The 72,089-nt window shown below is 42.8% G+C and overlaps 1 protein-coding gene across 2 annotated transcripts; it reads left to right on the plus strand.

Moving 5' to 3' along the window:
- The first annotated feature begins 13,092 nt into the window (after nt 1-13,092).
- Nucleotides 13,093-34,044, plus strand: LOC144933948 (Krueppel-like factor 6). Of its 2 annotated transcripts, none has more exons than XM_078859293.1 (4): nt 13,093-13,571; nt 23,233-23,962; nt 27,563-27,689; nt 29,275-34,044. In XM_078859293.1, exons 1-4 carry the CDS (start codon nt 13,470-13,472, stop codon nt 29,324-29,326), a joined length of 1,011 nt encoding a protein of 336 aa, XP_078715419.1. In that variant the 5' UTR covers nt 13,093-13,469; the 3' UTR covers nt 29,327-34,044. The 2 variants fall into 2 exon arrangements, with proteins under 2 accessions (XP_078715419.1, XP_078715429.1); XM_078859303.1 differs by having other exon boundaries at nt 27,566-27,689.
- The last annotated feature ends 38,045 nt before the right edge of the window (nt 34,045-72,089 follow it).

Here is a 72,089-nt window from a genome sequence, read left to right on the forward strand (position 1 = left end):
ATCACACCTGAGGTACTGAAATGTGCGAAATCCGCCATCCTCATAAAACTCTATGAAGTTCTCTGCCAGTACTGGGAAGAAGGAGCAGTGCCTCAAGATATGAGAGACTCCAACATCATCACCCTATTTTTCGATGTAAAGCTTTCGTGACAGCAGGGATTCATGTTCTTGGTTCTTTCGGTAAAGTCATGTAGAAGGTAAATAATAAAAATAAAACTATCAAATTCTCACGACGTTTCGATTGCAACACAAGCAATCATCATCAGTTGTGAAAACGAACCAATAATATCATCACCCTATATAAAAACAAAGGTGACCGTGGGGACTGCAATAACGACCGCGGCATCTCCCTGCTGAGCATCGTGGGGACAACCTTTGCCAGTGTTGTCATCAGCAGGTTACAGATACTAGCTGAGAAGACTTATCCTCATCCTCAGTGTGGCTTCAGAGCAGGAAGGTCCACGATTGACATGCTCTTCTCCTTGCGTCAGCTACAGGAGAAATGTCGAGAACAGAGAATGCCCCTGTACTTGGCATTCATTGATCTTACAAAGGCCTTGGACCTCATTAGTAGGGGAGGCCTCTTCAAACTCCTCAAAGTGATCGGCTGCCCACCGAAGCTGCTGGCAGTCATTTCCTATTTCCATGACAACATGAAAGGAACAATACAGCACAGCGGCACAACCTGAGGCATTTGCTATACTCAGCAGTGTAAAGCAGGGGTGCGTGCTTGCCCCAACACTGTTTGGCATATTTTTCTCACTTGGGGGCCGTCCATAAATGACGTCACGCGATATATCTTGTATTCTCCGCAGGGAATGGATTCTTTGCTCCGCTGCAAGTCTCCCACCACTAATCTCCCATTGACATATTTCGTTGCTTCCTCTTAGTATCTTTCACGCGACGGTCAATGGTACAGTGTATAGCGGATTGTATAATAAATAGTATCAAATTGTAATGTTTAATACAATGTACAAAATAATATATAGTATCGTAATTGTATAGTGAATATACAGCAGTGTGATATACATTAGGGTGGGTAGAATAATATATAGTAATACAGTATATAATTTAATGTTGGGTTTGTCTATGGCAGTATATAGTACGGTGGAGACTCGTGTGATATAAGATAATAAAGTTTAGCTGGAAGCATATTATATTTTTTGCGACATAGAATTGTAATGTATTACTTACTGTTAGTAGCTCAGCTTATTGGAAAGTATATTTAGTATACTGATGATACTATGTAGTTTATAATAATTGGTTCTTTACCCTTCTATCTGGCAACAAAACTGACACCTTTTTACAAGGAGTCATGTTTGCATAGACCGCAATACCTGCAGTCATAATACAAACAAAAGAACATAACTCTGATAATGTGCACTGTCCTTAAAGTTGATTGATCCACACCCGAGACAGCTTTCCTTAGAGCCTAGTCTCATATGGGTTGGACCAGATGACGCCAAAAGGCGCACAACTCAAAGACAATGCACCATCAGAGTATGAGAGCTCGGGGCAAGCATCTACACTATGGGAACCTCATTTGCCAGTAAAAATATGATAATTGGTTCTTTACCCTTCTATCTGGCAACAAAACTGACACCTTTTTACAAGGAGTCATGTTTGCATAGACCGCAATACCTGCAGTCATAATACAAACAAAAGAACATAACTCTGATAATGTGCACTGTCCTTAAAGTTGATTGATCCACACCCGAGACAGCTTTCCTTAGAGCCTAGTCTCATATGGGTTGGACCAGATGACGCCAAAAGGCGCACAACTCAAAGACAATGCACCATCAGAGTATGAGAGCTCGGGGCAAGCATCTACACTATGGGAACCTCATTTGCCAGTAAAAATATGATAATTGGTTCTTTACCCTTCTATCTGGCAACAAAACTGACACCTTTTTACAAGGAGTCATGTTTGCATAGACCGCAATACCTGCAGTCATAATACAAACAAAAGAACATAACTCTGATAATGTGCACTGTCCTTAAAGTTGATTGATCCACACCCGAGACAGCTTTCCTTAGAGCCTAGTCTCATATGGGTTGGACCAGATGACGCCAAAAGGCGCACAACTCAAAGACAATGCACCATCAGAGTATGAGAGCTCGGGGCAAGCATCTACACTATGGGAACCTCATTTGCCAGTAAAAATATGATAATTGGTTCTTTACCCTTCTATCTGGCAACAAAACTGACACCTTTTTACAAGGAGTCATGTTTGCATAGACCGCAATACCTGCAGTCATAATACAAACAAAAGAACATAACTCTGATAATGTGCACTGTCCTTAAAGTTGATTGATCCACACCCGAGACAGCTTTCCTTAGAGCCTAGTCTCATATGGGTTGGACCAGATGACGCCAAAAGGCGCACAACTCAAAGACAATGCACCATCAGAGTATGAGAGCTCGGGGCAAGCATCTACACTATGGGAACCTCATTTGCCAGTAAAAATATGATAATTGGTTCTTTACCCTTCTATCTGGCAACAAAACTGACACCTTTTTACAAGGAGTCATGTTTGCATAGACCGCAATACCTGCAGTCATAATACAAACAAAAGAACATAACTCTGATAATGTGCACTGTCCTTAAAGTTGATTGATCCACACCCGAGACAGCTTTCCTTAGAGCCTAGTCTCATATGGGTTGGACCAGATGACGCCAAAAGGCGCACAACTCAAAGACAATGCACCATCAGAGTATGAGAGCTCGGGGCAAGCATCTACACTATGGGAACCTCATTTGCCAGTAAAAATATGATAATTGGTTCTTTACCCTTCTATCTGGCAACAAAACTGACACCTTTTTACAAGGAGTCATGTTTGCATAGACCGCAATACCTGCAGTCATAATACAAACAAAAGAACATAACTCTGATAATGTGCACTGTCCTTAAAGTTGATTGATCCACACCCGAGACAGCTTTCCTTAGAGCCTAGTCTCATATGGGTTGGACCAGATGACGCCAAAAGGCGCACAACTCAAAGACAATGCACCATCAGAGTATGAGAGCTCGGGGCAAGCATCTACACTATGGGAACCTCATTTGCCAGTAAAAATATGATAATTGGTTCTTTACCCTTCTATCTGGCAACAAAACTGACACCTTTTTACAAGGAGTCATGTTTGCATAGACCGCAATACCTGCAGTCATAATACAAACAAAAGAACATAACTCTGATAATGTGCACTGTCCTTAAAGTTGATTGATCCACACCCGAGACAGCTTTCCTTAGAGCCTAGTCTCATATGGGTTGGACCAGATGACGCCAAAAGGCGCACAACTCAAAGACAATGCACCATCAGAGTATGAGAGCTCGGGGCAAGCATCTACACTATGGGAACCTCATTTGCCAGTAAAAATATGATAATTGGTTCTTTACCCTTCTATCTGAGACTAGGCTCTAAGGAAAGCTGTCTCGGGTGTGGATCAATCAACTTTAAGGACAGTGCACATTATCAGAGTTATGTTCTTTTGTTTGTATTATGACTGCAGGTATTGCGGTCTATGCAAACATGACTCCTTGTAAAAAGGTGTCAGTTTTGTTGCCAGATAGAAGGGTAAAGAACCAATTATCATATTTTTACTGGCAAATGAGGTTCCCATAGTGTAGATGCTTGCCCCGAGCTCTCATACTCTGATGGTGCATTGTCTTTGAGTTGTGCGCCTTTTGGCGTCATCTGGTCCAACCCATATGAGACTAGGCTCTAAGGAAAGCTGTCTCGGGTGTGGATCAATCAACTTTAAGGACAGTGCACATTATCAGAGTTATGTTCTTTTGTTTGTATTATGACTGCAGGTATTGCGGTCTATGCAAACATGACTCCTTGTAAAAAGGTGTCAGTTTTGTTGCCAGATAGAAGGGTAAAGAACCAATTATCATATTTTTACTGGCAAATGAGGTTCCCATAGTGTAGATGCTTGCCCCGAGCTCTCATACTCTGATGGTGCATTGTCTTTGAGTTGTGCGCCTTTTGGCGTCATCTGGTCCAACCCATATGAGACTAGGCTCTAAGGAAAGCTGTCTCGGGTGTGGATCAATCAACTTTAAGGACAGTGCACATTATCAGAGTTATGTTCTTTTGTTTGTATTATGACTGCAGGTATTGCGGTCTATGCAAACATGACTCCTTGTAAAAAGGTGTCAGTTTTGTTGCCAGATAGAAGGGTAAAGAACCAATTATCATATTTTTACTGGCAAATGAGGTTCCCATAGTGTAGATGCTTGCCCCGAGCTCTCATACTCTGATGGTGCATTGTCTTTGAGTTGTGCGCCTTTTGGCGTCATCTGGTCCAACCCATATGAGACTAGGCTCTAAGGAAAGCTGTCTCGGGTGTGGATCAATCAACTTTAAGGACAGTGCACATTATCAGAGTTATGTTCTTTTGTTTGTATTATGACTGCAGGTATTGCGGTCTATGCAAACATGACTCCTTGTAAAAAGGTGTCAGTTTTGTTGCCAGATAGAAGGGTAAAGAACCAATTATCATATTTTTACTGGCAAATGAGGTTCCCATAGTATGTAGTTTATACTTTAGTCGTTTACGTGGTGGTTTAATTACTGCAGCTACATACTATTAACATTCCTTCCCTTTATTAATGTTACCCCTATCCCCTATCTTTGATGCTGCTAATCCTGCATAATGCACGGGCATAATGACTTTAAACCCCCCTCGCATATCTGCATTTACCATAAATATGCTAAATTCCTCTTGATATGCAAATTATTTTGTCAAGGCGCCCTTTCCCCCTCCATCCCAGCTTAAAAAGTCGCTCCAAGCCTGGAATGTGTCATTCAGACTCTGTCTTCTCGACAGACCTGTTCTTCACCTGAGGACGGCTGCTTGCGTTGTGGCCGAAACGTCGTGAGAATTATTTTATGATGGTTTATTTTTATTATTTTATTATTTCCATTCTACGTGACTTTACCGACAGAACCAAGAAGATTAATCCCTGCAGTCACGAAAGCTTTGAATCGAAGATTGTTATAAATTGTTTTCACAGTAAAAGAAAATTGGTAAAAAAAAAGCAAAAATTTCAATGCACACACTTTTATTAGCACTGAAAAGTAGAAAATCTACTACTTTGACCCCAGAATGAATCACATTGGATGTGCTCAATAAAAGTGGGGTGCTTCCAGACACGGTTCGTTCACTCGGAGCGTTTGGGCGCCGCCCCACCAAACAGCTGGAGATGAGAAATTATTTTTCACGTAAATTGCCTAATGAAGATAACATTTGAAGTTGTTCATATTAGAAACCACTGCAACATAGTCTAATTTGTGCCTCGGGGAGGGCAACTGTGAAGGCATTCGAGTGAGAGATATCCCTTCATTCGTTGCGATTAGCTTAGCATTTTAGCCATGCCGTTTGAGACCCATTCAGGCCAGTCAAAAAAGGAGCCCATGGCTGTAATGAGACGATGTCACAACGCGAGGTTGCACTGTGTCAATGTGGTTGTGTAGTGTGGACTTGAGGGTCATGGGGACAGCATTTGCGTGTTTTGTTGTTTTCTTTCGTATTGTTTATAAATGCCTACCATTGGTAGATAAGACAGTTATATCACTTTCACGAGTAGGTTAATAACATGACGAGGTTTTTTTTATTCGAACACCATATTTTCAGAGGTCACTCACAACAGCCCCACCGAGTGGAAATGTCACGACCCGCCACTGGTGGCTTCCTATCGATATGTGTAATTTGGCCATGCAAGCCACTCAGTTTTATTCCACGTGAGGATGGTGGTCACCGACATGGATGACAGATTCACACCCATGCACTGTGTACAATATAATTAATGCATGATTAAAAAATGTGCAGTGGAAATTATGTACTGAGGCCAGTGGGTTCTCAACACACACTCTTCTACAAAGTGACTCATGCTGATGACTAACGAGATAGCGAGAACTCGCGGCGGTATGAGCCGGATTGAACAATGTGTCCCTGCATGAACGTTTTGTAACCACATCCTACATACATTTTTTACATGCTCGTAATTAAGCTGGGTTCACACTAATGTAAGCCTGCAGGCATACGTAAGATCCTTCAACCAATGCTCAGGCAAATACTTTGTAACCTATCTGCTGACATTTAGATTTTCAAATACTTTAAATTTTAGGTGGTATCTTCCCGTTACACATGGGTTTCATCCGGACACTGGTTTCCTCACACATAGACATATTTTCTTCACGGGAAATAAGCCAAACATCTCAATGTATCAAACTAGATTCGAAGCTTTCGTGACTGCAGGAATTACTCTTTGGTTATTTCGCTAAAGTCACGTAGAAATAAAATAAATTAAATAATAGATTACGACGTTTCGATTGCGACACAGGCAACCGTCATCAGGTGTGAATGAATGCAAGCTCGGAGTGAGACACATATACAGAGAGAGACTCCACGCTCCCTATGAAACCATACCTTGCAGAAATCTTGAAAGTTTTCACAACATTAGCATGCATGAAAGGGCTAAAAAGGTTTGTATTTGGCCCAGCGCAAACTTACCATCTTGCATGATTTATGGAAAAAAACTAAATACTGTCACCGTGCATTCTAGAAAAGAAGCCACACTAACAGTTAAACCGTGCTAATTCAAATAAACAGAAACGGTTAGGCTGAGGCATAGGTGATGATCGCATCTAGGTTGTTTGATGCATCAGGCATGAATCACATGCACCTAGTTACAACTGCACAATGTTGCCTCAAGCTCACTCCAGTGCAGCTATAGTGAGTGTCATATAATTGGGTGGATGCATTTTTATGAATAATCAAAGCAATCCATTGAACTACAATCATAGAAAAAGAGGAAATGTAATTGTAAAATGTACATTGAGTATGGCTATCGAGTATATGAATACAGAATATATACATTATATACATGTACTATGTATGTTCAACTTCTGTCGCACATACGTAGCCAACCCTGCTAATTGGAGGTGTGGGAAAGTGGAAGTTTTTTTGTTGAAGTTTGAACTTGTACGTGACATTTGCTTTGTTAATTTATTTTTAGCAGCTTCATTTGATTAACTTAAAATTATTTACTGTAGTTTATTCACATTGATTGTTAAAGGCTATATCATCAGCAGATATTAAATGGTTCATATTTTAACACGTGGTTCATATTTTCTCTATTTATATGTATGCCTTTGTTTCTACGATATAATTTTCGAAAACATCTAAATTAACTGCTAGTAACTTTGATGAAATTGTGCATCTCTGTCCTATTCCCCTGCTCATCTGTTTTGATATTGCAGATCATTCCAATGTAGCTGCTCCATTGTTGTAAATGGTTTGAATTAAGTGAAGAATCATACCCTTTGGTTATTTCGGTAAAGTCACGTAGGTATAAAATAAATTAAATCACGACGACGTTTCGGGCGCAACACAAGCGTCCGTCATCAGGTGGGACAACCACAGCAGGGAATAGGACAGCAATTGTTTCTTGCTGTGGTTGTCCTACCTGATGACGTACACTTGTGTTGCGCCCGAAACGTCGTGATTTAATTTATTCTATTTTATACCTACGTGACTTTACCGAAAGAACCAAAGAGTATGGATCCCTGCAGTCACGAAAATTTCAAATCTAGATTGAAGAACCATATTTAACGTGACGTTTTTTGTTCAGTCGTTGCTGATTAAGCTGAGGCCATTAACTTACGATCTCCTCAGAACCTTGGATTATTGTAGGCAGCTGCCTGGATTCGAACCCAGGATTTCAGTAGGGTTGACTCATCACTCTGTCCTCTGAGCCACACCGCCATCTCCTCTGCTCTTCAACTTTTATTCCCACTTTCAATGCACTAATATTACAATGGCAATTTTTTGCATTCTTAAATTTGCAACACTATTCAGATTTTGTTGGAAAGACGCAACTGGAAAACATAGTAGAGAGTTACCTCTGGCGGAACAGGACGATGAGATAAATACACGAATGCTTTTGTAAAACTGAATTTCGTAATAAAAAGCAAAATGCCAATGATGAGGAAGAACGTTTTTAATATGTATATATTAATTGCTATGCAATATTGATCAAAATATTCACCGATTAAATTAAAAACAAGCTGAAAAGTGCAAGAAGATGAAAGGAGGGTTATATGTTTGGAATTATACTGAGAAATAGAAAGGGGAAACATTAATTAGAGAACATTTCCTTTTGTCCATAATAGAGGTGTTTTGAGTTAGATCACATACATATATAAATGTGTCGTTAAACCCGCCACCACCCGAAACAACCAACTAGTAAGGGTTGTCACGTGATCACAAACTGGCGGTCGCCTAATGAAGCTAGTTGTAATTAGCAGCAAAAGGAGGGAACACTTGAGAGCCATCCTCTGTGCAGAAGGAGCAGTGTTTCATTGTTGATTTTCTCCAGTATCTTGCACAAAGGTATATATAACACAAGGTTATAGAGAGGGAATGTGTCCTATATCACGTTTTTTTTTTATAACATGTCAATTCACGTTAATGATTTCCTGATGTGCTGTTGAAGCTCAGACATATACGCAATAATGAGGTTTATACAAAGGTGGTATTTGGGTAAACCAGATTTTTGCATTTAGAAAACTGTGGGTTCAAAAGCTGGTCAGGGTTTATATTCAACCTCGCACGTAAATAAGTTACTCTTCATAAGAAGTAAATTATGATTGTCCATGTACAAAAACGTCTTCAAGTAAGTTGAAGCTTAATTTAATAAAATACTTTAGCATTATAATTGTTAAAATAAGCATGCATTCTATTCTGGGATGTGTCGTGGCTGCACTTGACTCAAAATATGAAGTTCATAAGTTCAAATCCTAGCCTCCTGAGTTGTTCAAATGAGTGATACTTTGTGGGAATTAAGCAGGAGTTATCCAAAATTAGCTTCGTCCCTATTATATAAATATGACATGTCCACCACTGGCTGAAAAAGTGTATATTAATAGGGGCACTGCCCCAAGCACATTTCACAAAGACTATTATTTAGATTGCGAAATAAAGGCATGCAGCATGGTATTTATGTATATTTAAAAATACACAATTCAACATAATTATTGTGCTTCATAATAGGTAAAGTCATAGCAAGTTGTGTCAGCATGAATGCAATTTACAACTTCGGAAGTTTGTTTTATTCATACAGAACCGTAATAAATTCAAACAAAAGATACCCCAAAAATCCTCACCTATATTTCAAAATCATATTTATTAGTTTTTCACATAATTTATGAAAATGTAGAACTGTGACGTTCCTGAAGAAGTCAATGAAAGCTGGTATTGTCACATTTCCTCCGTTCGGTGGTTTAATTGACAAATGCTCTCTGCTTCCACCCACACACCGCTCTCTTCTGTCTGCCCTAGAGTGGCAAACTCGTTTGTTTTAAACAAGCCATTAAACTGTTCTGGTTGACACGACCTCTGCAAGCTGCGTAGCGGAATGTTTTTAATTATTTTTAACATCACATCCTGCCAAAAGTTCACAAAACACCAAGCGCAGAAGGAACGCTGTGACTTAATATTGTTAGGTGCAGTACACATTCTAACACAATTTTTACATTTGTAAGTCACCCAGACATGTAGGCAGACATTATCACACTCACATTTCCACACCATGAACACCCACAATGCCCCCTATATGAGGCAGTTTAGACAATAGAGAACAAACCGCAGGTTGGTTCCAGGTATGCAAATAAAGACCAGCAGCCGGAAACAATACGTCACTACTGCTCACAGATGAGATTTCAGGCAGAAACCTGCGGCTAGACAAAGCCTGCAGTTTACTTCTTTGTTTTGGTAAAGGATGAACGAATTCTAACTGTTTAGTATTTGTAGCAATTTGTCAGCATTTTACCGGTGTTATCCCGATTAAAAGCAGTGTAGGGTCATACAAACAAGCAGAGGGGAAATGATCATTTCTCCTGATAACCCATAACGGGAGCCAACCTGCTGAACATAGATTATAACTAGGTGACAGCTCGTTGGGACTAAAAGTTAATTTCAAGAGAGATTTGTGTCAAAACATGCAGAGCTTCACAAACGCACACAGCAAGCGCAATAAAACCCCAAAGCAAAATGTACAGTCCACAAATTTGTAATTTAAAATGATTAATTTAACATTAGTGCAAGAGTGCAACACAAAAGGAAATGTCTTGGGCTCTCAGCCAAATGCGTGCATCGGGGAGAGAAAGAGCGGATACGTGTGTGGGTGTAAAGTGATGGGGCTGGATAGGATTTAGATGTGTGGACATCCACTTTACTGTGTATGAGTGTTTACAGTCTATGCAGCAAACAGTGAATTAATGTATTTGTATCTGCATTCAAATTCGTTCTATGCATTTACGTACCACGTGTATATTCTACGTATAAATTTGTATAGAGCACAAAGTATTCGGTAAAACTCCAAAACATCCACGGTGATGGGAGGGTAAGAGTGAAGTAATCCGCGGCACACCGCAAAGTCACTCTAAAACAAGTGAGTCAACAAATTACGAATTTCAGCTTATAGCCAAGCTGCTCCAGTACATACTGTGGAATATAGCAGCGTTGCCATTATATTCTGAAACATGAATGCAGCACATTTTCCATATGGGTATATGGTTAAGATTATTATTTTTAAGACGCTCTCTCAATGGGAGGTCACTCGTAGGCCTGGAATCTCCCTCCCTCTCGTCACCCGTGCTTCCCTCCCGCTGTTAAAGTCCAGGCTCAATGGTTTCATTTTTAATCCCCAAGACTGTCCCCCAATCTAGACAGTGATTTCAATTGCATTTATATAAAATAAAAAATACGCTTCCCTTTCGACCCATTGTATTTGGACGCTCCATAAACCCAAATTGTATTCTATTCGCCTCGCTGGTAAGTGCAGGTTGTTGGAGGAGTCCAGGACCGGTTCAGATATCACTCATTACTGATGTTAGCTGTGGTCTGGAAATTAAACTTGGTTCATAATGCAGGTGCACTGTGTATGAATGATGGGCATGGTAATAAATGTACAGGATGAATCCCTGCAGTCACGAAAGCTTTAAATCGAAATGTAAAGGATATAGTCTGTTTGTTCGTTTGTATTAGGGTTGTTACACAACAATCGGCAAACCGATAACCGTTCTTAGAATCAATTACTGATTCCAAAAGGTATGAACTGGTAACCGTTTCCAATGATTTTTTTGTATGGAAGTAATCGATGGGCACATGCGAACGTACAGATGGCACCGCGTGGTACATTTGCCCTCGTTGCTGCTGGAAGGGTCACCACTTGTGGAAGCTCTAGATGGTCTTTGGCCTACTCTTCCATGCTGATCAGACGTCTTTTGGAAGTGCTGGGCGCACCGACACTTTTGCCTCACCTAATGCAATCTGCATACAGATCAACTGTGGTGAACCCATTTACAGTACTGTATACTGCTGGGTGGAGGGTGATTATTAAATGAGTTTGCGTAGAAGCCATAGGTTCCTGAGTATTTTTTTAGATAGAACGACTGCAAGACGAAACTTTGGGATCTGATCCTTGCACAAGACCTGAACCGTCAGTAGCAGCTGCCGGTGCATTGCTTTAAATAGGGCCGAGTTAATTATTTTTAGGTAAACAACCAAAAAATACGTGAGCATCCATTGCATGGCCGCAAGACACTGAACATTGTGAATGACAGTCTCACCAGTAATCCCTGAGACTTGAGAAATATGGGTTAGTGTTCATATTTTTCGGAGAATTACATTTGCATATGAACGCATATACACGTGTGTATGAGTGAGAGAGAGTGGTGATGGAATGCAATAATGTGTATATTACACATATATTGCTTATGCATGCACATGTGTATGTATATAAGCAATGGGTCGGTAGGGGCTGTAGCTGGCCCTCAACACACGTGCTTCTCACAGATAAGGCTGTTGCTATCTGGGAGTGCAGCAGCAGCCACACAGCATTGCGCAGTCGTTTGTGCACTCTTGCCTCATGCAAGCAATTATAAAAGGCGCATTTGTTGATTTAAGAACGCAATGCTTGCTCACGTTTACCCCCGTTCACTTAGGCCATTTAATTTGACACATGCCATTGAAAATGTCACATCTCCCTTTATGTGTACGTGACTGTTCGGCGTATTTCTCAGCCAAACCGCGCTCGCTCAGCAAGCATGTCTGGAGAATTCTCTAGAATAGTGGACAAAACCTCTGCATTTTTGAATGGGAACACACATATGTTGGTTTGTCAAATTGTAGTCTTCAATGCCAATTTCTCTGAATGAAAAATAACCTCTGCAAATTGAAAAATCGTTATCTGGTAATTGCAAATCGTAAAACAATGTTGCAACTTCTTTCGCACCGTACGCAGCCAACCGCGCTAATCGGAGGTGCAGCACAATAGTACATGTGACGATTGGTTACTTCTATACGTCTACAATAATGATATAAATCAATCCTGCATGGGGTATTTCGAGGTGCACTCAAGCACACGTGCAATGACCACCCGAGGTGACGTGGAGAGAAAAGGGGGGGAGATAGCTGACGTCGACGTAAATCGGTTACTTTTAAACCTTTGCGCAACTTCAAAAAAATGACAATACCGGTATGATCTTTAACGTGGAACACTAACAGCTTGCGGTGCTCATACGGCTTTTTTTTTTGCAAAACCATCACACTAATAATAACACAGACGACACAGCTACCATCATCTCGCTTGCACTCAACGCTCTGCCTGCGAGCTAGCCGCGCGCTCCGTCTTTTATAGCGCGCCCGAAATAGCGCGAGCCGCGAGCCCCCCCCCCGCCCTCTCTCTCCCCCGCCCCTCGCCCCGCCCCTTGCCCCGCCCCCCTGCCAACCCCCGCCCTCCTTCGTTTCTTCCAAACAAGGTGCGACGAGCCACGCCCCCAACTACGACGCCGACCAATCGTAGCGCGCACCTCAACTGAAGCCCTCGCGTCGATTGGTCTAATTCGTATAGGCGACGTCGCCCTATTGGCTAATCGAGGCGAGGTACGATTGCACTTAACCCCACCCCGCCTCATCAGACCCCCCACCCCCTCGTAGCACGCGCGGCAAGACGTCACGACGCTCGTGCGTGCCAACCTATATATAAGGAGCGAGCGCGTGTTTGAGATGGAACGTGGACTCATTGCAGCGTGATAACCAGCGGTGTTCGTGCAGCAGCAAGAGCAACATAAGCAACAACAACAACACACAGCATCCTTACCGTTGTTACATGACAGCGATTTATGCGCGAGGTTGGCCTTGCAGAGCAGCGTGTTTTTTCAATTGCAGTGTTGCTTCAATGCATTTGCATTATTAGCAGGAGCGAAATAGGTACGAATAGGTTCAGTTTTGCGTGCGCAGGTGCTGCAGTCGTAGCCCCCCTCCCCTGGGCTTGTACTGCTGCAGTAGACAGGTGTGGACGTAGGAGCATTCCTACTGAGAAGTGACACCGCCACACCTGCGAAGGGCCTGGATATACGTGTACCTGTAGAGCCAGAGAAGAAGGAAGGAGAGCCATGGACGTGCTGCCCAGCTACAGCATCTTCCAGGAGCTGCAGATAGTGCACGACACGGGCTACTTCTCTGCAATGCCATCCCTGGAGGAGACCTGGCAACAGGTGAGGAGGATAGCTCACCTGTGTGTGAGTGTATACACGTGTCCGATTTGTGCATGCGTGTATTAAAAGGTGCATTAAAGAATGGGCGTGTGCATTAGTGGGTGCTAACATCAGACTAAATTGGGGATCTGAATTGTTTTCATGTGTAAGTACTGTACAATCTATATGACTGTGTGTAGACTACACATATGTTACTATTTGTCTATGTATAATGTATGGTATGTACGATGTGCTCATGCGTGTTTTTGCACGGGATGAAAATGAGAAGTGCAAACTAAAGTTGGTACAATTATTACTAGCATTGCACGATATCACAACACCATACCATGAGCAATATTCAATTTCTTCACGTTTTTGAATATTTCAAACTGCTGTATTCCATGTGACATTGCACCATCTATTCAATCAGCAGGGTACTGTGGATGTCCAATTTTCAGTTTACATTTCATTATACTGTGTAGTCTTAATACAATTTCATTGCAAACAATACAATACACTGGACAGTTAAGTATACCATTTACAATGTCACGTATCTAGACTGTTAATTTCAATGTGCTTATGTGTTGTGCTGAATATACATTTTAAGAATCGTGAATTAACGTGTTTATGCAATTTATAATTTGGCCGTATTTCTGCGTCTGCAAGGTCGTGTTATGTCTGTGCATATAAAATGCTGCATTTTATACAAACACAACTGTAATGTCATTGCAATTAATTTGGACGCTTCAAATTGTATATATTGTGGAATGTGGACACCTTGAATTGTTGCAATACACCCAATACGAAATAATAATGGTTGCTTTGGAAATTAAGCGAAAGTGATCCGTAACTACTTACAACAATAATAATGATTGTACTTGTAACAATAATAGTTTTTACTTGCAACGCGCCTCAGCCGCACATGATTCACGCACTCAGAGACGGGACGAGGAACCACAGCCAATTGCCGAAGTTCTGGAGTCCTCTATATATTAAGGAATTTTCAGCCAATTAATGAGTGGTTATACATGTGGGAGGAAGCCAGAGGACCCGGGGAAAATCAATGCGTGCGAGGGGGAAATACTATATCCCATACAGACTGAACTCTTTATTGTGCAACCGGTATTGGGATTTAAATCAACTAATTGAAGAGGTATGGAAAGGGTCATCAATATCTAGAATGTTGTGCTGTGTGCTGTACAGGGACATTGCAATTATGTTTAAATACAATACAGCATTACAGTATGGGTCGGTGTATGCAAATACAACAGGTGGTTATACTATTTATTGTATTGTCTTATTGTATACAGTCTACACGACAGTACGGACACGAGTATTTCCAGCCGTTTTCCACAACTATCGTGGCTAATGTTCACGTAGAAATATAATATATGTATTTCAATGAGAACGAAATTTCCAGTTTGACCTATTCATATCCAGACATCACTTGGGGGTTTGGTTTAAAATTATTTATGTGTATATGTGTATACGTTCGCTGACTTCAAACATCAAAAGGTCTGTGTGTGCAATAACATGTTTTGTTAACAGCCACTGTTTATTTTGACGCCTATTATACAGAAGTCTTGTTTTGCACAAATGTTTAAAAGCGGTTACAATCACCAGTACAATATTCCAGATGCTTTAGTTTTACTGTATCATTGGGGTTTCACTTGGTGAAATACAGTATGGTATAATATGGCAATCCGTACATTTTTTTAAAAATGCACACCTTATAATATTGCAAATGCAACAGGTACATAGATACCCCTTTGCAAACTTTGTATCAATTGGCAACACGTTTGGTTTAATAAATGGTATGGTGCTGTCAATTGACAAAAATAAGTCCTGTTGATTTATTACATGCAAGTTTTGCAATTTTGAATACCAGTACCAAAAAATGATTTTAGTCAATGGTAGTCATCCCTTACAAAAGATACAGTGAACACTAGTGGGCTCTCCCCTGCTTAAAAATAGGTTGATCAGATCAAGGCCGTAATTATAATATATATTGGGGGGGACACAATATTCAAATATTCTCAAAATGTCCCCCCCAATATATTGTTATAAAATAGATTTCTGTTTATATGATTGTGGTTATGGTTGTACTTTATGAATCCCTAATCTCGGCCATTACATACAATGAAACAAGAAAAGGTAAAAAAGAAAAAAACAGCAATGTAATACAATACACTATTAGACATTATTGTAAAAAATAAATATAAAGCCCATCCTATGTGTTAGTGATTTTGTTTTATATTTTAGGCAGGAAATGGCAGGAAACTAGTTTTCAAATTTAGATATTTTTTTTCTGGAGGGGGGGACCCCCAGACCCCCTGGAAGATTTGGTCCCCCCCAATGTTGACTCCATGGCTACGGCCTTGGATCAGATATTTTTTTACAAACGACATAAGTCTAAATGGATAGTGAACATCACTCGGCTTTCATCTGGCATAATAAAGGATATTGATGGTTCATAGTGTATTTTACAATCATGACAAGACTTGGAAGAGAGATAGGACAATCAGTGGGCACCTCCTGATCATATAAGTAAAAACAATAGCATGTGTTTTACTAGATATATCATGAAATGGAAGAGGATGTATGTCCCCAATATATATGTTCATCGGTATATCAGTTGTGTCTCATCTACAACATGTAAATGTGACTGGTTTCTCATCCAAATATGTAGCCCTGAGCTACCAATTAGGGTGAGCACTGCTCCATATGACTCTTTGAGGAAGGAGACTATATACAGTATTGTGTGCAGCAACAGCAGCAGTGGACATTGCCACATAGTGTTTTTTAGAAGTTAATCTCACAATAAGAGTGTGACCTGGGATTTCAGTAGGCACACACACGTCACATCACGTTGCAAGCACTCCTGCTGTTATTACTGTGGAAGTGTAGTTTGGACAACCTAATATAAGAAAGACAGGAAAGGGAAGGTCGTGCGTATGTGTGTGCCTGTGTGTGCTCTCCTTAATATTGTGGGGCACAGAAACAGTGGCTTGTGCACACCTTCCGCTTTCTGCAAAAAACAACAGCCTCTTGGCTTCGTTATGCTCTTGGAAAAAGGCTTACTTCATTCATTTACCGTTTATTCAAACATTAACGTATTCAATAGTGCGTAGGCACGATGAAGCGCTATAATCATAATGCAATTTATAATGCCCCGCAAATTTGCGGACGTAATGGCCGCAACTCAGAGGCGCGGAGCCAAGCTCAGAGTCACTCGAAAGCGTGGTTGTAGAGGTGAGTTTTTAAGTGGCTCTTGAAGGAGACGATTGAGGCGATGCTGCGAATGTGCAGAGGGATTGCGTTCCAGACTGTAGGGGCAGCCACCGAGAAGCAGCGCATAGACGTGACCATCCTGGATCTTGGTATTAAGATGAGGTCGTGAGTCACACTGTGAAGGCATCTGCCGGGTGCTGTGCTGCAAGTCGTCAATAATGAAGAGAGGTACGAGGGGCAGGCAGATGTGAAGGCATGGGGGCAGAGGCAGGCGATCTTGTATGTGACCCTGCTGGCAATGGGTAGCCAGTGGAGGGCATGGAGAGAGGCAAGTTAGTCGAGACGGGGATGAGTGCGGCCAATGACGACGCGTGCCAGGTTGCTTTGTAGTCTTTGAAGTTTTTTAGGTTGCCAGAGGAGGACCGGACTAGGACGGATACCCAACTATGCAACATGTCAATCTGTTGGAAGTTTCAGTGGAGATGAGAGGATGTAGGTGTCTGAGAGCCTTCAGGTGAAAGTTACATGAACTGATGATATGATTGGTTTGATGGTCGAAGGATAAAGTTGAATCTAGGATGACACCGAGGTAGCTCAAGTGATCGGTGAACCTGATGCTGGGACCGAAGATGTGTATGTGTGTTGGGAGCACTGATGAGTTGAGACGTTGCCTGGTACCTAACATGATGGCCACTGACTTTGACGGATTAAGGGCAAGGTTGTGTGCAGAGAACCACTGTTGCAAGGCAGTGGCGCATTCCTAGAACCATTCTAATCCAGACGCATTGGTAGAATTGATGGCGGTGAACAGAATAGTGTCGTCCGCATATGAGTGGTGTTTAACACCGAAGCGTGCGATGAGGCGGCTGATGTGCTGAACGAGTGAAAGGATCTGTTTTCCTCAAATAAGTGTTGGGTGGTGCTCATGTCTGTTGGTCCTCCTTAGCTAGTTGTGTAAATTCTACATTCCCATGGCAGTAGCCAGTCTCTCCATAGGGCAATTATTTCAGAGGAACGACAGGCTCGGCCAATCAATGACTAGGATTTTAACTTGCAAACCTACGATTGTGAGTTGAGCACTACAGCCACATTACCACTCGGAGGGATAGAGACACAGTGAATGAAATTGGATCCCATAGCAATGTAAAAACAAAAACCTCACAAACCAAGAAAGTAAGCAATAGACTTGGTTAGACTTTTATATGCTCATCATTTTTAAGTTGGACTCAAAATATAGGTTTGACATTAAACATACTCTTAAATCCGAATCTCAGAAATGGCTTGAGTTAAAATCCCACACTGGTCTTCACTTCCAATCGCTTGCTATTTCAAGTAAAAATGTTGTACTGGCCTATTTTTTTGTATATAAATTACTACAGTATTCCAAGTTGAAACTTAGCATCCCATGTTCTGAGACTGGCTGTTGCACTTGTCTGAGTAACATCATAGTCCCTTTATAGTTGGAGTTAAAATCCCATAATGGTTCAACATTTCATCCTCGTGCAAGTTACCATCAATTATGCGACTTGTGTTAGGACCAGCATGCCTGCGTTAGTCTGGTTATCCGAGCTCTTCCTTATTCTCTTGGTTGCTGCATGTCAAACTGATTGCTGCATAATAGTACGTTTTTAGTTCCTTCTTGGATGAGGTGTGCTTCCTGGACATCAGCGGATATGTGCAAGGCTCCTTTAAAACACATTTGCACATTGCTCAATGCATAACTTCTTGTCACAAAGAACACAACACATATACTGAATTGTTCTGCATTATCTCTACATGGAAATGTGCAATACATATGTTTACGTTCCTGTTCTTATTCAACACAAGCCACCATTCCTTCAAAGTTAGTAAAATGAGACCCATTGTGACATGCTGAGCCCCGTCATTGGAATGTGGAATTTCCACTTCTAGCTCAGGGTTGAGCGCCACCCCATTGCCATCTGAGTAGGGAGACACATTGTTTAAATTCTGTACTAATAACGAATAAAACACATGCCCTACATTCTCAAAAGCTCTTCCACGATTTCAAGTTGCTAAAGGATCTTACACAGCTGAGATTTAAAATAAAGACTCGTCAGCTGGTGGGGCCAGCTCAGCTGGCGTTGCCCCAGCGGTCCCTGCACTTGTGCTGCTCCCAGCAAGCGGTGCAGACAGAAGAGCCCACGCACGCCTCCAGTGACCCTCTGCTCACTCAGGAATGCCAACTATGCATCTGCGCCGGGATGTCCCGAGGCTTCCCGCTCAGGGCATGGGAAGATACAAATATGAGTGAAGGGAGGATTGCTCACTGACCACCCCTCCCCCATATCTTCCATACAAGCCTCATCAACTTTTATAATGGTTGCACAGTATAATACATTAGCATCATGTAGGGGCACTTACGTGTGTGTTTGGTGGTGCAGTGGCTTACGTACTTGCACTTAATCGTGACCCACACACGGGTTCAGTTTTCTCTGCTGATTTATATCACGTAGTTATGAGTACCACTCTGTGCTGGGTTGCATAAAACAAGTTAAGCAACCTAAAAATGCCCTTAATTTTCATTAATTTAGATAAGAAACTTAAGGGAATTTTCTTTTAAGTTGTTTCCTGCAGCCTTGCCCTTGTCTCATAAAACGGATACATTGTTATAATGCTGTCATTGCGCTCGGAGAAAATGGTCTGCTATATTTTTTGCTTCACATTAATACTTACTGATATAGCTTATGATATACATATAACATCCATAATAGTGGATCGACACCACACATGAGTGTTCAGTTTGGTTCCTTTATTTAAAACAGGTGAGAGCCTGTTGAGACTGTCACTTGTAAGGGATACCAAATGCAAGCCATGTGGGATACCAATGTGCAAATTAATAAATGGAAACAGGTACGAAAATTGCTCCATAAATAGGTTAATCTAAATATAGTGAAGTATCGTAATATAGTCTATATATGAATGTTGAACTTATTTTTCACTGTGCGTAGCTAATCGGATGTGCTATTATCTAGCAGTGGATATATCTCCAAATGCAAATCATACAACAGCAACAGTAATAAAACATCCACATTGTTATATAGTGTAAATAGAATAAATAATTTATGAATTACTTAACCAGGTGAGAGCCTGGGAGGGGGAGGTGTGAGTGTGAGGTGTTACACAACGGCCATACAATTGGGACCACTATCCCTTGTTATTTCTCTCTGATCAATGCGTGTGCTTTTCCGTCTTGCTTGAATGTGTGCTTTGTCACCACCTGATTGGATGCAGCTAAGAGATGGTGGTGGGTAAGGGGGGGGGCATCGTTCCTTTGCCCCCATTGGTCCGTTCTGTGCGGGGGTGTGCGTGATTGAAAAGTGGGTGGGGTCAAAGCAAAATTCACGCGCTTTGCCTTATATGGTAATCCGCGCGTATGCGCCAATGAGGTTTCGTTTAGGGGAGGGGACGGGGGGAGCATGCGTGGGTGTCGGTGTTCGTGTGTGGGTGCGTGCGCGCGTGTGTGTTTAACAACATTGACGCCTCCCACCACTTCCATTATCATCACAGTTGAATGCGAATTTTCACAAAGTTGTGGAATAACATGTCCCAACTGATTCACTTCTGGGATACATTCCAGTCCTGCGGTTTTTTTTTATGTGCGTGTTATTTGTTTTTACATCAACGTGTATCCTTGCAGTGTCTTTGCACTGATTTTCATTGCAACACGTGTGCTGATTTAATTGATTTTCAACAGTTTATATGACGTGAACTGAATTGTGCATCTTTTTTAAACAATACTTTTATGAATAAAAAAAACTAAAGGTGTCTGTCATGTCAAACGAGCTTTGGAGCAGTGCTTAGGTTTAATGATCGCATTGGGACATTGCTTAATTCTGCATCCAAATAGCAAGTGCCATTCTGTCCAGAGAGCAACTCCTGCTGACTTACAAAGTAAAATTAGTGGTTTATTTATTAACCTCTAAGGGAATGATGAGCTGGGTTAACCCATGATTTAAAACCAGGACCAATATCTCCATAGATCCCTGATGAAAGTAATTATTCTTTGAAGAGACTCTTCCCCCACCATATGAATTTAAAAGTTTCATCTCTACCTCAGGACCAGCAACAGAGATGAGCACTGCCCCCATGCTTGTTTGAGCACCGAGACACAGACTTAAACAATATAACAACCCAACAACAACAGTATATCACGTTACTACAAATTAAGCCGAAATGGCATGTAAAGAACACAAAAAATATCTAATAAAAAAAAATCCAGCATCAAACTTGTTAATGCAGAATATTATCCACGCTGCTAAAATTCCTTATGTTCTTTTCCCATTCTCCCTGGCTCTTCATAATTGGATCTTGGCCATGAGGAGGAATGGCATTTCAAGAGCGATGCAATTTTAGAATGTTTATATAAAACCCAGCATCCGAGAAGTCCCACCGAGAGGAAGTATGAGGGAAGACATCAGCCCACTTAGTTTACAAAGAAAATCACTTCAAGTCCTGTACTGCAGCCCGCTTTCCTCTGCTCTAACCTCGGAGCTCTCTTTAAACAACCGGTGCGAAAATAAGCTAATTTAAGATGCCACAATCACGCACAGCTCAGCGGAAATGTTAAACCAGGTAGTTAATTAATTATTATTTGGAAAGCTGTGTCATTAATGATAAAAGTCCACACGAGTACGCAAAACATCTGGCTTTATTTTCCAAAACACAATGGACTTAAAAACAAAAGTTATTTGGGATTTTTGACAAATACTAATAGGTTTTTTGGTCAGCTATCTTAGATGCATCTGCTATGCTCATTGTACAGTGTTGGATGGGTTAAGTTTAAAATATAATCATTGTTGGTTTACTGATTATTTGAGGATTTAGAAATAACAGAAGGAATATAATTATTCACTGACTCACAGAGATTCTTAAACTGACGTATTGTGCACTTAATTAAGTCTAAACAATTTATGCAACTTACAATAATTGTTGCTTTTAGGCTGATGAAAGGGATTATACACAATGAGACAGATGAATGAAACAAAATAATTATTAGATTGAACTATCACAATTGTGAATATTAAACCATGGGGGATGAGGTGACTCATCACGTGCCTGATAACAATTTGTAACACTATTTTTGTTCCTGGGTACTACGTGTTATTTTCTAATTACTTACACCTCAAAAGTACAGAAAATGTCTATTATTCCCCACAAACTTTGCTTTTGTGACCAGGACTTTATGCGAAGGAAAGACACAAATGCACACGTTTTCTCATTGAAAATAGGTCAATTTCTAAATATCACTGTCCTGGTCACAAAAGCAAAGTTTGTGGGGAATAATAGCCATTTTCTGTACTTTTGAGGAATAAACAATTAGGAAATAACACTTACTACCCAGGAACAAAAAACATATATTTTTTGTTACACAGTGTAATCCCATGTTTAGTATTTTTAAAGCAAAATAGGTTCATATATTTAAGATTAAATTATTCACATTATCCTTGGAAATAACAACACAGAACGGTGTTCTACGTTGTCGGCTTCATAGCTTGCTCTAGAATACATTGCCCATTGCTTGGCTTATATTAACTCAAGCTGCTTACATGATTATTTTAATGTATTTTTTAAAAGTCATTCTACAATTTGTAAATGGAATTCATAAGAACAGGCTGCCTGTAATTTGACGACATAAAAAACATGGTGATAGTAACGCTTTAAGAGTACATGTCTCTAGTAATCTGATTTCAGTAACCTACTGCATGTAACACATGAGTGCCAATACTGTACTGCACGACCATGAATTAACAAAACGTATCCTTTCATTTTAGCGTGGTGTTTTTCAAATGTAAGTGTTTCGGACAAAGATTAGCCCCTTTTCAATTATCACCATCTATCGTGTCTGCTCGAGCCTTCATTCCTGTGTGATCCTTTGGGCCCTAACACCTTTAACTATTATATAATTATTTGCTGTCACTGGATATTGGGTCATAATAAACAAACAGCTGCTGAAATTAAATAACATTGATTCCATTGACAAGTGTTTTTCAGTCGCGTTTTTTTAAACGCAAACCGAGACTGTTTTCAATTCATTCAACAGGGATAAAAAAGAGTCACATGTCTCTATGCTAAAGATAAGCTGTGCCCAATATTCACCAGTGGCCCTAAAGACAGTGGTGGGATTTTCACGTTTTTTTTAATGTCAGTCGAATGTTATAACTAGCGTTAGCCTATATTCATATTTGGGCTACAACACCAATGCAGTCATATTCGTCCTATTGATGCCTCAGATACTTTTACTTTCATAAACATCTGCCATAGCTCCACCCAGCCAGATCAGAACTGTGTGGCACACAAAACAGAGGTTTGTAATGTTTAAACAAACACCTCTGGGAATCTGATTGAAAGTGGCATGTTCAGTTGTCCAAACATTATATATCCCCTCGTCTTAATCATCAAACTCCCCTTACCTTGTTTTTAATGGCCCCAGATCTGCCTGGAAATGGAGCGGTACCTGCAGACGGAGCCCTGCATGGGAGGCCGGTGCCCGGCGAGCGGCAGTGATGCCGAGAAGAGTCCCTGGCAGAGATTTATCGCCGCCTGCTCCGAGCAGAGCGAGTCTGCTCTCGTCACAGCGACACCCATCACAGCTCCACTGCAGCAGGACCTCAGCGGTGCGGCCGCCACCACCATTGCCTCTCCCGTCACCATTCCAGCTACAGCCGCGGCGTCATCGTTCACGGACGGCAGAGACCCGTGTCTCACGGCGCATGGCAGTGCGAGCCCCGCGGGAAGCAGCGGATCCTGGGACTCGGTGCCGTCACCTGGTGCTGAGGAGCGGCTGAGCGAGGCGAGTGGAAGCCTCACGCCGCCATCGTCGCCCGAGCACTCGGACCTGCCCGAACTCAACCTTGGACTAGACGAACGGGCAGAGGCATGTGCCGAGATTGACTTGGCTGAGACGGCTGCCCTCCACCATCAGCAACACCTCCAGCTCCACCTCCACCTTCAGCAGCAGCAGCAGTCTCAGCTGCACATCTCACTGCACGACAGCCACACAGATAAGTTGCAGGTAAAAGCGATGACTGTGACTGGCAAATTAGTGGACCCGGAAGGCTCGCCCGATGGAAAGAAGAGGATTCACCACTGTCCCTTCAGTGGCTGTCGGAAAGTTTACACCAAAAGCTCCCACCTGAAGGCCCACCAGCGCACACACACAGGTGAGTGAGTGGATGTTGCACACTGCACGATCACCTGACACACCATCTGTACTCAAATCATTGTATTCAGTTTATCTGTCTGGTGCATTGCAATTTCCTTTTCTACAATTAATATTTTGGTTTATCCAACATCGGTTTCTGATTGTGCTGCTACTTGAACGTTGTGTCAGGGAACGACACAAAGCTATAGTATAATCATTTTAACTTGGCTTTTGTGTCCCACAAATGTATGCATCTGTATGTAACCCTGAAAACCAAAATCTCTAATTCACAGAAGTTGAATATGTTGGGTTTTTGCAGTCATTGGTGACCAGGTTGAAGCCATTACTCTTGATTAAGAACCTAGTTTAGTCAATGTTGGTTGAAACGCACATTTCAATATAGACTCAGGAGTGCTCATTATCATTTTGCAACCACTAGGGGCGGAACAATACATTAATTTATAAATTCATATAGATTCTTAAGCTCGATAAACCTGCATCGCATAGTGTAAGAGTCAGTGTTTTCAATTTGTATATACGTAAGATTCACATTATTCCTGCAACCACTTGAGGCGCAACCACTCAACAGAGTGATAAATAAAAATATAATTCATTTGTGAATTGAAACACTGCGATGCCAATCATTTTTATTCTACTCTACCACCTTCTTCTTTGTTTTTTACAGTCATGGTGGAGCTACTTGACACACATTTGACACCTACCTTATATCACATGCATCTTTGTTTCATTATTTACTATTTGTGTTTTGCAGAGGCAAGCTTTTCTTTGACCAAAGCAATGTCACTTACATCATTTTGGCTTTAAGAATGAATCATACTATGCTTTTCTAACACGATAGGTCAATCTTTATAAAGTACACTGGATGGTTTTATGTCATTCGCTATTCAATTTCATCTCATTGTGCAGTGCAGTCAGTAACGGTGTAATTTAATCTGGGAGCCTTGCATGGATTCATAATGACCTTTTAGTGCCTAAGACCTCTGAGTTATTTGTATAGGTATTTTTTCTACACATGAGGAATGATAATCCAGGCAGGTGTGCTGTGATTACAGCATTCAGCTCACAATTGGAAAGTTGAAATTCTCATCATGGATCGACTCAGCCCATCATTCTTCTGGGATTGACAAAAATGAGTAACATTTTGTAGGACCTCAGCAGTTTTCATCCTAGAGACTGGCTTGGGAAAGTAGAATTTGCACCACTAGCTCAGGGTCACAAATATAGAAAAGCACTGCTCCAGTGCTCATTTTGGCAGGGAAACCGTTTTGCTCTGACGCCTTACAGCCAATCAGTTCTTAAAGGGATAAGTTGCACAATGACAGAAAGTATAATTTTTTCTTGCATTGTCCAAGCTAATCCACTTTCCATCCACTGCAGGCATGGTGGTATTATGAACTGGGTTGAACTCCTTAGTGCCTGCATCTGTATTTGCACTTTAGCCATCGTGTAAAATAGTGATTTAAAACGACATTAAAAGAAAGGTGTGCATTTTTCGATTTAAAGCTTTCGTGACTGCAGGGATTCATCTTCTTGGTTCTTTCGGTAAAGTCACGTAGAAGGGAAGTAATAAAATAATACAAATAAAACATAATATCGTGAGAATTGTTTTATTATGTTTTATTTTTATTATTTTATTACGTCCCTTCTACGTGACTTTACCGAAAGAACCAAGAAGATGAAAGGTGTGCAGTGTACAGATCAGTGTGAGCACAGCACTCTTATAAGCGTATTTATTAAATCACTCATGGATACTTTATGAACAGCTTCTAGATCTGTCAATAAAATCGTGTTGTGTTGATTGTTTTTCCCTTCTACATAGTGAATTAAGTTTTAGCAAAATGAGTCATTTGAAGAATTCTTAGCATTGGTTGTGCACTCTGACCAATAGGGGCTTTTGGCACAGCATTTGGCACTCAGTTGGAAGGGTCACTATTTGAAATCCCGGACAAATACGTCTATCATCCTTTCAGGGGCCCAGAAAATCAGTACTACTTTGTGGGAAGCCAAGAGTGGTATTCACGTGGATAGACAGGGCCCCACCATTAGAATGTGGAATTTCCACCACTAGCCTGGAGACCACCAATAAAGATGAGTACTGCTCAATTACATGTTTGAGTCAATAAACATGTGACTTTACTTTTGGCATCAATACCCGTTACAACTAGTGCTATATTAGTAAATTTTGCAGCCCAATGAGGCAGAAGTAACAAAAAAAAACATCAACAGGTTGCAGCTGGATATGTGTTGATTGCGTTGGTGTGTGCATGTAATGAGAGCCTTCCTTTACATTCTTGGACCCCGCTATTGATGCATTTTGGTCCCCTGAAGGTCCACAGACCCCCCCCCCCCTTTGAGGTCCCCTGCATTGGAAACATGGATAGCGTTATTTACAAAATGATCGAGCACTGGATTAGTGGGCGTAATCGTAAGTCTGTAATGCAAGCTGGTGCACTCAACAGCGGTGAATGCATACACGCGGTTGGAAATTTTACTCATAATGGAATCAATAGCATGTAGACTGTACAAGGAGGAGGGAGAAAAAAAATCACTACTTATAAATGATGGATGATGGGGATGTATGATTGCATCTATGTTGCATGATGAATGTAACAGAGTTCCATTGGAATAAATTACCTCTTGTCGACCAGGAGTGAAAATATATTTTGTGCTGGCTGTCACGGCCATTATCATGGGTGTAGTTGGCCAAACTCGCACTATGGAGTAACAGTGATCTCATAATTTATGTTACAATTTACGCCATTGCAGTATTAACAGTTATCAGCGCCATAAGGGGATCGGTTGTTCCGTATTGTTTCATCGTTTAGCACTCACCCCAATAACTTTACAATAGCACTCTGTAAAATATGTGTTTCATTTAATGTTTCTAAATGTTAAACCTGATCCACAAGTAGCAATATGAACAGAGCCACACAGAGCCAATCTCATGCAAAGTGTACCCCGTTTGAGCCAGTGACTCTTAACCGATTGTAATGCGGGGACCATCGTTAATGGTGGCCGTTATGTGTAATAATAAGACATTTTGTATATCCAGGAAAGCCTCATTGAGTTCTAACACTACCAGGTGATGGCCTTGCATTTCGATGTGTGGGCTATTCATTCCTTTAAAAAAAAGTTTTTTTTATCATTATTAAATTTCAGAGGAAATTGTATTACCCAGAAAAAAGCACTCTTACAAGGTGGATGATGACCACAAACTGCACAAACCAATCAGAAATGAACTTCCTGCGCTGCCATCTGTTGGCCACCTCGCAGATTATCAAGTTTGGAGTTTCAAAACGCAATGAAACATGTATGATACATCAACCCCACTTTCTGAGCATCAGTTTATATGTGCTTCACCACCGTACACCTTCTGATAAGTATAAAACTGCAGTTGATATCATAGTAATCTCCAGCAACTGGTTTAAACAAAATACTCCTTCATTGAACTGCTGTTCCTCAACAATAGATGAGCACGCAACTCGATAATAATCACTGTGTGGACTGGGTTATGCGTTGATCACCATGGCCACTTGAACTGACCGCACTATTTGCCGTTGCCTCTTCTCCACGTCTCGTCGGACGGCATTTGTGACAGCAGGAGAGAAGCCGTACAAGTGCTCTTGGGAAGGGTGCGAGTGGCGCTTTGCGCGGAGTGACGAGCTCACACGACACTACCGCAAGCATACAGGAGCAAAGCCTTTCAAGTGCGCACACTGTGACAGGCAAGTGCACATGTATTGATCGCTACATGCATGTAAACATGTACCTTTATTCTTTGTGAATGACATTGTCAAGTCGCCAACTCTGCAACTTTGACATTATACACATGTAAGAATGTGACGGTTCCATTGGGAACGTGAATGGTTTTGAATTCACATGGTGGTCAAGGCTCAACGTGGTGTATACCAGGTCGCCAGTGCACCCGCGGAAACGGGAATTCATAAAAATGCAATGTACCCCTTTCACATGAGAGACTTTCAGAGCAGCATCTGGCCAGGAAGTGCTTTGTTTAGACTGCTTGGCTCGCAAACAGACAGTTGTAAGGTTGGGGGTCAACTTATATCATCATCATCCCACTCGTGCCTAAAAATGGCTTCCACTTAATTCATGAGATGTAATGTGTGGTACTTTCCACCGCTCGCACAGGGCCACTGATGGTGGATGAGTGCTGCCCAGCGCTCGATAGAGCAGGGAGGCTTTAATATTAATACAAAGGGCACCTCGACCAAACTACATTCTGTTGGTACTATCAATGAATGAAAGCTTTCTGCATTGCTCTATCTATCATTTAATATGCACTACATGCATAATGTTCTCTCCAGGAATCCGACGCTAACCTTTTCCCTGTATTTCATAAATGTAGTGCCCGATAAGCCCAGTGAGGCCTGCAGACATGTTTCTGTGGTTGGCACCACACTCACTGCCGATAAGGATAAGGTTAACAAAAGAAAACAACATATTGGCTGCATTTTGCATTAAAATAGATGATTATGCAGGAATACAGCTTCTGACCTTCAATTGTGCATAACGTGAATTCTATTTCAGACGAGATGCAATTAAATAATGCAAATGGGATGTAAATAAGCTTAGATATAATTTTTAATGAAAGTTTGCCACATTCATGACATTTATGTTGTACATTATTGAAGGTCAAAGTCTGTGAACATTCTAACAGTCTTCCCAGGAAATAAAGAAATTTGTCCAGCATTTAGGAAACATTTTATATAAACAAAGTTACTTTTTAAATGGTATCTATGAAAGCACAGGCCAGAGCTCTGCTGATTAAAACGAGTATAGTGCCACATTCCTATTACACAGCAACTTTGAGTTTATGGATCACGTAGAGATCGTAAAACTCTGAATGACTTATTTGCAGGGCAGCATGGTGGTGTCTGTAAGAGTTTTCATTTTGAACCATGCATGTAATTTTCAGTCTCGGTGGTGCTTTTCTGGGTAAGTATTGTAATAAAATATGGATCATGAATGTTAGCAACCAGTATTATCAATATTCTGTGTGTATATATATGCTCTAATTTGATGCGTGAGAAGGTGAGATCCATTTTTCACTTCATGGGAACCAGTCTTTCCAAAAAAGACTGCAGTATAGTGATTATATTATACAAATATAGTTACAGCTTCGTTTAACAGCACTGAATGTGCTTACCTTTATTACAATGGAAATATATTTTGTTCACCAATTTGTATCTGTTATTCACACATTAAGGTTGTAGTTATGGTGGTGCACACAGCAAAATGCATTCTCATCCCCACAATCCAAGATTCTAATGCAAGCTGTAATCATTGCAGGTCTTTCTCCAGGTCAGACCACCTTGCCTTGCACATGAAAAGACACCTATGAGCGGGATAATGCGGAAGAAGATAATGCGGTTGCTGCGCATCCAACTGCAGTCATCCCAGGACAACGTGAAGGACCATACAGTGTTTGACTGTAACAAATACCATTGGGTCGTGGGGTGGCAAGGCATCACCGTATATTATAATCAAACCAACATACTACTTAACCCTTAAACTAAGTAAAACATTTGCCAGGCATTGCTGGCTTGACAAAGGAGCAAGCTGAACATACTGGCTGGAACAGCCCAGTACCCCATTAAAGGGTAGAAATTTGAGCAGACACACCTCCATATGTATAAGTATTAGTTGTGTTTCACCGTTGAACTAGCGAACATTGTTTTCTTTGGAGGACCCACGATTGGTATGCACGACTCCTTAAGCCCTCTTTGCCCTCATCTCGCCACTTGTCCAAGCCCCCCAAGCCTCAATTCAAGGAGTGATGAAGCAAGATTCAATGAGAGGACCTCTACGTGACCCTTTGTTAAGAATGCGATGTCACCGCTTGCCTGGAATGAGCGGATGAATGGGCTCTGATCTGTCATTGACTTTTGCCTTACAACATCCAGTTACAAATAGCATCTAAGAAAAAGAGAAAAAAAATCCCCTTTCTCATTGGACATAACCCTTTTCATCCTCAAACAAACATCTTTAATTGGGTGTGGAATATTAATGGTGCCAGGCTAATTGTGTAACCTTGTTACTTTTAAAGAATGGACTGAGTCATATTTAAGGGTGGAAAAAGCTCTGTACGTGTTATTGCACATCAGGATGTCTGGCTACTGGTTTCCGCCCTTGAACACGTGACCTGCAGTGCATCGCCACACAAGCCGAGCTCTCGGAAACATTTGGTATTCCCACCCAGCTTGGTGCAGAAGATGCAAATGTGCGAATTAGATTGTGGTTACATTTAAAAGTACTTAATTTAAAGGTGATGCTGAGCATTGGCAAATGTATTTCAGTGAGAAAATATAAATAAAGCTTCAGAAAAGGAAAGTGTCTGCTATGCTGAAGTAAGCAATGGGACAGCACTCATATCTACTGAAATTCCAGAGCTGGTTGTAGAAATCCCACATTTCTAATTTTCCACAGCAGGGCCAGGCTTAATGAGAGGATCACTCTCATTATGTGGCACTTATTTGATCAATTCTGGAGCGATGACAGGCTGAGTCAGCCAGGATTTGAACTCACAAATTTACAATTGTGAGTCGAGCGCTGTAATCGCACACCACATGGCCAGTGGCATCTTAAACCGAGATTTGTAGATTAGGGGTTCTCAACCACGTAGTTACTATGGCCCTTACAGGTAGCTGGAGCACTGGCAGCATGAACAGCCTTGTTTTGTATACTTGTCAATGGCACATGTTCCCCTCAATGTAAACTCTGCTGCCTTTATATTATCTCCATGATTACAAGTAAGCCAACACTTTAAAATAACAATGGTACTCACAATCTACATGTGTAGTTGAGCATGCAGTAGTGTTCATCTCGTGAGCCAGTGGTGGGAATTACACATTTGTATACTTGAGACTCGAATATTCTTGTCACTACCACTGCTGACTTCTTACACATTGGTTTTACATTTATTGACAAACATACATACTGTTGGAAGTGCTATTTGGGCCAGTGCTTTATAATGTCTGTTTAAATTACCATTCACATACGTATGTAGAACCACAATCAGAAAATGTATACTGGAATTAGGACAAAAGTCAGCATTTCTCTTTTCAAACAAGCAATTTTGTAGCACTTAACTCTATTGGTGGTCCAGAGCCTGTAGTGGAGATAGTTTTAATATGATGACCACTCTAACCACAACCTCCAGTCTGGTTTCGGGAATAGTGTAAAGTGCACTTCTACGTAAAATGTCCAAAGACACAAATTCCATTTTTATTTTCTCCCAAATATGGACTCTTATGTGGTCATCGAGGTCTACTGCTTATATCTCCTTGGGGTCTGTGGACCTGGTTGAGAACCCCTTTTATAATTTCTCAGGTGCCAGGCAGTAACTGGTGCTATGCAATGGTTGCATGCTGTAGGATTGCTGCCATTGGAAATTCACATCGTTAATTGATTAAGCACCATCACATTGCTGTGTGCTACTAATATTCCCATAAGTAAAATTGGGAAGAACTTGTCACACAATGCATGAAATAAATTATGAAAGACTGTCCAAAATTTCACACCTGAAATAATCCACAGTTGGTACTTTTTTCCATGTGCTGTTTAATTTATCAGTAATTGCCTTGCACGTATAATAATCATGGTGAAGTGGCACATGCATTGACATGCTATGAAGGCTTATGTTTGCTGAGGTTGCAGATGAAATTGTGTTTGTAAGCTGTGGACAGAGAATTGTGTTGCACACAGACATCGCACTGCGACATGACCAGTTTTTGGGAGTAACATGTTGCTAATTGGATTAAAAAGGCAGGTGCTGGTAGTCTCATATTATTAATCTGTTTCTTCAATGTGTAAGTAGAATAACACTACTTGGGATGTACCATATGGTTATGATTACTTTCATTGAAACCAAATGTACTGTTATTGCAAAAACAATTGAAAGCGAAATTATTACAAATGAAACTTAATTTTAAGACAGCAGCCAATTAATTTATATGTAGATCATTATATGAAGCCTGTAATAATATTAAAATTATGTTATTTCTTTAATAGTAAACCAACAGTGGACATCACTGGTGAATTCTTAATCTATGTGATCTGGCAAATGACTCCTAAAAGAAACATGCAATTTGTCAAGCATAGCATTTCACTTACTCATTATTCATTTGTACCAGAACTGCCAGGTCATGTAGAAATTCAGTGATGGTAGTAATGGCTCACGCAGTCCCAGATCGTTTGGCTAATAGTAATAACTATATTTCCAGTCCACTGTGTAAGAAGGATTTAACCTTGATTTGAAGCTTTCGTGACTGCAGGAATCCATACTCTGGTTCTTTCGGTAAAGTCACGCTTGTGTTGCGATCTAAACGTCGTGATCTATTATTTTTTCTACCTACATGACTTTACCGAAAGATCCAAAGAGTAAGAATTTTAACATTTGTGTGATACGTTTTTAAAATTTCTGGTGGAAACAGCAGCCCTCATACACACAGCGAACCAGTGATACATTATCCCAGTTACACCACTGAACCATCATGATACAATTACAGCCGCACTTTCTGGAATGAAAATGTCAATTGCACTTCTTCTGAACAAAGAAAGCAATTACTGCTTTTTATGGAAGGGATACAAGGGACTGCGTTGACAGCTGTACACAAACAAGATTAAATACACCACTCCGCCATCTTCATGAACACTGCCTTGAATCGGGGAAAAATGTATGTTTTGAGAAATGAAAAGGCAGCCACGATATTGACCGACTTAAATATATCAGATGTCTAAGAATATATTTCTTCAAGCTTACCACATTGTAAAAATCCATTTCCAACTACTGTGTCAAAATCATCTCTCTGCTCCAAAAAAAAGCTGTTTGTCTGAAATGTTATTCTACCGTATATTTCCCTATTACTGGGCAGGGTTTAATGAAGGTGGCCGAGCTTTTTGTTGTCTCGCAATCACTTCTCATAATTGATCGTCATACAGTACAATTAGATTTGCTCCAAGCCTAATTCGCACACTGCGTACGCACACAGGTCACCAACTGCTACCTCACTTGACGTGTGAACTGTCAAGTGCTACGAGGTTAGTGATGAATGTGAGTTATCCTCTACAGTCCGTATCCATTCATACTGTGCTGTCACGTTGAAGCCAAAGTACATTCGTGTAAACTACAAGCTAAACTATGCCTTAAAGAATATATGGGGGAGCCAAATGAGGTACATGACTAGAGATTTCTTTTACATTTGGTCGCTGGTTCCCATACAGCGCCACTGTTAAATCTGTCATCTTTAACACGCAACAGAGCATACACTAAATATTGCACGGCGCAAATTTACCGTTACTAAATAATGTCGTTGTTCTTGTCGTGACTATGACATCCTCCCTCCTCCTCTGTTCTGCTCGACAAACTGAGCTTTTGTTCGTGACTAAACTCGTGTTTAAAAGAAGTTAAAATACTTAGTTCAAATTTTTTCATTTGTGGCAGATCGGTTAAGAAAGGACGTATACTTTACTGGAGTTGTATAGTATATACTAGATACATTTCTACGTTGACTAGCCTTAATTACCAGAAAAAAGCAAAGTAGACTTAATATACAAATTGACCACAACCACTAGCAGAATTAAGTTATTCAGAAATATATTTCAGTATTTTTTTGTGCATCGCTCATTTGTTTTACCGAGTGAAATTCGGGTAGTCTATTGCCTCAACCAGAACTGTTATTGAAATCAACGAAAACAATGTTATATTGTTCACGGTGCAGATGTTCTTAAGATCGTTATTCCATCTTAATCGGTGCTTGTTTGCATAAAACGTCCTTTATATATCCAGCCAGAGGCGTGATGCGCACATTTAATTGAAACCCAAAGACAATCTACAAATGTGTGCATCGCTCTTTACGTTTCTATAAGTACCGTACTGTAATTTTTTAAAGCATATAAATACTGTATATTGTTGGAGAAATATGTACATTTTGTATCGACTTTGCAACTTTTTTCTGTGCTTCAGTTACCTTCTGTAAATGTTTTGAATTCAGAAGTTGTATATTTGGTTTATGAGACTGATGAATGTATAGCTTTTTGTTAATAAACATGACTGCAGTACATTATGAGAGGTGTGTGTTCTATTGAGCGGTATTGGAAATTCAGTTTTGTTTTATGATGCTGTGTTGAAGATTTGTTTTTATGTAAAAAAATCTTAGTTCCCTCATTTCAGTCTTGGACATTTTATTTCAGTTTAAAAAAGTATTGCTTTTCAGAATGGATTAGGCAGAATATAATGACAGGACTCAAGCACATTGCTTGTGAATATTCATATTCACATGCTATCATTTGTATTAATTTGCACTATGTGATAGCAAAATCACATTGATAATAGGTTTTTCCCCTTTTTTCTGGCAACAAAACAGGTTTTAAGATGTTAAAACACCAAACTGAAACCTTTTACAAGGAATCATGTCTGCATTAACCAGTAACCACAATACTTGTGGTCAAAATGCAAAAAAACACTGAAAATATATGCATCGTCCATGAAACTAATTGTAAAAGGTTTCAGTTTGGTGTTTTAAAATCTTAACACCTGTTTTGTTGCTAGATAAAAGGGGAAAAACCTATTATATTTTGGTACTGGCAAAGGAGGTCCCATGATGCAAAATCACATTCTCACCTGCCATGTTTCCTTTTCTTTGTAAAAACTGTACCTTATGAGAAATATGAAATGGCTACTTCTTAAAAGCTATAACTTTAAGTATGATCTTGCCGGTCGACATAGCTTGGCGTCGTTAGCTACGATCGGTGCCATATTTATAATGGTAGATCTTTGGAGTCCGAGTTAATCTCTATAAGTCCTGTACATAATACCTAGTGAAACTCCCCCCAAAAAATCAGTGAATCCTGAAATTACGTCTTTGTGGTTAGCGCCATCGAGAATTCCAAAATTCACGACTTCTCGTAAATTATTTGCGGAATTTTTGCGTCGAATATTTGTGGGAAACTGATAGAGGTGAAATTACAGTGGGTCGACCGTCTTTGAAGCACTGCTGGTGTGTGCATGTACGTATGTGTGCATGTGTCCATGCCTTGCTGGTGTGTGCATGAACCCTATGTGTGCACGCGTTCATGCACACACACATGACGAACACCGTGGTTATCACGGTCTATTACAGATTTTAGGATCTGCAAATTGCATCCCCCCACGTGGGTGTGGATTCATATCGTTTCACAGCATATATGACCAATATTGGGTCATGTCTGCTAACGGAACAAAAACAGAAAAACATTGAAATCTCACTTTTTTTTTTATAAATGCATTGGGTTACCATACGTAGCTCAGCATATTGACATTTCAAAGGAGAACATTCACTTTGTGTCTATACGCATTTTAATATGTAATAAATATGTTATTTTAAGACAAACGCCTTCATGTCTATGCCAATAGAAGGCATTAAATAAAACCAAAGGACTTATCTTCAGACATCAATGAGTCTTATGCTTTAGGCTACCTATCATGCGTAAGGCCAATTACCCAGCGTCTTGCATATGCCAGAGCTGAATGGTGGTGATAATGTTTAAGGACATTTAGGAAGGGAGCCAAGGGTGCATTTACGAGTAAACTGTTGACCGCACACATGCCGTTCAAATACTGTACAACATGTGTGCCGGCTAACAAGAGGCAAGGTGGTGCCCCCAGGGTCTCATTCGTAATCACTGCATCATGGCAACAAAGGGAGTGAAGCGGGGTGGGGCATCTGAAAATGTGTGGCAAAACCCACGAGACAAATATCTCTTGTCGGAACGTGGAGCGAAACGTCGGACATCATGCTGAACGGCCTGCGGTACAAGCCAAAAATACATCAGAGAACGTCACATGCAAGCAACTACCGCGACAACCTTTGTAGCTGCGTGAAAAAACAATCACTGTCCCTTAGGTTTGTATTTTTGATGTACGTAATCATACTGATGTGACGCTTTTTACCCGTCTTCGCCTGTCTGCATTTGCAAATAGAAACGCAGTTTTACTCTGTGCTCTCACCCAGATAAACGAAAGGGTTCCTTCACCTTAGATATCTCCAGCATGAACAGCCACGTGTTGTTGTTTTTTTCCCCCATGGGGGAATGATCTCTGTGGCTTTCTCAACCATTGCCGTTTTACATTCTCTCCATCCTTTTTTTTTCAGGTTACGTTTCGCTTTATTCTCTTAAGGACACGAGTAAAGCCCCCGCGTTGCTTTGAGCAGGGAGAACCTTTGTGTGTTCGTCTCACTGCATTAGACGTACGCACAAGCGCCGTCTCCAGAAACACGGAATAGTGTAGAACCTCGGAGATCGAACGCACCAGAACTCGAACAAATCGGTGTTCGAATGGCCTTCTGGAACGAATTAAGTTCGATCTCCGGGGTACCACTGTACTATATTAAAGGCCGGTTTCCAGGTTGCCTTTTGAAGGTCCCTGAAACTTGAGTGCAAGGTAAACTATCGGCGCTGCGGGTGATGTAATCGCGCAGATGGGGCACGGTAATGTGCAGAAAGCCAGGCAGTAAAACTTTTTCTCTTCTAATATTGTACGCATGAAAATGTGCATGTGACATTTATGAAAAATATTCATATATATAGTGCCTCTGTCAGGAATCATAACACCAGCCAGCCACATCATAATAATTATGCTGTAATACAAAGGAAAGTCTTACTCGTTTTCGAGTTGTTTTAGTATGAATATAAATTGGTGGTCACCTGAGTTCCTATAGACAACCCAAACATACCATGTAAGAATTCACATTCCACAGATATGTTACCAACTTGCTCGCTGTACTGCCTCCTATAGGCACTTCATTGCCGTCGATAGGTGGGTGTCTTACGACTCCATCATTATATGATCCACCAACTTGGGGCATTGTGATTTTATCTAAATATTATTTTATTGTATCTATCCCATTACCTCAATGTGTTTAACATGTTAAATTCACAACTTACAGTTACATCTCTTCCAAGACGTCTGTCCAGTGTGGATGAGAAGGTCCGAATTAGCAGCATGAGTAAATAATTTCAGGGCTGTGCCTTTACATTTGATTAAAAAATGCATGTTTTATATCATATTATAAGCAACATTTCCATTTCTTACGAATAATGGAAACGGTGATCATTGCCATTCTTGGCTCTAATGGATTTGATCAATTTTAATGTTGGCATAAATGTATAATTGGCCACTTCAAACAAGAGTGGTGATCTGGTCACATTTAAACAACCACTTAGCTATTTACATATCAATAGGTACATCTCTTCTTCAATATCTTTGATGCTGCGTATTGCAAGTCGTAAGTATTGGCTACAGATGTTTAAAATCGTAGCGATCATCAAATGCATTTCCCTTCAAGCCAAGGTATAACCTTCAGCTCAGCAAAATGCTTGTGAGAGACCTGAATGGCTGTTAAGGCCAGAGAACCTTTGAAAGTAGGGATGAGAGTAAAAATAGAGACATTTTGGAGGTGCTCGGAGGAGCATGGTATTTTCGTCCTGTCGAGATACGAAGATGCCCTGTCCTTTTATTATATAGCGCCTTCATGGGCAGCTTCAGGTCCTGTGTTTATCCCATAAATAAATCATATTAAATAAAAGAGTGTAAATAAGGTGTGGTTAGAGTTAAAGTGTTTCAAATGAAGCAATGCTCACCGCTGATGGTGACCCTATGGGGAATTTCCCCATCCCAGTGGTAGGAGGCAGCCTCAATAGCACGTTGCCTAAAACAAAATGCCTGCGTCATAACTTAGAAAATGTATTTGAAGGCTTTACCATCATCCTTATCCATTGTATTTCCACTACTGAATGAAGGCCTAGACATGCCTTTGCCATCATTCACATTCCTGTGATGCCACAATATAGTACAATGATATAATGCAATGTGGATGTATATAGCATCCATATATGCAACTGCATCTGAAGACTCATCACAGGAATAAAACAGAGGTGTTTAAGTTTAATAAGCAATGTGCGATCGTAATCATGCAATATGTACCACTATATAAGGCAACAAGATTATGGTATACTATTTTTTATTTTCATTGAAGTTAAAACACCAATAGTGTAGGTTCTGGTGCATATCACGTTGTTAAAATTTGCATGTAAATTATACTCATACATTTCCTGAACATTAATTGATCTCATCACTTCATCTCCACAATGGTCATCCTCCCGGGTGAGTTGCATCCTCTGGATGCAATTATCCTTTGGTCTGCCTCAAAGAAGATCCAGCACTCTTAAGTCACATTCCAAATGGCAAAATAACCAATGCAATAGTTGTGAAAATCTATCTCTTTGTTGGTTGTTATTAAACACAATGATCATGACAGAAAATACTACCCCAGTATGCCGAGACAGGCAAAGTGGAATTATATTTGATGAATGATATATCATACTGTGCATCCCTACCATTAAGATAAGCGAGTCGCAACATTAAATATACGTGAAAGAATTGTCATCCATGTATACACATACATACACTATACAGTATAATTACAATGTCCATGAATAGTTTACTTTAATGGAATGAAATAGAAATCCCATTGAAATTGTTTATCTAATTTTAAAGGTATACATATGTAATGGGTTCCGGAGACACTTGTAGAGGAAACTTCTTTATTACAATCCAACACTCCAACAGTCCTGATACCCTGTTACAGCCTAGGTACACAGCCTAGGTACACAGCCTAGATACACTGCCTAGATACACTACTCTGGCTACGCTCTGGAACTCGCACTCACAAGGACGTAGAGCCGGGAGTTCCAGAGTCCCACCACTCGCTCTCACAGCATCCCAGGGTCCTCAGATGGCTGTTCTTGGGTCTTGAGCTACAACTGGCCCTGATCGTCCAGGGAGCTCCCCTTTTATGCCTAGTCCCCAATGAGGGGTGGGGCCGTGTGCGCCCCCAGATATCCCACAGAGCACACACAGCCCCCCCCGTTGGTGGCGCCAAGAGGCTTAAGCGTCTGGGCCGCCTGGGAACCCAGCGCCCGGCGCCAAGGGGCCCAAGCGCCTGGTCCGCCCAGGGTCCCAGAGCCCCCCAGCAGCCCCTCCCCTCTCATGTCACTACACATACATAGTATTGTAAGATGTGGTATAGGGGCGGGTCCTGCAATTGTTTGCCCATGCCACTGCTGGTGGAAGGACCTCCACTCGAGGCAACTCGAGAAAGTGCCACTGAAGGATATTTTGGAAGAGATGAGAGTATCCACACGTTATCCAACCACACGTGACCTTCTGATCGACTCATATATACTACTGGGTGGACAGAGACAATGGGAATTAAGAAACTTGCACAATTGTTTCCAAAACACAATGGCGTGTTGATGCCTAAGCTATCTCTTCAAAAACTTGAAAACATAATTCTAACGACATCCAGTATATATCCCACACATTAACACATCCCACATAAACACCTACACGGCAATGATATGGTATTCATTAAAACAAATACACATTTCAGATGTGTCATTGGCACATGTAATGCATGGTATGCACCTATGGGCACTGTGACCTAGTCGAGCAGACAGATCTAAACCCCAGATGTAGGGAATACATCGCTTTCCTGTGTGCACAGAACGTTCCTAATGGTCAGCTTCCTACTGATTAGGGCTGCATTTCATTACCTTTAACAACATGTTCTCATTTTTTTATGTAGCTACAGTACTCTGTGCCTAAAGCTTGCCATTCAACTTACAATCCTGGTCAGAGTCGACTGGCTAGCATTGCTTTGGGTTTGATAACATCAGTAGCACCACGTAGTTTTAATTCAAGAGTGATCCCCTTCTAGACTGTCCCCCCTCACCCCCCACCATGGAAATGTGAAATTTGCACCGCGGATGTTGTTGGAGACGATTGCATCATTGAAAAGGGACGTACTGTCTTGTTATTTAATTTACACTATACGATTGTTTTGTTTAAATATTCATTCAATATGTATTGCTATTCTGGCGATTTTCTAAGAATTTCAAACAGTGCCATGAGCATGCAGTAAATGCATCACATAAGGACATTCCTATCTAACGCAAGTCCAAAGGGTAAGTTGCTTGCTATTGTTGCTGATTTATAGTGAATAGTTGTACCCTGATGAAATATATTCCCTTGATTAGAACGCATAAACATACCAAAAGGCAAAACAACGTTTCCTTTCAAGTTTAGTTAGTTTTTACACGCTTTTATTTAACTCATCTGTTGTTGTAGTCGTTGTCGTATCCTCAAATCTTGTAACTCAATTTTAACCCATTTCTCAATATGGTATCGACTGCAAACTTGGTATACTTATGTCATACTGATGACAATATATATTCTATCATTAAAAAAAATTAAACCATCTTTTTATATGTTATGTTTCGCCTTGGGTCGAATTGTCCACGCTCAACTCACGTTGTCTGTAAATCACCACGGTGGTCCCTTACGTTATGGCAAGTCTCTGGGCCACTTCCTGGAGTCGTGGAGTTCTGCCATTACTCGTACGGTACATTTCATTAAAGCGTGTTTAAAAAAAAGTATTTTTAAATATTACTTATTAACACCTCAAATGTTGAGATGTCTGGGTGATGCAATGGGTTCATAATGGCCGTGCCACAGTACTACGTCAAGACTGCTGAGACCCGAGGCTTGAATGTTGGTTTCAGCGACTGGCGATTAAGTAAGGTTCCCAAGTCAAAGCATCTTCTTGTTGAAACAAGTAATACGGTGCTTATATCCACTATCGGCTTCTTTCACATGCACTTCTTTCTATAAACCTTAGAAAGATTCACATTTTTCACATTGTGCATTTGTTGCAATTATAGTATATACAATAAAAAGCATTGGTGAAGTGGTTCGCTACATTATGCTCTGATCCTGGCCGTCAGGGCTCAATTCCTGACCATGATGCGCATTTACCAGTGCTTGGTTGGTATTCGAACCTGGTCTCAGACTTCCCCAAGTCGATGCAGCATTAAATGAGTAACCATTAGAGTGTGTAAATGCAAATAATGTGGAGACAAAGGCATTCGTGTTTGTATTGTGCTGACCGCACCTGCAGTGACCTTAACGGGTGTTCACTTACATCACTTCATTTACTGTGTGGCGGTGTATTTTGAGCATGCTGCTTTAAATCTAAATATGTACCACTTTGTGGAAAGTCAAACAGTGCTTGTCCAACGGAGAAAATGACACAGAAGTTCAACCACCAGGCCTTGACTGAAAATATAAATGAGCACTGTTCTAGGATAATTTGCATATTGAATTACTTTGTATTTTAAATAGTACTTGCTCTGACACATTGTCTTTTGTATATGTATATTTGTAATAATCTGAGTTGTCATGGGTGACCTTTGAGCCCTTACCCAGCACTCACATCCAATTACTATGTGTGCATACAACCAAATTGTGATTGTACGTACATGGGTCATTCAATGTATCCAATTTAAATGAATTAATATAAATACACCGTTTAGACACCACATATAGTTGTCTGCGAGCATGCACAAACGATGGCTGAGAGACATTCAAATGTGCCAATGAAGCTGCTGCCAGTAGTTAAAGCATAAATGCCACCACATGCTGAATATTTTGGCCAAATATATTAAAGGCTGTTTCGCATTTGTAATTGCAAAATACCCAGCAAGTATGAATGCCTCAAAGCTGCAAGACATTTACGTTCCGATTAAAGTACACAATTAACAGAATAGGGGAGTGGTAGCGATGAGCTTTAAAGCCAGTGACAGTTTGATTTCCAGCCACAGCTAACATCAGGGAGAGTGATGTTTGGACTGGTGCTCGGTTAACTCACACTGACCAGCATAGTGATGTGTAATAAAAGACTTCCACGACGATTCTTGTCAGAGTGCTTCTTTAATTAACGGTAGTACGGCACAGCTCCTTTCCCTCCCCCTCCGGGTAATTTCCCTCTTCTCAACACCGTAGAAGAGGCGTCCCTCTCCGAGTACCTCCGTGGCTCACTCGACTCTCCCGGCCTCGTCGCTGACTGACGGCGTGCCGGAAGGAGGGGTGAGCTCTGTTGGAGGATCCACCACTTGGCCCGTGGCGAGGAGGGGATGAGCTAGGCTCCGCCTCTAGCCACGCCCCCTCGTGGAACCTTCCCGATAGTTCCAGAACCTCCCCGATAGTTCCAGAACCTCTCTGTGCGACTGCCCGTCCTCCCCGCTCTAGATATTATCCCCCCTTCGGATTCAATGCTGATTACGTAATGGTGCCTGTCCTCATTAACCTCCGGCATCCCCTGGATGGCGCTCTCTCATTACATCACCCTCCCCCGTAATGAAAAGACGAGCCGTCCCGGCTAGAGATGAACCCAATATAAGTAATGAGGAAACGCAAGCGCGGGAAGCATGTGGTGTGTGTGCAGAGGGGTTACACCCAATAGGCTGAGGGCCCATAACAACATATAACCATGAACAAGAGAAAAAACCGAACAAAGGCAGCAAAACAAGGGCAGAAGAACAATGCATGGGGAATTCAACGAAATCAAAGCATCTTGGTGCGAGTCCATGACGCTGGACCAGCGACAGAAACTGCCTCCTGTGGGCGGTAAAACAGAGCCCTTCGGGCGATCATCACGTAACCTTGTCGCCCCAGGTTCGTCAGACACGTCAGACTTCGGCAGTCCAATTTATGGAGATGAAGGAGGAAGCCGAGGAGGGACAAACGGCTTCAACCGCGAGGGGTGGACGAACCCATGACGGCAGCCCGCCTGGATATGCACACACTGTGGACGTTTGATTCCGACCACCTTCACAGGTCCGTGCCAGGGCTTCTTCAGCTTAGGGGAGGTGCCAACGGGCACTTGAGGGCAATGTAGCCAAGCCCTGTCGCCGACGGCCCAAGACACGTGATGGTCAGATCTGTGCGCACAACGTTCGTTGCGCGCTTGTGTCTTGGCGGTGTTGATTTTAGCCGCTTCTCGTGCCTCAGAAATCCGTCGCAGAGAATCGAGGATGTGTTCCGGCAGTTTAGATTTAGCGTTAGCAATCAGCGCACCCAATTGGGCATAAATAGGGGGTACCTTCTCCCGCCCATACATAAGGCAAAACGGGGAAAATCCCGTGGAAGCGTGCCGGGCCATCCTATACGCAGCGAGCACACTCGGCACATGCAGATCCCAATTTGCCTGCTTGGCATCCACCGTCTGACAGAGCATAGCGGACAGGGTCCTGTTCAGACGCTCGACTATTTGGTCTGTCTGATGGTGGTACGGCGACGTTCTGATTTTCTTAGTGCCCAAAGCATCGCAGACCTCGGTCAATAATTTAGAGGAGAAGTTCTGACCCTCGTCTGTAAGCAGCTGTTCGGGAGCATCCTTATCCATAACATACCAGTTCAAAAACGTGTCGGCAATGGAGGCCGCTGACTGGTCCAGTAGCGGCCAAGCCATCGGCCAGCGATGAAAATATTCAACACCCACTAAGAGAAATTTGTTCCCTCTAGATGTGACTGGAAAGTGCCCTAAGACATCGAGTGCCACCAACTCGTTGATACGCGAGACTGAAAGGGATTGCAGCGGCAGGTGACATTTCTGCTGCGGCGGTTTCCTCTGAGCACATACCATACAAGATTGGATCCATTTGGAGACATCAGCTGTCATCCCCGGCCAATAATAATCCCGTTGCAATGTCAACAGTGACTTCTAAACTCCAAGGTGTAAAAATGTCTCCCCATGCAGCGCACGAACCAACCCGGCCCAGAGGGCAAGAGGAACGACAAGCTGCCAACAATCCAACGTGTCCTCCCTCCACATCAAAAGGCCATCATGAAGAGTCAACCGACCACCCTCGCCAGAAGAGGAAGTCACCTGCACGTGCCCTGCCTGACACCGCAGATCCCCTAAGAAGTCGTCAAGCAGCTGCTCGCGCATCCATATGGCACGAGGAAGCTGCAATACGCTGTCAACCGGCGCACCCGTGTCTAGAGGCTCAAAAGCGGTGACAGCAGGCATTGCCGTACCCGCCTGTAAGGCAAGGGGTCCACAACGACTCGTCCCAGACAAACACGGGCAACGAGGCAGTTGTGGCAGTCGCAATAAAGCATCCGCGTTGGAATGGCGAGAGCCTTTACAGTAAACAATGCTGAAAGAGAATTCCTGCAACATTTCTCGCCAACGAGAGAGTTGGCCATCTGGCTGCTCTATTTTCAAGGAGTATTGAAGAGCCGCATGATCGGTGCTGACAACAAACTTCCTGTCATAAAGGTAAGGTCTGTATTTGCGGACGAAATAAACAATGGCCAAAAGTTCTCTCCGGGTAACACAATAACGATATTCCGCAGGCAAAAGGACATGGCTGCCACACGCAACCACCTTTTCCACACCATTCTTAATTTGAAACAGGACAGCGCCGATGCCTGTATCGCTAGCGTCGGTGTCAAGGAGAAATGTCAGTGAAAAATTAAGATACTCGAGCGCGGGCGCGTTAGCTAGCTGTTGACGGAGGGCAGAAAACGCAGCCTCTTCCTCCGGACCCCATCTAAACATCTGATTTTTAGCAGTCAACACGTGCAATGGTTGAGCGACCGTAGCGAAGTGTGGCACGAATCTACGGTAGTATGACGCAAATCCCATGACGCTGCGCACATCCCCCAAATTCGTGGAGGTCAGCCAATCGCGGACACAGGCAGTCTTTTCAGGGTCCGTGGCGATGCCCTCAGAACTAACGATGTGACCAAAATAGCGTACCGAATTCTGCAGCAAGTGACTTTTGGCCGGCTTAAATTTCAAGTTAGCAGAGTGCATTCTATCGAAAACGGAGCGCAATCGACGCAGATGTTCCTCAAAAGTGCGACTAAACACAATAACGTCGTCCAAATAAATGAGACAAGTGTCCCACTAAGCCGGTCAAAACGAGCTCCATTAACCGCTGAAAGGTGGCTGGGGCCGAATTCAAGTCCATCAGAAGGCAGTTGAACTTGAAGAGACCTTGAGGCATGCGAAACGCAGTCTTTGGTTTGGATGAGTCGTCCAGGGGTAGCTGCCAAAACCCCGAAGACAGATTAAGAGTGAAAAAATATTGTGCGCCGGACAAGGCATCTAGAGAGTCATCCATACGTGGGAGTGGATATGCGTCGGCCACTGAAACTTTATTCAGCTTGCGGAAATCAATGCAGAATCTGAGGCTACCCTCCTTCTTTATGACAAGCACAACGGGGGCGCCCCAAGGGCTATTAGATGGGGAGATAATATCGGCGGCAAGCATGTCGTTGACCGCCCGTTACACGCGTTCCTTCTCCAACCAGTGCCGAATAGGGCTGGACTCACCCGTATCAATATGGTGGGACAACAGGGTTGTGCACCCCAGATCAAATTCGTCCCTACTAAAAACGTCCAAAAATTCACATTGAAGGGCACGCAATCTACCCCGTTGGTCGGAGGACAAGGATGCATTCTCCCCACACAACGCGGCAACCCATCGCTCATCTGGCACATGGCAGGGCTGAGGAGCTCCCACCAACTTCCGCGGCTTAACCTCGTCATGGTCTGAAAATACGGTGGTTGTATGAGCCAACACCATACCAGCGGGAACTATCACAATGTCCGGCCCCCCGTTGAGTACTTGCAAGAACGGGGCCTGCTCAGAGCGAATCTAAAAGGACCATTAATGAATACTTGCATAAAGAATGATTCTGGTACCATCTGTGTCCTTGGCGTAAATTATTTAGAGATACATTTCACTCTTGACTTAAAGCTTTCGTGACTGCAGGAATTCATATTCTTGGGTCTTTCGGTAAAGTCACGTAGATAGGTTCAAATACATTTTTTTTGTTATTTTCTTTGAACCTATGTACGTGACTTTACCGAAAGACCCAAGAATATAAATTTCACTCGTTATAATAGAACTCTTCTCAAAGCAAGATCATCATTCTCAAATGTTTTTCGATTCTAAATTACTCTTGAGCACTTAATTGGAAAACAACAAGAGTTTCTAATAAACGTAATTGCCTTCATTGCAAAAAAATCAATGAATCAATAATGTCCTCTAGAATTGAGTGTGCTCTTCAACACTGCATAGCGATGCAGCAACACGTAGTATTGCTTTACTAGAGAAACTACGTAGGCTCTCAGGCTCAGCTCATATTGAAATTCAGGTCCTCATATATATTTCCATTATTATGACCTATGATCCAGTCTCGAGGCACTGGTCACAGTGCCTGACCTACAACCGTCAGTTCAAAGCTCAGTCAAGAAAGTCACAACATTTGCACACGAACGACGCATTCCCGCAAGCACCCGATGCTCCATTTAGAAGTTTTATCTTATATTATTATATTATTTATCATAGAAAGATAGATAAAGTTGTGCACTTACCAACATAATGGAAAGTCTGTCCCTGCAATTTGTTGTGATAGTGTATGTGGGGAGAATGGGAAATTGTCGTAAAACAAATGGGAAAGTCATGTCGGTGGGGGCCAAGTTGATACTGGGAATCAACACCGAATCACCTCGTTCTCTCTCTCTCTCAAGTGATCACCATATTAATCATAAAAAGATCGATAAAGTAGTATGCTTACCAACGTAATCGAACGTCTGTCCCTGCGACATTTTCATATTGATAGCATCACTATCAACCCGAGACTGAGTCCACCATCTTTGTGAATGGGCAAAAGCTTTCAGCCGTTGTCAAGTTTACTTACCTTGGTAGTATTCTGTCTCGCGCTGTGAACATAGATGATGAATTTAACATCAGGATTGTCAAGGCCAGTGCCGCCTTTGGACATCTACGTGACTCAGTATGGGAAAGGACTGGCATCAAGCAGGAGACAAAACTGAAGGTCTACTAGGCTGTTGTCTTACCAACTCTTCTGTATGGGTGCAAAGCCTGGACAGTCTACCAGTGCCATGCCAAGAAATTGAACCATCTCCACTTGAGCTGTCTGAGGAAACTGCTGAGGATCAAGTGGCAAGACAGAATCCCTGACACGGAAGTCCTCAGCAAGGCCAATATCCCCAGCATCCACACCTTGCTTGCGAAGGAACAGCTTAGATGGACTGGCCACGTGACCAGAATGCCCTGCGCGAGACTGCCAAAACAAGTCTTCTTTGTTTCGATTTAAAGCTTTCGTGACTGCAGGGATTCATCTTCTTGGTTCTTTCGGTAAAGTCACGTAGAAAAGAAATAATAAAATTATGAAAATAAAACATAATAAAATACAATTCTCATGACGTTTCGGCCACAACGCAAGCAGCCGTCCTCAGGTGAAACCAGGTCTGTCGAGGCGACAGCGTCTGAATGAAACAGCACACGTACTTGGAGCATATATATAAGCTGGGTTGGAAGGGGGGGGGGAAAGGGCGCCTTGACAAAATAATTTGCATATCAAGAGGAATTTAGCATATTTATGGGAAATGCAGGTATGTGATTAGTACTACTTATGTCCGTGCATTATGCAGGATTAACAGCATCCAAGGGAGGGGATATGGGAAATGCAGGTATGTGAATTAGTGCTACTTTGCCCGTGCATTATGCAGGATTAGCAGCATCACAGGGAGGGGATAGGGGTAGCATTAATAAAGGGAAGAAGTGTTAATAGTATGTAGCTGCAGTAACTAAAACCACCACGTAAACAACTAAAGTATAAACTACATAGTATCATCATTATACTAAATATACTCTACAATCAGCTGGGTTACTAACAGTAAGTAATACATTACAATTCTACGTCGTAAAAAATATGATATGCTTCCATCTAAACTTTATTCTCTTACATCACACGAGTCTACACCGTACTATATAGTGCCATAGACAAACCCAACATTAAATTATATACTGTATTGCTATAAACCACCCTAAACCTTATACATTGTAATATTACACTATGTATTATTCTACCCACCCTAATGTATATCACACTGCTGTATATTCACGATACAATTACGATATTATATATTACTTTGTACATTGTATTAAGCATATACATTTTATACTATTTGTTATTATACATTGTACCGTTGACCGTCTTGTGACAGATACTAAGAGGAAGAAACAAGATATGTCAATGCAGCGGAGCAAAGAATCCATTCCCTGCGGAGAATACAATGCCAGTGAGTGGAACGCGGTCTGAAAGTCACCGTAAACGTGAACACAATCAGTTAAGATCCGAAATGGTTTATTACGTCCTTCCAATGATTGCTGAGCCAGAATCCATTTTCTCGGTTGAAATTGTTTCTGTGTTTGTATATGTGGATCGCCTCATGAACGAATCTCTCATGGTAGCCAGATGGCTTGCAGAGAACCTCTGTCTTGGAGAAGTCAATATCATGTGAGCCCACTGAATTGTAACAGTGATCTGCCACGGCTGAGGTGTTTGTCCTACCGTGTTTCAAGTCTGCTTTATATTCACGGATGCGGTCCGAGACATGTCGTTTGGTTTCTCCAATGTAATTGCCTCTGTGGTAGCAGTTACATTGGAGAAATCAAACGACATGACATATAATGATGATACTATGTAGTTTATACTTTAGTTGTTTACGTGGTGGTTTTAGTTACTGCAGCTACATACTATTAACACTTCTTCCCTTTATTAATGCTACCCCTATCCCCTCCCTGTGATGCTGCTAATCCTGCATAATGCACGGGCAAAGTAGCACTAATTCACATACCTGCATTTTCCATATCCCCTCCCTTGGATGCTGCTAATCCTGCATAATGCACGGACATAAGTAGTACTAATCACATACCTGCATTTCCCATAAATATGCTAAATTCATCTTGATATGCAAATTCTTTTGTCAAGGAGCCCTTTCCCCCCTCCCTTCCAACCCAGCTTATATATATGCTCCAAGCACGTGTGCGGTTTCATTCAGACACTGTCGCCTCGACAGACCTGGTTTCACCTGAGGATGGCTGCTTGCGTTGTGGCCGAAACGTCGTGAGAATTATTTTATTATGTTTTATTTTTATTATTTTATTACTTCCCTTCTACGTGACTTTACCGAAAGAACCAAGAAGAAGTCTTCTTTGGCGAGCTGAAGAATGGCAAGCGAGCGCAACATGGCCCCAAAAAGCGCTACAAGGACACCCTTAAAGCTTCCTTGAATAGCTTTGGATTCGACCTGAAAAGCTGAGAACCCCTAGCTCAGGACCGACCAGCCTGGAGAAGAAAGTACAGGACGGTGCAGTCCTCTGTGAGAGTAGGAGAAGTTCCTGTGCTATCTTGAAGAGGCAGCAGCGCAAATCTACCAAGGAAGGACTTGTGGCTGCACCTCAGAGCTTTACATCCTCCCTGACCTGTCCAGTGTGCCACAGAGAATTCCGGGCTCAGATTGGCCTGTTCAGCCATCTGCGCACTCATCAAAACCCAACAAAATGACAAACGTGCCATGGTCATCATCAACTTGATGGACGAACAAGAGAGAGAGATGCAGGGATAATGGGAAATTGTCATCGTCATTGCAAATCAAATGGAAAAGTCGTGTCGGTGGGGGCCAAGTCGATTCTGGGACTCGATTCTGGGAATCAACACCGAATCGCCTTGTTCTACAGATCGATTCCAACGTAACGCGCCTCCGCCGTTCAAACCTACGCGCCCCCTGCATGAAAAGACGGTAAGTGCAGCGTTCATCACAGACAAAGTTAGGCGTTTATATAAATAAATAAAATATAATTGTCTGTTAAGGGAAAGGTCAAAAGGCCAATATGGACGATGCCGTTAATACCACCACTCACCATCACTTCATTCACAGTCGACACCCAATCTCCAAGGCCTGCTTATACAGTCTCATCACCACCATCAGCGATTAGGTCTTCCCCTTGGTAAAGTAATCACAACCTCCTCATCCTCATTATGCCTAGTGCTTTTTTGCCACATTCTATTGTGAATGTTAACTTTGCTTAACCTCTCCTGTCATGCATTTCTGAGCATCCTTCACAAGCACCTACACACCCAAGGTCCAGAAGCTTGTTTTCTCATTCCTTTGCTAAAGTCCAGCTCTCTGACCCATACAGTAACACAAACATTATACTTCTTTCTCAAATGCTGTTATTATGAGAAAAATAATTAAATACAAATCTTCTACATTTGAAAGAATCCAGAATCATCTGATTTTTCCCCCATGACAATCTAACCTGGTGTCATGGCTTATGTCTGATGAATAGATAATGTGGTCTGACCATGTGCTGATGTATCAAGGACTAATTAAAGGAAGTCATGATTGTTATCAGAACAGACAATAAACCCATCCATGTCTACTTGTGGGATTGTATTTTAAAGATAAGAGAGGGGGGGGATGCAATGACCTAAGGGGAAACTAACACACCGACAAGTCGTAAACCAGAATAATTGCGCTGACAAGGATTTTCAGACATGGCATAAAACATTTGTGATCATTATTTAATACAGCTTTCCACAACAAGCTTGTTTAACGCCAGATTTTGACAAACAAGCATAGCTTGCGATGTAATGTACACAACACAATGAATAAACGTTTGTGTTTGTATTCTTTGGTTCTTTCGGTAAAGTCACGTAGATATAATTTTTTTATATAATTTTTATTTTCTATCTACGTGACTTTACTGAAACAAGCAAAGAATATGAATACATGCAGTCATTAAAGTTTTAAGTCAAAATTTTGTTTGTGTTTGTGTTTTAGACTATGAGTAAAAAATACAGTGTTGGGAAGTGCACTTCTCCATTGATGGTCCTAAACCAGTGTTGAAGATTCCACATTCATAGGGTAGGGAAAAGTCCCGAAAAGAAAAACATACATTATTCTGCATTGCATATTAAAACCAATAACGTTTAAGCAAGTGCTTGGTGGTGTTTATTTTCAGTGGCACCGACTAAGTGCATGAACCTCACATTTTGTGAATTTCTTTCTTGTACATCAAGGACATCCAAAGGTCTTTAACATCGACATTGCATCTTATTTGGTGGGGGGAAATGGCACAGCAGATAGCACACTGCACTATTAACCCGCTACCTGAGTTCGATTCTTGGCCATGGCTAACATCAATGGCGAGTGATATCTGACCAGTCCTGACCCCCACTCTCTTCACCAACCCACACTGACCTGCATGGTGAAATATGGTCAAATAACCCCAATGACTAACACAGCATGGGGAAGTCTTCAATCAGCAGTGTATTGACAAAGGGCTAAGAATGTAATTATAATGAATCGACTTTGGTTATTGCCAACAGCTATGACTTAGTGATGATCTGAATTCATAATCAGTTTTGTGCAGAGCAAGCCCAGTGGTAATAATGCCTGTGCAGTGTGAAAGAGTAACATGTTAAAAGTATCATGGGACCTCCTTTGCCAGTACCAAAATATGAGAATAGGTTTTCCCCTTTTTCTGGCAACAAAACAGGTGTTAAAACACCAAACTTAAACATTTTACAAGGAATAATGTCTGCATTAACCACAATACTTGTGGTCAGAATGCAAATAAAAAGCATACTCTGATAATATATGCATTGTCTTTGAAATTGATTGGTCCACACCAAAGACAGCTTTCTTTTGAGCCTCGTCTCAAATCAATTTCAAAAACAATGCATATATTATCAGAGTATGTTTTTTGTTTGCATTCTGACTACAAGTATTGTGGTTAATCCGGACATTATTCCTTGTAAAAGGTTTAAGTTTGGTGTTTTAACATCTCAACGCCTGTTTTGTTGCCAGAAATAGGGGAAACCTATTCTCTTATTACAAGTAATGCATGACTGATCAAATTACAAAAGGTAGGCTTAAGTAATTATAATTTATATTATTATTTAGTTTTCAATATATTATCAGATTACAGTTACAAACAATGTGCTGAATGATTACTGTTATGATGACTTTACTTAAATCTTATATTTTTACACATTTAAAAGAGTGGTAAGATTATGAAAGTAGCTCGAGTTAAATGAAGGATAGCAAAATAAATATACCGGGCTATTAGGCTGTGTAGCTCACACTACAAAGCCTAACATCACAATATATTGATACGCATGTTACATCGAAGAGTTTTAATATATAAAATTATCCAATGCATCATGTTACGTTATTTTAAATACCATTCACAATTTCGTCACGTTACTTTAAAACCTAGGCACCAATTATTTACAAAAGTAAACACTGCTGCTGTGACCAGGATTTTCAGCCCCACTGCATCTCCAGCATGGAATGCTGCCTGACTCCGAAATGTCTTCTCTCCATTTATTACCTGTCCTTACTTAATTACATGTCCCCTGAAGCACCACTGTTTGCCCTGTGACCCAAATCCAGAAGTGACCCTTAGGAGATTTACAATTGGACCTTTTGCAACCTAACCACAGCCAGTGGCCTTTGAGCCACGTGATTGTCTGCCCCGAGAGTAAATATTTTCTCAGCAGCAATTGTGCCGCCTTTACAAATTAGGCAGGTTTATCGCTGATGTTGCTTTGATAAAAAGTCAAGACAAAGTTAACATGTCACCTTGTTCTACGTTAAATGTTGTATCATTGTAAAGAATATACATAACCTTCATAGACCTTCATATATTTGTCCCTCCACATACAAAATATATGGGTTTACACATCCCATCAGCCACACGGCCTTCTGGGAGTGCGTAACCCCATCGTCATTTGTTCAACACAAGAAAACTCCTTACCAGTTTAAACAGTGTCTCATCAGCAGGGCCAATCTTGTTTGCCAATACACTGGTGAACTGGCAGATGTTTATCCTCGCTTTAAGATATGGGTTATAGTTCAACACACAATTATATTGTTTTCTGACTGATGTGATGTACAAGAATAATACTATATTTTTTATGTGGAGGGACATATATATAAAGTAGGCGTATTATCTGCTTATTTATTTCGTTCCTTCTTCTAAAGAATATTAGGGCTGGGCTTTTTATCTACAACCAACTCACCCAAAACGGACCTGATCGTATCAAACCTCGGAAGCTAAACCTCGTTATTACTCAGACTTTTAGGCCACCGGTGTTGTAGGTGTGGGACTATGAGGAAACCGGGAGAGAGATTTTCATGGCAAACACTCATGGCCAAACATTACAACACAAAACTTTCCTGAAAATAATAATATTGAGGCTTTGTTGGCAAATAATTTGAATGACACTGTTGGTGGCCTTGAAACAGTGGTATACAATCGTATGCTCTTACCAAGTGGTGTTCACTTCCTTCACCCGCAGCAGAATATATTGTAGGCCTCACTGTATTTGAATATTAATGTTTTACACTATATCTGTTTTTTCGGTAATCATCATTACCATCCCTTCTGCGCAAATTTAAAGTGTATTACTTGTAGAGGCTATACTATTTGGTTCTTTCGGTGAAGTCACGTAGGTAGAAAAATAAAATAAAAAATAATATATAAAATCAAGATTGTAGAGGCTATACCACAACGTAGTCAGATATTCAACAATATTTCTGTATTGTTTCATAATGACCCCTGTCATAAGAACGTGGAATTTCCACAACTGGGTTCATGGCTGTTATTGGTGATGAGAACCACGTAATGCAAATCTGAGCAAGGGGACACTTTAAATTTAAATTCGGTTATCAGCTCACACATTAACATTGGCAGTATCGTTTCACATAAATCACATGCGTAAATGAGATACTGTGTCTAGCAATTAATATTACATTTCCCAGTGTTTTCAGTTAATTAAAAATAAACCTTTGACAGCGAAAGACGCGCACAGTGTCTGCATGTATCCTCCTTAATCACAGGTGTTGATGGTCTAGAGCAGTGGTTCTTAACCGAGGGTGCACACACCCAGTGACGTCACTAGTGTTGGTGTGACCCAGTGCGGTAACCCACGGTGTCACCCGCCATGGACCTCCTCCCGTACCAGACCATACAGAATCCTTAGTAATGTTTTTTGTAATGTTACTCGTTAATCGTAATTCCCGTATATCACTGAATATAATGGCAGTCATAGTGACGTAAACAACTAGCAAAATTAAAATTGCACCTTTAAATTACAATATCTGACGTACAGCCTAAATGTACTTTTACATAGTTTCACGTGGTTAGTGAAAATTCGGTAACAAAACAATAGAATTCGAAGTAAAAAAACGTCAAAATATTTAAGAATTACATTAAAATCAGATATATAATTTCAAGACAGTGATGCTTTCAAAAAAAATAAAAAAGACTAAAACAAAAAATTAATTTAAGATTTAAGTTATATTTCTAAACATGTATCAAGAAACATAGCATTTCCCCCCACTTCATGATTTAAATTGTCAATTTGTCGATTTAGTTATCAAAGTTATATAATCAATAATTGTTCTACATGTAAGTTAATTATCAATTTTAATCATATAATAATATGTGATACAGATGTAAATTGCTTAAATGTAATATTTCTTAGATTCTATTAATATTAACAACAAACATTTTTGTAAAATCTTTCTACATTGAATTACAACATTATTAGTTACAACATTATTAGTAACTGAGTGGAAGCCTTTTTATCTTTTTTTCCTTTTCCTTTAATTACTACTTCATTCTCAAAAAAGTTATTGATATAGGTTCACAAATACTAATTACCACAATGTTGTAGCTAAAACACCAGAAAATGACAAAATCAGCGACTATAAAAACGCCAGCAGCGACGAAAACAACAGTGCGTGCTTGTAGCTCATGCAGACGAAACCACGTGACTCGAAGCGTCATTGTAGTTGGGTAATGACAGCTCTGACCGGAGCGCATTAAGAAGGTTCAAAAAGTAAATTAGCACAGAGTTTTAGCCTTGTAGGTATATTCATACAGCACATGTAAGCCGAGCTTACGAAAAATGTTTTTGGTTGTTATAACTAACTACAGGGATATTTTTAATGAATTTTTTTTCTGCTGAAACGCTGCACAAAAATGTTATAGACAGTCATTTTGGTGTCACCACCTCTGATGGTGTCACCCGGTGCGGTCCGCACCCCTCGCACCCCCCTAGTGACGCCACTGCACACACCCCTTAATGGTGCGAGATGCCCTTTCCGGGGGTGCGAGACATGGCAGATTCTTTTAGAAGGTAAAACATCTAAACACACTTTAAGCACCGGCACGTAAGTCATCATTATCATCATAGGCTATCCCTCGCAATCGAGTATGATTGTCTTCCATAGAAAAGTTGGATTATCTGTGGATCCGAAGATGGCTGAAGAGACCAATCTAAGATCGACAGATTCTGCCGCAGCTCGGGCACACGTGTCCAGAGAAAGTGCTGGGTGCGACAGCAGTATTAAGCCGGGCTGCAGCGTGCTGTTTATGTCGTTCCTGCTTTTCCTCTTACTGTTTCTGCTGTTGAGTTTCAAAATGTTGAGATCCTTGAAATAGACTCTCTGTCTCCATCTGAGGTGATCCTGGGCAAAAGTCTCCCATGAGTTGGTGTCGATGGAGCACTTCTTCACGTTGGCCTTGAGAACATCCTTGAAGCGCTTTCTCTGTCTGCCTCTTGAACGCACACCCCGACTAAGCTGGGTGTACAAGACTTGCTCTGGGAGTCTGGAGTTGGGCATATGGACGACGTGGCCGGCCCAGCGAAGCTGATGTCGCATGATCATGGCCTCCATGCTCGTGGTGTTTGTTTGCGAGAGGACGCTGATGTTAATGCGTCTGTCTTCCCACCTGATTTTAAGGATATTCTGCAGGCAGCGATGATTATACTTCTCTCGCACTTTGAGATATCTCCTATATGTTACCCACATCTCAGCTTTGTATAGTAAGGTAGAGATTATGACTGCTTTATAAACCTTGATCTTAGTTTTGGACCTGATGTCACGTTCCATCAAACACCCTTTTCCTCAGCCGACCGAAAGCTACACTTGAACATTTCAGACTTTTTTAGATGTATTTGTCGATGTCAGCATTCTGAGAAAGAAGGCTTCCGAGTTATGGGAAATGCTCAACATTGTTGCAGTCTCACTGTGGATGTAGATTGTCGGTGCTGGGGACTGCTCATTGAAAACTGGTTGATGGAGGACCTTAGTATTTGAAATAATAAGCGTCAGTTCCATTTTCTCATATGCCTCAGTAAGTACAACTACTTTGTACCATCCAACCTATGTATTTATTAACATTATACACATTTTAACGGTTGAGAACCAAAGTGGTGCAAGACTGCAGTAAAGGTTAAGAACCACTGATCTAGAGAAATAGAAAAAAGCCAAAGTATATCTTCACTCAAATAAACAACATAGCTCTGCACATTTCCATGATAGCCCCGAGTCAATGGTATAAATACATTTTTTTATGGCAGGGTGCAAAGCCCCTATAAAAATATATACTAATTGAAAGCAAAGCTACGTACTTTAATTATTATCATTGTTTATACAGAGGGCAGCTGTATTGTTTGAACTGGAATGTACGAGGAGTCTTTGAGGTGAATTTATTTCAAAGCAAGAGGCAGTGAACGATTGTTTAAGACGTGCATTGAGTGTCAAAGTAAAAACATTTGAGGTTAATTGATTGTTCAGTAACAAACTGTAAATATGTGTGTTATTGAAGAGCCTCTCCAAATAAATGTTGTACTTTAACGTGCGTGATATTCGTTCTGTACCTGGTATCAAATTAATATTAGTGTTATATACATGTATTAACGTAGGAACAAATTAGTTGATGCCATGGACAACTCAACGTGTCTCCATATTGATATTCGCATTCTTTGGTTCTTTCGGTAAAGTCACGTAGAAAGAAATTCAATAATAATAATAGAATACGACCTTTCGATTGCAACACAAGCAACCATCAGTTACAAATGAATGAGAAAACAAACATAGTAAACTTGGAAATATAATGCAATACAACACAGAGAGTCGGCCAACACAACAGTCAACACCCCACCTGGTTGATTACGTTCTTCCAAAGATTGCTAAATTTGAGAGAGAGACAAAACATAGATACGGAGACACACATCCAGACACACAAGCAGAGAGAGACCCACACCGAGACAAACAGAGAGACACACACAGATAGGCACACAGGATATTAGCATTGGGCAGTGTTTATCACCACGAATGGCCCCTTAGCCAAAATATATAAATTCGACCAATCCCAGAGGAAGGCAGTCTCTCCAGAAGAGCACTCAATCCACTCTTGACTTCCCACAAAGTGGGTCTAATTTTTATCCACCGTTAGCGAACAGGGACATTTCCTAAAAAAAACCACACGGAACAGGTTGGCAATGCGCGCAGAGACCTCTGTGTCCCCCAGGGAGTCTGAGCTGTGGCAGCTGCCCTCTCGCTGAGAGGTTACTGATGACGCACCTCTCCCAGTAGCCATGGTGACACAGCACGCCACCCTATGTCATTTACAGCAAAAGCACGCTGCAGCCTAATTATGGGACCAGTTAAAATTAACACAAAGACAAACGATATCCCATTCATTCTTAAAGACCACAGGGGCAAGTGCTGTTAGCGAGTGCCTATTATGGCTGGCAGGGCACACAAGGGGGATTGTGTGGCCAGGACCCACACGACCGATCGCCTCTGTTTCCCCAGTACTCTCAACCACACATTACACAACATACTTATTTTAGGCTAAGATGACCTATGGAAGGTCCTCGATGGGTTAAATATGTTCGCGTACCACTGATACTGTGCATGGCCGGGGATGGAATCCAAGCTGCCCAGCTCTGTCGTGCAGAATACACACCACGGGATCATCATTCTCCATTAAAAAACCAGACATGCACACACAAACACATGCATAGGCATGTGCTCACTGTACCAATACATGCAAAAGCCCTTAATCATAACACGAGTGTCAAAAGGCCAATGTAGCCACTTGCTGAAAAGCAGTATTAGGCGGTTCTCATTTCCATTGGCGATCCTGAGCCAGTGGTGAAATCTCCACATTGCAATGGCAGGACACCAGTCCACCTATAAGACAGCCCGAGCAAGAATGATGTATATGCATGTATATATTTTACGTCCATTGTGTTGATGTTTCATGAATAATTGTGTAACGCTTCATGATGCGATTTCACAATAACATTCGAGTGGCCATGATTTAGAACCAGATGAGAGTACATTGAAACAACAATTATCTTTTGAAAGGGAGATCTGAAGTACAAAATAATAACATTAATTCAGCACATAAATCCTAATATAAAGATACACAATATGTATGGGAATTGTTTTCCTGTAAAATCAATTAAGTGTAGAATCTTAATATGCGGTGATAATTATTCCATCTAATAAATAAATGTAAACTAATTTAAAGTTGTTACATGTTAACATAAATAAAGATGTCAAATATCATGGGACCTCCTTTGCCAGTACAATACTTGCGGTCAGAATGCAAAAAAAACATACTCTGATAATATATGCATTGTATTTGAAACTGATTGGTCCACCACACCAGAGACAGCTTTATTTCGAGCCTAGTCTCAAACGGACTTAGACCAGAGGACGCCAACGTATAGTGGTTAATGCAGACATGATTCCTTGTAAATGGTTTCAGTTTGGTGTTTTAACATCTTAACACCTGTTTTGTTTCCAGAAAAAAGGAGAAAACCTATTCTCAAAGATGTACAAATTTAATTGATTTTAATATGAGTTTGCTAACTCTTTATATACTGACGGTTTTTACATGGATTACATAACTATCTTCCATCCAACGTGTACTGTACTGTAAATATGCATTTCAATGCTTCAGAATATGTACTGTACTCCGAGAGTGAATTTTATAATAAACCCCTGCCATCATCATGATGTGTTTATTATTATTTGTTGTTGTATACGTCAATCAAACGGCATAGGCTGTGACACTGAAGGCCAGGGCGTGTGTGAACATGCCATTTACAAACTGCCATATGTTTGGTGCCTGCCCGAAGCCCGAGGTGCCATGTGTGTGTGTATGCAATGTGATGACTGACAAGGGAATAATTGAAGTGTTTCGTGACACCACATTGATGGGTGGTTTAGAGCAGTGGGAACACTAGACTTCCAATAGGAATGTTGTGAGTTCAAATCCCAGTAAAGTATTGACTAAGTCTACTTTCGTGGGGTTGATAAAATTAGTACAATGTTATGGATTGTACTTTGGAGAAAATTGGATAATGTGGAATTTCCCCCATTGGTTCTGGGACAGAAATGGAGACAAATGTCGCTCCACGATCATCTGAGCAGGGAGTGTGGGAGGCACTTTGATGTTGATCATAAGCGTGTGGAAGGTCCTTCCTCCACCAAATCACCGCTCCGCAAATAGCAGTATAATTAACAGCAAAATTGTCCAGCATTTGTGAACACATGCGTGACTTCATACAGACTAATGTTGACATGCAAGTGCGATCGGTGATTAGGGCGTGTGGGTTTTACCCCCATGCTACAATCCGACATGAAAATTTGGTTTCATATTGCATCATCTATAGATACTACAATGGTGCCCATGTCGTGCTCTCGTATTATCTGGCCCTTTCATTTGCTATTTTATACGAGTGAGGGAGTGGAGGTGTGCAGTGCTCCCTGCTGTAAGCACAATGTCATCATGGTTGACACGATTTATGGAATCACACCTTGCCATCACTTCTTTTTTCCTGCTAGATCTCACAACTGTTACATAGTCGATGCCCAACATCCAATATCTTCTCTTAGAGTGTCACATCATCTATTAATAATAATACATCATTTACTTATTTATCCAGGAAAGCCACACTGAGTTGTCGGACTCTTTCTTAGGAGGGTCCTGCTTTGGTGTTTTACTTTAACATTTTTTTACAGCCAATAAATGAGTGCTTATACAAGTGAAAGAAAATTGGATCACCTGGAGAAACCCCACGTGTGCAAGGGGAAAACACTCTATTCCTAAACAAATGGCGGTTAGTTCATTTTCTGTATTGTCTGGTGAGCCAAGGTATGGCACTTTGGAACCACGGGAATGGGGATTCACCTCATTTGTACGATCCAGCAACCCTCACCTCCACAGTGCTGGATTGCAGGTGTACGCTACCACCAATCTCTATTTACGTCTTGCTCTAGGTCACTGATCAGTTGGGAGCCCATTCCAATGCCTCTCTCCATGTGTCTTATGCTATATTTCCACGGCCATTCGAAATCAGACCCTAAACAATTATGGAGCCGTGTGGCTTTGTGACATTGGTCCCTCCCGCTCCACCCTCCATCATTCCCCTACCCCGTCCCCCTCTCTTCTCTCCGTGGCTGGATGGAAACGACCAAAATATTATATTAGCAACGTTGAACATACACTTGGGTTACGCTATACTGTCACATATTTGAAATGTGTTTACTTGTGCAATTTTCGGCTGTGCATGTTTTTCCATTAAAATAACATACCACTGACATTGACTTACGTGAGAAGACGCTTTGACCCTGCAATGTCACGCCTTCTTCCATGAGCAGCCTAGTTCCCGCAGCCTCAGCAAGGTGAGCAACGCGGCCCACTACAAGTGGACTGAGTTGCAAATGGTTTAGCACAAGCAAAGCTTGTCAAGCGAATCCAGGCCCAACCGAATTGCCCAACTAGTTCACAAACTGGGCCGGAACATTTTTAAGTTGTCACCAGAACATGGCATCAGCAACCTTCTTCACCTCCATCCTGTATGCACGCCAAACTCGCTTCTACTCTTATGAATTATAACGCTTTGTAGCCATGTTCTAGTCCAAACTTACAAGTTTCTGACCTTATCCTGCCGTAACATTTCTGGCATTCTCCACATGCAACCATGAGCAAAATATATATTCATATATAATATTTTTTATGTACACTTTATCAATATGAACAATTAATCTTCACAAAGTCATCACAACCTTGTCATGATATATACTAACACTATAACATCAACTTCTAGGCTACTGATAATTGTTTTTGTTACCCTTTTATCTGGCAACAAAACTGACACCTTTTTTACAAGGAGTCATGTTTGCATTGACCGCAATACCTGTGGTCGGAATGCAAACAAAAAACACAACTCTGATAATGTATGTGTAGTAGAGTTCACGACTCTTGGACGCCGGAGTTGGAGGCACACGGGTTTATTACACACAGCACGGTTGTGGCATACAACTCTAGAGGGGGTGTCGCCCCCCTCACCCGGCTAGCTGGGGATACACGCGCTAGCTACTTTCTAGCCTGCCTCCTAGTCCTCCTCTAACGGGCTAGGGGAGGCTATCTGGCCCGACACTGGTAAGTCGGGCCCGGTACCCTGAGTCCCAGACCAGCGCTGACAGGAGCACCGGCTCTGGATCTCGGGACCACGCCGCTGGCTCGGTCCTGTTCGGCCCTGATAAGGACGGCGAACCAGGGGAGTCCAGGGCTCTAGCTAAGACGTCTTCAGTCTTCACTGGTTAGCTTAACAAGAACCCCGAGCCCTCCGATACATTCCCTTTTATACCCAACCCCCCGCTGAGGGGTGGGGCCCCCCCGGGTGCCTGGCGCGGACGTCGTAGAGAGCACCTCCCCTGTGCACTCACGTAGCCCCGCCCACTGTGTTTGTTTGCCCTAAGCTGCCATGCATAACGGGCTCTCTCTCTAACACCCCTACATCACCCCCCCCCCCCCCCGCATAGCTTGCAGCCGTCCCGGCTGCCAACACACAAAAAAAAACGACAATAAAAGCGCATTTACCCCCTGAACGCGCGTGTGCCTCACTATTTTTCAACAATAACAAGAACAACAACAAGAACACAACAAGAACGCAACAGCGAGAAGAGAAACAACCCGACGCACCCCCCCCCCCCGAATAAATACGAATTCCGTAAAAACAGCCGATATACAATTTGCAGGGAATCCACCACACACACAACACATGGCGAACCCAACATATGTACATCCAATGAGCAGGGAACACACCACACACACAACACACAATGAACACAACCTATGTACACCTCTTCCGGCCTCACAACAGTCTGCGCATTTTAGCGCGCGTCCTTGCAGCGGGCCCCTCACACGGGTAACCCCGGGTGGCGGACCGTCAGGTGGCAACTGTCCGTCTTGGAGTGAGTCCTCATCCGACGCCGCTTGACCCTTGGCCTCCCCAGGAGGGGTGATCGGGCGTGAGCCCGTCACTCCTGATGCACCTGGAGGTGGCACAGCCGGCAAGGCATTAGATGAGAGCGACGGAGACGGACCCAGTGAGTCGGTCGACCCCCCACATGTTTGGCCACGCGTGTGTGAAGTGGGGATGTGTACCGCAACGAAGGGTTTTAATCTAGAGGGGTGCACGAACCACCGCCGCTTCCCCCATTTGATGCGCACGCACTGCGGCCGCAAAACCTCGACCACCTCCACAGGGCCCCGCCACGGTCGCACCAGCTTAGAGGAGGTTGCAAGTGGCACCTGGGGACAGTGCAGCCATGCCTTGTCCCCCGGCTTCCACTGCAGCATGTGCGCCCGACCCAGTCTGAGCCGCTCATTAGCTTTCTGACGGAGGTTAGAGTTTTGCATGGCAGCATCCTGTGCCTCTGTTAATTTGGCCAGATTAAATTTTACATGGTCAGCCAATTTAGTTTTTCCCTGCGGCGCGGGGATCTGCAGCTGGGCACGAACAGGCGGGTCAGGTTCGCGGCCATACATGAGGTAGAAGGGGGAAAATCCCGTAGCTGCATGGGGGGCCATTCGGTATGCCGCCAAGACCCCTTGAATTTGCAGGTCCCAATCGGTCTGTGAGTCCGAAACCTGCTGTGACAACATTGACGTGATGGTGCGATGCAGACGCTCGACCATCCCGTCAGTTTGCGGGTGATACGGGGAGGTACGAATTTTCTTCGTGCCCAGGAGCTCACAGACTTGTTAGAGTAGTTTGCCGAAAAAATTTCTGCCCTGGTCGGTCAGCAGCCGCTCCGGAGCACCTTTGTCCAGGACATATCCCTGAACAAAGGCCTCCACGATGGCTGATGCCGACTGGTTGGCAAGGGGCCAGGCCATAGGCCAGCGCGTAAAATACTCCACACCAGTCAACAAATATCTATTGCCCCTGGGGGTGGCGGGGAATGGGCCCAAAATATCCAGCACGACAAGCTCATTTATTCTGGACACTTTGATTGATTGCAAGGGTGGGTTAGACTCCCGTGCCGGCGGTTTTCGTTGCGCGCACCGAGGGCATGACCCCAATAAATCCCCGACATCCCTCGTCATGCCTGGCCAAAAAAAATCAAGTTGTAGCAAGGCGAGGGTCTTTTGGGTCCCCAGGTGTAGGAGGCGCTCGTGAGCGGCCCACACCACCTTGCCCCGCAACCCAGAAGGGACCACCAGCCGGTGTCGATGGGATTTCCCGTCCCAATGCATCAGCAGACCTTGCACCATTTCCCATGCGTTGGCACCACCCCTCCCCCGCCCAGCACCGCCGACGCGACGACGCCACCCGAGGAGGGAGGTATCCTCCATCTGGAGGCGCCCCCATTCAGTGACGGGCAACCCCAACAGGGAATCTTTTCCCTGTTGTGCGATCGAATTAGTAATCAATGTTTCGTCATCGTCGGCGGCCGCCAAGACCGGAACCGATATGTCCCCCGGAGGCCTGCAACGTCCAGACCCCAGGAGGCATGCACATTCGGAGGTGGTTGGCATGCGCGACAGAGCATCCGCATTGGTGTGGCGAACGCCCTTACGGTAGGTGGTTTCAAAATCAAAGTCCTGGAGAATCTCCAACCATCGAGACAATTGTCCCGATGGTTGTTGAACTCGCAGGGCGTACTGTAGTGCCGCATGATCTGTGCGGACGGTGAAATGCCGACCGTACAGATATGGGCGATACTGTTGGATGAAATAGACAATTGCCAACAGTTCCCGACGGGTGACACAATATCTCTGCTCCACAGGAGACAACACCCGACTACTGTTCGCGACCACCCGTTCCACGCCGTCAACCACCTGGGAAAGCACGCCCCCAATACCCGTGTTGCTCGCATCGGTGTCAAGCAAAAAGGGCTTAGAAAAATCGGGGTAAACCAAGGGAGGAGCTTTCACCAGAGCGTCCTGAAGGGAGCGGAAAGCAGCCTCCTCCTCCTGTCCCCAGTGGAACCGAACCCCTTTTGACGTTAAAGCATGTAGGGGTTTCGCAATCGTCGCAAAATCCGCGACAAACCGTCGGTAATAGGACGCGAAGCCAATTAAACTCCTGACCTCCCCCACCGAGGTGGGAGTCAGCCAGGAGCTGACGCACTGCGTTTTGGCGGGATCGGTAGCAATACCTGAGCGTCCCACAATGTGTCCCAAATAACGCACCGATTCGCGTAATAGATGACATTTTTGGGGTTTGAATTTCAAATTAGCAGCCCGCATCTTTTGGAAAACCGCCCGCAACCTCTGGAGATGTTCGTCAAATGTTTTACCAAAGACGATAAGGTCATCCAAATAAATCAAGCACGAGTCCCATTGCAATCCAGCCAAAACTAATTCCATCAAACGCTGGAAAGTTGCCGGCGCTGAGTGGAGTCCCATCGGCAACCGGTTGAATTGGAACAGGCCGTGCGGTGTACAGAAAGCAGTTTTAGGCTTTGAATCATCGTCCAGAGGAAGCTGCCAGAATCCCGAAAGTAAATCCAATGTGGAGAAGAATCGCGCTCACGCCAAGGCGTCAAGCGATTCGTCCATCCGTGGGAGCGGGTATGCGTCGGCCACCGAAATTTTGTTAAGGCGCCGAAAATCAACGCAAAACCGCAACGAGCCGTCCTGTTTCTTAACTAGGACGATCGGCGCTCCCCAAGGGCTGGTGGAAGGAGAAATGATGTCGGCGGCTAACATGTCATCAACAGCCGATTTGACATGGTCCTTTTCGGCGGGACTTAACTGAAAAGGATTCTGGCGTATCGGCGCGCTGTCACCCGTATCAATATGGTGACGCAGCAGATGGGTGCAGCCCAAATCGTATTTGTCCCGACTGAAAACGTCGGAAAATTCCCGCAGTAGTGCTTTAAGTTGGTGACGCTCTGAATTTGAGATGTCCGTCGATCCCGCACAAAGCGCCTCGAGCCACCCTTCATCGCTGTCCGAATGTGGTCGCGGCGCAGAGACAGCGCTCACGTGATTCGCGACGGGTTCCTCATAGGGCACCGGCGTTGCGTGAGCACCACCACCGTCTGCGAGCCCACATTGAGGACCGCGATGAAGGGGTCTCCGTCCCCTCTTACTATGGTCTGGGCCGGAAGTAAATGAGGTCCACTAACCCTGGCCCTAGATGGCCCCAGCAGAACCCCCTGGGCCCCAATGCCCTTAGCGAAGGGCCGCCGAAGTTTCAAAGGAATCAACATTTGTGCCCCCGGAGGAACGCGCACCGTTCTATCTACGAACGCCGGCACCGTCGCGAACGCCGTCCGACTCGTAACGGGGGATGGCAGAAACGCCATGCGTCGGCCCGACGGGAGCTCAATGCATCCCTGGTCGATTAATATCCTAATCGGCATTTTGGCCAGGAAGTCCGTCCCCAGCAGGCACAGAACCGCCAGCGAGGAGGAAACAAAAATCGGCCCAGACAATTTAATATCCCCGACACAAATTTGGGCTCGAATTTGTCCAATGATGCCAAGTGAGCCCCCATTCGCAGCATAGAATGGCACGTTAACGGGCATCAAAGGACGGTTCTGGACAGGAAGAATATTGTAAATCAATTCCGAAATAATGGTCGCCGATGCTCCCGTATCGACCAGGATGCGCACCTCAACCCCGTCGATGTGCCCCACAACGGCCGACGACCCCGACGATGCGGCTACAACATGATGGGCCAACACGGACCACTGGCTGGGTTCGATATGAGTACCCAGAGTGGTGCGTGTTGGTGCGATGGTGCGCGATATCGACCCCCCATTCGCTGCGGTGTTTGAGTGTGTGATGGGCGTGTGCGTGGGCCAAACATGGGGAGTGCCGCGACTCGCCGGGTTATGATGATGGAGCTTGGGAAGAGGGCCGGCGTCCCGTCGAGGTGTCGTCCCCCTGCTGCCGAGGAGAGCGGCACCCCGAGGCGACATGGCCCCGGATGCCGCAGTTGTAACAGCGCGGGAGCGCTGGCGACGACGATGGATGGTCGAGATGGCTCGAACCGCCCCGGTCCGCCCGTACTCCCGCTCCCTGCTGCCGTTGATGGTCGATGGCGCAAATCTCTTCCGCCGGGAGGGTGGCTGCAGCCACGGCACGCCCGCTCGCCGCCTTGCTGGCCTTCCGTCGTTGCGCGAGCAGGTTTGCGTGGAGGAGTCGTGCCGCTTGGAGGGAGCACATCTCCGCGTCGTCTTGTGCGACGATGACGATATCCAGGTCGTCCGCCAGCAGGAGTATCTTTTCCGTAACCATGGTGTCGACCCCTTCGATGTCCATCCGTGGAAAGGCCGCCTTCGCCAGTGCCAGGAGGCTTGTGCGGTACGCCAGGGGCGACTCCTTTGCCCCCCGCTGGCGATCGTAAAAGAGTTGGCGACAGTCCGACGGCGGACCGTATACTGCAGCCAGCAGCTGCATCGCCGTCTGCAGCATGGAGCGCCTCTCCTTCGGTGCCGATGTTAGAGTGGCGAGGGCGTCGCTGTCGAGGAGTGCCGGCAGCGCGCGGAGAGCCTCGGCGTCCGTCCACTGCGCCATTTCCTGGTGAGCGAGGAAGCGCCGCTGGAAGCTGCCCCAGTCGCCTTCCTCGCCCACAAATTCTTTGAGTGGAGGTAGTCGCTGATGTAACGCAGCGGCTGCCGTGGAAGGTCGCACTCCCCCGTCCCCCTCACCCGGCTCTGCCTCGGCGCGAACAACTGATGGCATCGCCGGTCGCACCCGTGGTGACGTGTCGTCCGTTGGTGATGATGCGGCAGGTACTGTATGCCCGCCGTTGGACTCGATGCTCAACCCGGCCACGCCCTCAACAGCAGCTGCGGCGATGGCGGGATTTTCAAAGTGGTGCTCCGTCGAAATGGCGGGAAGGCGCTGTGGTCGCCGGCTGCCGTCGCCCCGTGGCGGTCCAGCAGCCCCCAGCTGTGTGATGTGGTCCAGCATGGCGGCAACGGCGTACAGCAGCTCCGCCAGCTTAGCGTGCGCCTCCCTCAGCCCCTCTGTCGACGGCTCCCCATTCTCCTGTTGCTGCGGTGTGGACGCATCCGACCCCGACTGCTCCGTGTTTTCTTCAGCCGTCCCGGGCTCCCCGACTGCAACGGTGTCCTCCCCCTCCGGTACCCTGACTCGAGCTGTCCGGCGCGTGTCCATGTTCGTAGACCCCACTTCTGACACCAGATGTAGTAGAGTTCACGACTCTTGGACGCCGGAGTTGGAGGCACACGGGTTTATTACACACAGCACGGTTGTGGCATACAACTCTAGAGGGGGTGTCGGCCCCCTCATCCGGCTAGCTGGGGATACACGCGCTAGCTACTTTCTAGCCTGCCTCGTAGTCCTCCTCTAACGGGCTAGGGGAGGCTATCTGGCCCGACACTGGTAAGTCGGGCCCGGTACCCTGAGTCCCAGACCAGCGCTGACAGGAGCACCGGCTCTGGATCTCGGGACCACGCCGCTGGCTCGGTCCTATTCGGCCATGATAAGGACGGCGAACCAGGGGAGTCCAGGGCTCTAGCTAAGACGTCTTCAGTCTTCACTCGTTAGCTTAACAAGAACCCCGAGCCCTCCGATACATTCCCTTTTATACCCAACCCCCCGCTGAGGGGTGGGGCCCCCCCGGGTGCCTGGCGCGGACGTCTTAGAGAGCACCTCCCCTGTGCACTCACGTAGCCCCGCCCACTGTGTGTGTTTGCCCTAAGCTGCCATGCATAACGGGCTCTCTCTCTAACACCCCTACATCTGCACTGTCCTTGAAATTGATTGGTCCACACCCGAGACAGCTTTTCTTAGAGCCTAGTCTCACATGGTGTTGGACCAGATGACGCCAAAAGGTGCACAACGCACAAAGACAATGCACCATCAGAGTATGAGAGCTCGGGTTAGACATTTACACCATTGGAACCTCCTTTGCCAGTAGCAAAATATGATAATTGTTTTTTTACACTTTTATCTGGCAACAAAACTGACACCTTTTTTACAAGGAGTCATGTTTGCATTGACCACAATACCTGCGGTCGGAATGTAAACAAAAAACACAACTCTGATAATGTATGCACTGTCCTTAGGCTACTATTAATAACAAACCCAAGGTTCCGAGTAAACTTAAAATATATTTTCAGCTTTTAACTTCACACTTTCTAGATTGTCTGTCACATATTGTTGGTACCAATTGCCTTGGCCCCGTGAAAGTCTTTTGTGGGTTTTTTCTCCACAAAGAAAATCGGTGGTATACAACGTCCCCACAGATGTTCACCTACAGGGTGGCCACCATTACTCATATTAACCATTAAAACACAAACGTGCAGTACAGTGAAACTCCTCTTATCTGCCTTTCAATTATCTACTCTCCCTAGATTATGAGTAAACCTAAAATATCTATTGCTCGTGCCTATTCTATGTTTTATCTTCGTATCAAGTGGTCGCAGCAAATTCTTTATATTTCCCACACGTATGTGCGGATAGTCACATAGATAAGAGGAGTACCATTTGTGAATAAAATGACTATAGATAAACACGAATAATAGGATCTGCCAATAATGCCCTCATAACTCAACATTTCCCTTTGTGTTTACAACAAATAATGTATATATGCATACAAATTCATGCATATAATCATTATTGAGTACCATGTTGTAGGGGAAGCCACTCGTGGTTGTAGTCCGGAGAGACTTACACAATACGAAATTTCGCCCATTGGTTCAGAGCCAGAAATGGAGACAAGTGTCGTTCCACGCTCATCTGAGCAGAGTGTGGGAGGCACTTTGATTTTAATCATCAGAGCGCGGAAGGCCCTTTCTTCTCTATCAAATCACTGCTCCGCAAATATCAGTGTAATGAACTGCTAAATGGTTCAACATTTTTTAACAGAAAGGCAGATGATATTAAAATTGCAGTAACAATTATGAGACAATGAAAATAACATCAAATGCAATGCTCCTAAAACTCTGCAAATAGTGCCCAGATTGGGTGTTAACAAAATACAGTGAGTTTTTTACACCACAAACAATTACATTCATTACAAAAAGGTTATACTGTTTAATATTCAAAATACAAAATACATTCAAGGGACTATGATTGCATATCCTATGAGAGGCTGTAGCTTCAAAACACACGTGAATTGGATCTCTGATATGCACTGTCCAAACACTATTGACACACAGGTTCCCATTGTTTAACAGGGTATTCACAGAGACCAGAGGATTCAGTCATCAGGCTTGCAACGAGGGAGTAAATATGCAAAGGGTTGAAGAGGTTGAATTTGACCTTCATCTGTAATCTAGCTCTGCACACTAGAAGCAAAATTGACTGTTACATTCAAAAGCGCATAGGAATGTGTGTATTTAAAAAGCATTATACTTTGGTGGGTTGAGTGTCCTAATCAAGGCACCCACCTGCTGGATTTGATGTGGTTTGAGATCAAAAATAGAACAAACTATTCCCTAAACGCATGAGGATGATGAGCTGAGAAAATCGCTTATTGAGATTTGAACTCCTAACCTTTCAGACTGCCGCCCAACTGATGCTATACCAATAAAATGCAATTTCTAAAACGAGTACACAATTGATACATACAAAGCCACATTTGCTTTTTAAAACTCATAGAAAATGTTATATTAACTTACATATTTGTCTGGTGGCTTTTTCTATGATACAATGCAATATATATGCTGCCTTATTTTAGAGAAGTTATTTATTATAATAACAATATCTTTCATTTATTAAGAAAAGCCTCAAAGCTTTTTTTCAGGAGGATCTTGCCTTTGGATATGTGTGGCCAATTGATTTTTAAGCGTTTTTCATGTAGAAGAAAATCAGAATATCCAGAGAAATATCTTGTAATCTCCAAAACCAGCAACCCACTTGTTGTACAGCTTTCTTCTGGACAAATTGCAGCCCAACAGTAAAATAGTCTCAAGTACATGAAGTGTTCTGCGTAACCCCACAACCCCGCTTGAAAAGTGCCGATTATACCCGACATATAAGACCCCTACTTGTAGCATGCAGAGCATATCACGTTTGTCTTTAATACAGTAACCAAATGGGGAGTACTAGACTCACATTCAGAAAATTGTGAATTCTAGGCAAGTGTCATTTCAGCTCATCCCTGAAAAAAACGAGTGCGACTTTGTGGGAAGTCAGCAGTGGTCTTAATGAAAGACTGGGCCCCATCATTAGAATTATACATTTCCACCACTGGCTAATGTCTGCCAATAGAGATGAGCGGCAAACCATGCTCGCTAGAGGAGACAGTAAACAAAAAATAACATTCATTTAAAGACAATATTTAAACATTTTGGACCTGGTTCATTAATTTTGTTGAAAACAATCAATTGTTGGCACTTTGTCGTTAGTTTGATAGATATATTTTTGCCTATCATATTTAGTGAATTCCACTCTATCAAAGCCCGCTTGATCATTGATCATTAAAACAATCAATTGTGCTATTTTGTGTGTGCTTTAAGAACGTAAATGAGGTGACCTTGCCACCACTTAGCTGTCTATCTCTTTATAGCTCATTGCAAGGTCACTTCCCAAGAGCTTTTTTGTGGATTTACTGTGGGTCACCGCTGTTTTGGCCATAAACAAAATCCAGGGTTGTCGCTTGTTTTGAATGAGCGGCTTTAAGTCTGCCTGGGTCACTGATTTGTTTTCTGTTTAACAAAACATTCATGGATATAATCAGTTTAAACAATACCTTGCCTGCTTTATCTAAATTCTAGCACCCAACTACATAGAATGGTCAGCAGCCTTTGGATAAGATTGGTGACAGAATGGCAAGTAAAAGAGACAGATTGTTGAGATTCTCTAATGCAGATAATTGAGATGCATTGTGGCATCACAAGTCCCTGAAGGATGGCGATGACATGAGGATGTTTTCATCCAGCAGTGGATATATCCTGGGTGCTGATGATGTTATTCACAACAAACAGTGAATAACATTTCAAATTACCTAATTTAAGTAAATTTACATATATATTTTTAAAAAACTTGTATTGTAAAATCCTCACTCAGTCTCAAGTTTACTTTTCAAGGGGTCCTGCTTGGGATGTTAGACAGTGTGCTTTGTATTTTGTGTGTGTAAGATGTATGTCATGCACAGGACAGAATAAGACCTAAACTCTGCAATTAGCAACCTACTTTCTGTACTTCTAATGAAGCATGTTGCTGACCCTTCCAAATGCAAGTTGAGCACTCCGTCACAATATCACCTGGCTGGATAAAATAGAAAGAAATTTGTATTACAATTTGTCTTAACAAACTGACCTCTGGAATAGAAATGTGGAATTTCCACCACAAGCTCAGGGCCACTAAGATGAGTACTCCTCCATATTTATTTCAGCAAGGACACTCATGAAACAAGTCCAACTACCACGGAAGGGCTCTTGCTACAACATGAGGCGATTTTGAAGCATTTGTGAAGCAGGCCATGCTTTGCTGTTGAAAATCAAAGGGAAAACAAGTCCATAATTTGCCTGATTGTACAAATCCTCCTGGAAAACATCGTTTCGGAGAGCTCAAAGGCTTATTAACCAAATTGTTAGAAATCTACTTATTTGTAAAAATAAAATATGACCCACATTCGACCACTTTGCAGGCTCCGTTCAATCGCATTAAAATTGTGAAAAATTGTCTGTTATCACAGGCACGTGACACTCAGTGGCCAGACCTGTTCATTTCCTTAGCTGACTGCCTTGAGGGATCTGGAGCCTCTGTTTATAGCTTGAGCTAGCACTGCCTGCTTCAAAGAGCCTCCAATATCCTTTCCCTTCCCGTGGGAACGCGTCACGAAAAACATTCACCCTCGTAATACTGTCTCCTTGTGTAGTTACATTGCTGGATATCAGCAGGTTGTGGGTGTAGTACCGGTCCTAGAGGGGCACGGTGTGTGTTGACTAATAGCACTGGATGGCACCATTGTCTCGGGCTCGCTGTGCGCTGCGTTGCACCGCTATCCGAGTAGTTAACCTCGCATCCAATAAACCCTCAGAGCCAGGGTTTACATCAGACTCCAAACGTAATTTATTTAATTGAACGAGGTAAAACTGATGGAAACACACAGCACAAATACAGCATATGTTAATACTTGGTATTATCAATACAATGAATGCACACTACATCACCAGAACATTGCCTTAGATAACCTGAACTCGACAAAAGATCCTGGATCGACCAGGCACCTAAATTAGTAAAAATAGCTATACAAGAGAATAAGCTACTGTGTGAAATAAAGGCAC

Source organism: Lampetra fluviatilis, chromosome 1 (genome assembly GCF_964198595.1).
Source record: "Lampetra fluviatilis chromosome 1, kcLamFluv1.1, whole genome shotgun sequence".
NCBI lineage: Eukaryota > Metazoa > Chordata > Hyperoartia > Petromyzontiformes > Petromyzontidae > Lampetra > Lampetra fluviatilis.

Excerpts from the sequence above, each read along its gene's own strand:
- LOC144933948 (XM_078859293.1), top strand. The coding sequence starts at position 13,470 with ATGGACGTGCTGCCCAGCTACAGCATCTTCCAGGAGCTGCAGATAGTG. Across the intron at positions 13,572-23,232 it reads TGGAGGAGACCTGGCAACAG|ATCTGCCTGGAAATGGAGCG; the intron begins GTGAGGAGGATA and ends TAATGGCCCCAG. Across the intron at positions 27,690-29,274 it reads AAGTGCGCACACTGTGACAG|GTCTTTCTCCAGGTCAGACC; the intron begins GCAAGTGCACAT and ends TAATCATTGCAG.